General features: G+C 47.2%; 4 protein-coding genes across 4 annotated transcripts; 2 read left to right on the top strand and 2 right to left on the bottom strand.

Moving 5' to 3' along the window:
* Positions 1-4,333: 4,333 nt before the first annotated feature.
* Positions 4,334-14,492, bottom strand: LOC136002924 (E3 ubiquitin-protein ligase RBBP6-like). Its single transcript, XM_065658160.1, is given in 11 exon segments — positions 4,334-5,160; positions 5,890-5,968; positions 6,049-6,210; positions 6,674-6,777; positions 7,311-7,483; positions 7,712-7,851; positions 8,371-8,455; positions 8,569-8,657; positions 9,933-9,977; positions 10,825-10,861; positions 14,464-14,492. Coding segments are annotated over 11 exon segments (1,770 nt in total).
* A 9,995-nt stretch (positions 14,493-24,487) lies between these two features.
* Positions 24,488-45,495, bottom strand: LOC136002923 (ral guanine nucleotide dissociation stimulator-like 1). The gene is made up of 24 exons (XM_065658159.1): positions 45,403-45,495; positions 45,120-45,282; positions 44,720-44,869; positions 44,198-44,358; positions 37,807-37,874; positions 37,291-37,540; positions 36,081-36,513; positions 35,968-35,990; positions 35,286-35,393; positions 33,952-34,160; positions 32,618-32,695; positions 31,994-32,178; positions 30,988-31,112; positions 30,133-30,348; positions 29,604-29,707; positions 29,133-29,270; positions 28,698-28,818; positions 28,360-28,392; positions 26,987-27,108; positions 26,646-26,735; positions 26,057-26,195; positions 25,385-25,576; positions 24,787-24,898; positions 24,488-24,606 (listed from the first exon to the last, which is right to left on the bottom strand). Exons 1-24 carry the CDS (start codon positions 45,493-45,495, stop codon positions 24,488-24,490), a joined length of 3,432 nt encoding a protein of 1,143 aa, XP_065514231.1.
* Positions 45,496-45,604: 109 nt separating this feature from the next.
* On the top strand, positions 45,605-59,373 carry LOC136002922 (E3 ubiquitin-protein ligase RBBP6-like). The gene is made up of 15 exons (XM_065658158.1): positions 45,605-45,649; positions 45,855-45,998; positions 46,381-46,549; positions 46,900-47,047; positions 49,882-49,949; positions 50,506-50,614; positions 54,282-54,318; positions 55,167-55,211; positions 56,487-56,575; positions 56,688-56,772; positions 57,291-57,430; positions 57,665-57,837; positions 58,371-58,474; positions 58,952-59,113; positions 59,362-59,373. Exons 1-15 carry the CDS (start codon positions 45,605-45,607, stop codon positions 59,371-59,373), a joined length of 1,530 nt encoding a protein of 509 aa, XP_065514230.1.
* Positions 59,374-59,738: 365 nt separating this feature from the next.
* On the top strand, positions 59,739-60,828 carry LOC136002920 (E3 ubiquitin-protein ligase RBBP6-like). Its single transcript, XM_065658157.1, is given in 2 exon segments — positions 59,739-59,742; positions 60,002-60,828. Coding segments are annotated over 2 exon segments (831 nt in total).
* The last annotated feature ends 9,704 nt before the right edge of the window (positions 60,829-70,532 follow it).

Raw genomic sequence — 70,532 nt, 5'->3', positions numbered from 1 at the left:
TCACAACAGGCCGTGCTCTAAAGTCTGTCCTCATCTTGTTTACAGGCCCCTTTTAGGCTGCAATAAGGTCTCCCCAGAGTCTCCTCTTCTCACAGAATCACAGAATGGTTGGGGTTGGAAGGGACCTGTGGAGATCATCTACTCCAACCCACCTGCTAACGCAGGTACATCTAGAGCAGGGTCACCAGAGCGGATCGCACAGGTCGGTCCACGCTGGTTTGAATGTCTCCAGAGAAGGAGACTGCACACCCGCTCTGGGCAGCCTGGTCCAAGCTCTGGCACCCTCAGAGTAAAGAAATTTTTCCTCGTGTTTAGATGGAAACTCCTGTACTTCAGTCTGTGCCTGTTGCCCCTCAGGATGTTGTTGGGCACCACTGAAAGGAGCCTGGTGCATCCTCTTGACACCCACCCTGAGATATTTATAAACATTGATCAGATCCCTCTCAGCTTCTCCAGCTGAACAGCCCCAGCTCTCTCAGTCTCTCCTCATCAGAAAGATGCTCCAGACCCCTCAGCATCTTTGTGTCCCTCTACTGGACTCTCTCCAGTAATTCCTTGTCCTTCTCAAACTGGGAGCCCAGAACTGGACCCAGTTCTGCAGATGCAGCCTCACCAGGGCAGAGCAGAGGGGGACAAATCACCTCCCGCGACCTGCTGGTCACACTCTTCTTAATGCCCCCCAAGGTGCCATTGGCCTCTTGGCCACAAGGGCACATTGGTGACTCGTGGCCAACCTGTTGTCAACCAGAACTCCTAAGTCCTTCTCCGCAGAGCTGCTTTCCAGCAGCTCAACCCCCAACCTGCACTGGTACTGATACTGGACCCTGACTGTCCCAAGAGATATTCCATGCCCCATAACATCATGCTCATCAATAAAAAGGGAGGGGAGGGAAGTTGGAGAGGCAGCCATCACTCAGGGTCTGCTGGATCTCACTGTGCTTGGGGCAACCTGTGAGTCTTTGCATCACGTGTTCCGGTTTTTTCTCTCTTCCTCTTTCCATTACTTATCTTACTATTTCTTATCTCAGCCCATGAATTATCTTACTTTTGCTCATCATATTCTTTATTCCCATCCTATTGAGGGGTATGTGGGGCTGGTCTGCCAGCCAAGGCTGCCCCACCACAGCTTCCCAGGCCCTCTCATCTCCAATCCCAGCAACGAGCCACCTCAAGCTGGCCAGAAACCCCAAAGATTCCTTTCTCCTGCAGCCCCCTTTCTTTAAGTTTCAAGAGATCATTTCCCGCTGCTGATACCTATCACTTGGTGATCAGCAAATTGCTTCTGACAGAAGAAATAATCTTGTCAAACACGTGTCACATGTAGCTGAATGATAAATTCAGGGACACTTTTTGTAGATTTTTTTCCCCTGTGTGGCCTCACTAGCTCGTGAAATTGTTTTAAATTTTTCTCTGTGATCCATCTCGGCTTTCTGTGCCACAGCAGTACAAAAAGGAACCACGACCTGTCTGAATCTGTGACGTTGTGGAGTGGCTGCCCTCTGTAAAGGCAGCCACAAGGGACAGGACTCCATCGGGCAGTGGCCACGTCAGTGATTTCTTTTCTCTCCCTTTTGCAGCCTCCTTGCTCTTGTCGTCTCGACACCAATCTCTCCTGGCTTTCCTCCAGCTGCTGCTATTAGCGATGTCCTCTCTGGGTAAGTGCAGCTCGACCCCTCCCAAGATGCTCTCCAGTTGAGTTGGGGTTTCTAAAACATTGCCATTTTGTAATTATCTCCCCTAACAAAATTCTTTTGGTACCAAATAGATATATATATATATGCAAACTGAAATACTGAGCTCAGATATGAAAACCAAATACCAAGTTCAAATATGCAGATGGATCACAGTTACACTTATTCAAGACAATATCTTGATTTTTGCATTGCACCTTTGGGCTGCTTACTGTTCAGCCAGGTAGAGGTGATGCTGGGTCTCCCTGACAAAACAGGTCAGTGCGCGCTGGAGCCCAGTCGGCACCTGCCCCCCACTGCCCTAGCAAGCTGGACTGGGCAAGGCCATTAGTGTCTCATCTGGCGTGCTACAACTGTTATCCCAAAACCAGGATTCTTTACTTGGTGTGCATACAAAAGAGCCAAATTTAGTACACCAAGACGAGACACAGCCTATCATGGAGTTGCACAAGTCTGAATGCTGGAATAAAGCTAGCATGCTAGAAAGAAAGGTAACGGCTATTACACACAAAATTTTATCATCACATTGACGCAGTAAAAAACCTAAATTACTCATGATCTTCTGTATTATCACAAAACACACATTTTGAGTCCATGGATTCTCATTATTTACCAGTCTGCGAACTCACCGTACCACACAACAGACAAAGACCTACTAAAACTGCAACATGCTTAAACAGATACCCACAAAGAAAACAGTCCAACAAGGAAGACATCTATGATTGCTGTGTTATACTTAAAGATACTTAAATGTTCTATTCTCCGGCCAGTTTTCCCGATCATTTAAGTTATACAGCAGCCACCACTGATTTCAATATTTCACAAGATCCTCTTTCCTCATCTTTCCAAGTGCTTTCCTATGTTCTAAAACACCTCCCAATACCGATTTCTTAGGAACACAACTGAAATCAGTCATTTCCGACCCCATCTCGTAAGTAAAAAACCATGAGAAGAGGGAGGGAGGGGGAGAAGCACAGGGCTGCTTGCAGCACGAGTGGGAAAAGTGGGGAGAAGGTTTTACGGTGCACTTACACGAGCAACACGACAAAAAAGTCCCCCGAAAGTTTGCCTTCAGAACTCTAAAGACAGACTCCGAAATGAACAGTTATCAGAGAGAGAAGAATCCTGACAGTTTGCACCACGACGGGTACGGGCCTCGCCTGAGAGTTTGCCTCCGGAGCTCCAAGACACAGCCCCTGGAGCAAACGGTTATCAGGGAGGGAAGACGCTGACAGTTTGCTTTGTGAACGGATACAGGCACCTGGAGAGAAGGTCAGCAACATTTGGATTGGCATATTTCCCCCATGCAGTAAATAATACAGTGATCCCACCACGAAACTCTGTAAGTCGCACTTCTCTCTAAGAACTCTAAACATTGTTCTGCAGTAAGCAGAACCCTAAATTACTCCCCCATGACAGAGAGACCAGTAGGCAATTCAGTGGGGCCTTGAATTCAGCATTTTCACCAGGATTTGAGTGCATTTCCCAGAGGGGGCGCCTGTCTCACCCCATCCTTGTTCAGCGTGGGATGGAGACGCTCTGCAAAGCACACGCCTGCTGTTCCTGAGAGCACCTGGGCTGGTTTTGCTTTGATCGCATCCTCTGACACTGCAGCCTTAAAACCAGTGTTAGCAAGAACTGAATCCAGCTCAGGAAAACTGCTGAGCTCTAGCTGTGTTTCTCTCAAAAAGTCATTTTTGCGGCTGTGGTGTCAGCACGCCAAAAGGCCCACATCTCCACATCATGTGCTCAACTCTTAGGCTGGGTTTATGTTTGCTTGAATAACCACCTGTAAAGAAGTCGATGACACGATATGTCATGCCAACGTCCACTAAGAGTGCTACAGAAGGTAAAAATTTCTTCCCTCCAAAATGCGCTCTCCACCCCGTCCCCAAAAAATACTCATTCACTGTTCACTCTTAATCCTTCATTCTTCAAAGCTGGATGGCAGCTACGTGATGATGAAGTGATAAACAGTTTACTTGGGAGCTGGACGGGGGAAAATACGTAGGGGACTCTCAGGTCTCATTTCAAAGACTGAGAGTCCTTAAAACATGGAGAGGGAATAGATTTGCTGCCCCCTGAGTTTGTCAGCCACCTTCTGCTATTTCTTAGTCAAACACACCAATATGGGATATTCCTGTCACTTGGCTGTTGCATATTTTTGCACATTTGTATCTTTAACAACTATTGCCGCTCTTTACTTTTACCTTCCCAGATTGTTTTTATCTTTACTTTCTTGTGCTTTTTGATGCATACAAGATGAGAAAGAAAACAACTGTCAAAGGGAACTGTCTGCTGTACTGTTCATTTCCAATGACCCCACGTGGCTTTTAATACACAACACATCTAATTACAAACATACCAAACCAGGTTTCTTTCTGTCATAGGTAGTTTATTGTTTGAAAAAAATCTTACTATTTTCATTAACTGTAAAGAAGAAAAAGCAACTTGTATTGATAACATTAAAGCCATTATAAACTCAGTCAAACTTGAATTAAACACCAGTGTCAAAGTACTATCTAATTAGAGCAAATCCTCAAATCAGAATTAACAAATAGTGATGGACTACAACCAAACCATCACAATAATACAGAATCAAAACTTCTGACTTCCCCATTTTCATTTGAACATCATCCGCTCTAACTGTCTCTCTTGGGTTTTTTTGCACCTTCAAACAGCTGAGCATTGGGAAATCCTTCATTCTCATCCTCTTTTCTTCTCTTCCCTTGGAATCTCTGTTTACTTGCTCTGTCATCTCCCAGTGGGTTTTTCACCTCTTTCTCTTTTGAGTTTGTTGGATTTTTCATGCCATGGTGCTCTCTTCCAGAAGCTTTTTCAGGGCCATCTCCAGCTATACGACTATTTTCGTGGCGCTGCCCACCAGGATAATCCTCTCTACATCCCCAAGTATATGGCAAAATCTCTCGTCTGGTCTCAGGTGGATCGAACCTCTCTGGAGAAAAGGTCTCTCTGTTCACTGGAGGTCCAGGCTGAGCACCAGCAGCACAGCCCCTGTCAAACTTTCCAGACCATTCTCCATAGTTCCTTTCCCATTCTCTGTATCTTTGCTTTTCAAATGGATCCTGAAATTCAACAGATCTGCCATAGGCAGCTTTCATACCATATAGTGGAACTGCTGTGTGTCTGTTAAAATACTCCCTTTCTCCTTCCCCTTGAGGTGTCATCCTTTGAGTGCGAGCCTGGCCTCTAAATACTGGAGACCTTGACCGTGAGTGGTGATGACCACGCGACCTTGACCTAGAACGATAGTTATGACTCTTCCCTTTGCCTCTTCTTGGAGACGGCAGCAATGGCGAGTAGGAACGAGAACGACTCCGTGATCGAGAGTCGGAGCGAGTGCAGGAAGAGCCTGATCGTGACTTGCAGTGGGTATACGAACTTCTAGGGTAAGACAAAGCACCACAGGGAGACTTGGACCTTTAAAAAGCACAACACAGAAAAATAACTACATTATTTCAAAGCAGTCACTCTCCCCGTTTTTTTTCCTCTCAGATTTGGGTTGGTTGGGTTTTTTTCTCTTGCAGAGAGCAAGTTCTAAGGGCTACAGTGCAGTATCAAATAGCAAGAAAACATGATTTAGCCTGAAGACAGTCACGCTCGATTTTAAAATGCCAGTCTAGTCTATTTAACTTCACTGCTTATTTGGCAATTTGTAGAGGATGCAAAGCACTTGTACTGCAATCCTCCATACTATTTAATCCTACGTATTATTTAATCCTCCATACTATTTAATCAACACTTCCAGCCAGATGTCCCAGCAAAATCTTGCACATATCTTGAGCTCTGACTAGGAACCTTAAGTTTGACCTTTATTACAATTACAGTTTGAACTTTACTACGAAGAGACACCAAAAAACCAAAACATGGTCACTATAAGAAGAGGCCACACCTTGAATCCTGGTGTCAGTTTTGGGCCCCACACCCCAGGGCTCAAAAGGGCTGCACCAAGATCACCTCAGGGCTCAAAACGGTGGCCCCAGGGGCACCGGAATCGCCTCAAGGCTCAAAATTTCCGTACAATACTCACAGTTTCCAGGCTGGTTTGTCACCTGCTGAGCAAATTGCCCTGGCTCTCATTGGCTGACCTTTTGGAGTGGGGGGAGGAGAAAGAAAAAAATCCCATTCAGTTTATCTGAAGAGAAGTTTTTCAAGGAAATTCTGAGGTTATAGTTACCGGTTGTGGGGATTGATTGTCCTTGGGGGCCCAGGAGATGTGGTAAAGCTGCTTGTCTTGGAGCAGGAACCTGATACTCCTGGTGAATAAACGCAAACGCATGGAAAAGAAGCCCTCCTGAAATCCAAAAATCATGGTATATCTTGAAGTAAAACTTGCCTTCTCTTCTGACAAAGTGCTGATGGACAGAGAGGAAGATCTTGAAAGTTCCGCGCTTGTCACCAGAGCAGCAGGAGGTGTCATGAGTGGTGGCGGCTGCTGCCCAAGCTGCTTATGGACCCTTCTTGTGTAGCCAGTTCCGTTTCTGAAGTTGTTCACAATCTAGAGGCAGAAGAACCATTTACAGAAAGATAACATTACAGAACATATTCCAGAAATTTCAGCAGATCTACACACAAAAGCCTCTGCGGAGTAAAATTACTTGTGCATTCCTGCAAATGCCATCAAAGCTAAAATAAGTCAACATACAGAGATAGAAACATGTCACATTAAACATGGATGTTAAGGATTGGTATTTAATCCTTTATTTCATACTTTGGTATTTAAAGTCCTTCAGTGTTAACACCGAATTTGAATGTGAGGCAATCACGCTAAACAAAACTGTGACCTGAATTAGCCAGATTGTCTCTAAATTTAGAATTGTGACCTTCTGGAACAACAGATAATGTGTTTGCAAAGGAAATTCAGCCTTAAGCAATTTAACCTTGCTTAAGGAGTTGTAAATCAATATTTTTTACAAACGGGCTTTTCTTACAAACAGCTCATGTAAAAGTGATCGCGTTACCTGGCGTAGGAACTTGTTGGCAACTAAAGCATCAGGAGAAACATCCGTCCGGTGACATGTTGGGCATTTATGTTCCTCAGATTCCAGTAACGCTGTCCTGATACCTGTGAAGAATTAGAGACATCAAAATATTTTTAGCCAAACTAAGGACATTTTGTGGGTTCTAATCAATTATAAAAACACTTAGATGATTAATGGTTAAATATGGTCTGGAATTAAGGGCATGAAGCTATAAATGTTCAATAGTGTAAAAAGATTCTCATATGCAGCAAATAACTATGGAGTTTTGATATTTTGCTCTTGGAACATTTGAAGATGTAGACTGGGCTGTGTCCTGGTGTTCTAATTAGTCTCATTAGATGAGGCCGTGTCTGGATGTTTCGACTGGTCTTTTTTCCACCTTCTCATCCAGCGAGAAGCCACCAACCTCAAGGTTAATGAATAAAACACGTCTCAAAAACCATGAGTAGGCAGGTTTGAGTTCTGGAGCTTTGAACCAACTCTCTCAGGGAGAAGAACGCGGATTAAATTATATTTATTTCTTATATTTCTTTTCTGATCTTTTAAATGATATTTCTTTCTTATATTTCTACTTTCAGAAGAGCAGGTGTGATGCTTGGCATTAACAAACCCTTACATTCATCACAATAACTGTTTCCACAACAGGGAATAATGACGGCATCGGTCGTAATGTTTTTACAAATGAGACATAACAACTCCTCCGGAACAGGGTCGTTGTTTGAGGAGGAGGAGGGCGGTTCCGCTGGTAAAAATGGAGGTTTTTCCTTCTTCCCTCTCGCATAAGCTTCCCTGGAGGGGGGGATGGAAAATCAAAAAGTTGAAGATGGGCAAAGGAAAGCTTTTCCAAGCTTTGGATTTTATCAAAGAGAGATAATAGATGGAATTTGCAGGTTACCAGACAACGCTTCTTCCCCCGTAAGTACAGGTGCTGTGCAACTTGCTGGCATTGCCGCTCACACACTCACACGTGGTTTCTCTCGTTGCCTTTCGGGTTAGTCCAATTAATTCTGTACTTACGCATTAATAATCGGTATTGCGTATTTTCCGGTGCTTGTCAGCATCGCACCCCTTGTACTGGGATCTTCCACCTCCATCAGGAAACTCCTGGGAATTCCTGTGCTCTTTTTAATCCTGGGAACAGGCTCAAAAGTTTTGTCCTGTTATGAACAGAAATGCAGACATATCTCATCTGAAGACCCACACTTCAAATGACATTTCGATGACTACTTTAACTAGCAAAAGCTTTTCATCCTCTCCTTTTGCTCAGCATAAGGGTTGCAGGAAGATTCAACAAAAGACTTGTGTAACTAAAACACACAAATATCCAACAGGTGGGGTCAACAGAAACATCTCGCTTTTGTACGGAATCCTAAAAACTGCAAAACGTCATTAAAAAGAGTTCAAAACAGAAAATTTTCCAATAATACTGAAATAGATAAACAGGCATGAAGGATCACAGAGGATGATCTACAGCAATATCTATTGTCTATGACCTAGAAAAAGGAAAACTTTACATTTAGAATTCCAGGTTGCCTTGTATTTCGAACAGCTTTGCAACATTGCTGGACAACCTCTGCATTTCACCCCAAGAGAAACAATTCTTCATACGATAATATTAAAATTGAAAACTAAAAGATTTTTTTAAAAGCATCACCAGAAGTCCCCCCCAGTCTTACCCCTTTTGTCGGGCAGTTCTTTATATAGTGGCCGGGTTTTCCGCAACGGAAACAAGTGTACGATGGTGGAGGTTTCTTCACGTAACTAGAAGTTTTTTTGGGGAAAAAAAAGAAAAGTGTGTCATTCTTGTGAAAGCAAATGCCTCGACAAGTTTTCCATCGTCTTCAGAGAGGAGATCTGACATGACCAACACTCACGTGGCTGGATTGTATTCCCAGCAGGACTGAATCATCATGGCTTTTATTTTATCTTCTTCAGAAGCTTTGGCTTCAGCCAGGTTGGCCGTCTGTTCAACGGGGAATTAATGGTGCGACACACATGTTACGTGTTTGGAACTCAAAACTTTCAGCTCTGTTTGTACCTTTGTAACTAATCCCATTTTCTTCCCAGCCACGTGTAGAAAAATCTGTATTATCCAGGATTTGTAAGCTCTAGATAATTTGAAGGAGAAGATCTCCACTGTCCATTTAATTGAGAAAGATAGAAATTATTTGGACCTTCCAGCATCAATCGTTCAGATCAACCACTCCTGGTTTTGTTTTTGTATGCATTTATACGCTTTCATCCACAAATCAACCATCTACGTTCAACTTTTTATTAAATGGTTCTTTCATATATACATTATTTTTCTCAACGCTGATGCAATCCAGATCAACAACTATGAAATCATTTCCAGTAACATTTACGGAAAACTTGACAGATACTTGACTAATTTGAACCCAAACAGTTACAAAACGCATCCAAACCCCACAAAACATGACTAGGAATAGACTGTAATTCAAATATGGCATTTAATTCATCAAAATAATAAAGCAGAAAACTTTTTACAACACATTGCCTCCATGCTGAGCCAGTCTGCTCTCAACTTTACATTATTTTCCTGCATTTTTCTGAAACACTTAAATTTCTTCAAAAGCTGAGATGTCTGACACATGCTTGGACAGTTTTTCACATGTTAGCATAAAATTCCACATGAGATTGCAGAATCAAGGACACATTTAGAATTTAGATTTCAATTTCCTTTGGTGGCTACCTTCCAATCTAATTTTTTCCCAAAATGTACACAATTTAATTTCTGCAGTGAGAGAGGGAAGAAGTTCCCAGTGGGAAGAGATTTCTTGGAAATGAACTCCAGCCTAGAAATTCAGACATCATTGTGCAATCGTCCACGTTACAGAAACGCTTCTGTTTTGGCTGTTGCAAACACCCCTGAAATGTCCATCATTAAATTATTCCGTGAAAATTGTGTTAGCTTCTGGTGCAAAAGTAACGAAACGTATGAAAACCAGTCAAAACAGCTTCTGAAGTGCTGCTTCTTTGCATCTTGAAGATGAGCGATTCTGCAACGTGACGTTGGGGCTGAGAGATCACAGGATAGTGTCAAAATATACACACATTTTAAAGGTAAAATAAAGACCTTAAATTATCAAACATGAAGGTATTGTTCACATTGCAAGACTTGTGCAGCTATAGGTCGCCATATTAGATTTAAAAATAGGAAGAAACCACTTTTTTAAAAAGTATTTGACAAGAATATATACCTTATATTATATAGTAATACCTTAATAAGCTGTGCCAGAGAAGGAGGTGCAGGAGAGTCATCGATCTGTTCACAAAAAATTAAACGCATATTCAATTGTACCTTCAAGACAGAGCGTAGTAACAGTGGGACAGCAGCACAAAAAAAGCTGTAACGAATTCAAATGTTGCCACCTTACTGTTCCACAATCACGTGTGAACTTTCCAGCGATTTATTCCTACCACACTAAGTTCTGCTTTGAAATACATACAGAAACATGGGAAAAAAGCCAAATAAACTGTCTTTATGAACACAGAGTTTGTGTTGATACACATGCTAGTAAAAAAAGAGAAAAATAACTGTTTTCAAGAAATAAAAACCCATCTGAATTATTTGGAATACAATAAATGCAATTTACATTACAATAAAGACAAAATATAAAAAACACATAGGAGACACATAGTATTCAATCTAAGTGGCAAATCCAGATCCAGACCATTTACCAGTCAAGTATTTCCTTGTGTTTCTCATTTATATAATATTTTAGCAGCGGAATGACAGTGTTTGCAAACCTGAAAAGAACACCACTCCTTTCCCAAATGTAAATTCATAGTTGTGTAGCAACGATATTTAAATTCATGGCAATCTATTAAAGACATTTTTGTACTCAGAGGGGCCCCAACTAAATCACTTCAGTTACACAGTTTTAGGAACAAATCCCCAGGTATTTAAGGACACGACAAGGAATCACGGAGCTGCACGGAACTGTCCTCGCAACAACGACGTGACTCACTTTCTACCTTGCTGAGTCCAATATTTTTCTACATTGATTGGAAAACACATTATGTTAATGCTTGGAAAATTCATACAAGGCTGCGTTGGTTAAAATTCACCGTGGTGTGTGGAAAAAGGGTGAGATTATGTTTTTACATACTGCTTTTGATGTTCCGCTCACTGGCTCCTTTTGACTTCTAGAAGGAGAAATAAAGGTGATCAGAACTTAAATAAAGCATTCCGACCCAACAAAAAGCAGTGCAACCAGATTCTAAAACCCAAACATCAAAACTTGATGTTCTGATCGCCTAAGGAATGTGGAAATTTATTCTTATACATAAACTCTTCTTTCTTGGTGCATTCAGTGCAACTGAAAAAAAACCAAACCAAAATTACATTCCTACTTTGTGACAAATCACTCTACTCAGTCATCTGACAAAGACACACCAAAAATCTCTTTAGAAGAGTGTTTCTTTGTGGAAGCCCAAGCACTGTGATCAGGTGTCTGCCATGTGTAGCCACAAAAGCGCCAAAATACTAAATATGTCATAAAACATATGCTATATTGACTAAAAATAGCAGCAGAAATGTCATTTGAAAGCAGTTACAAGGGTTTTGTGTTATTTCGGAGCCCTGCAACAGACACCAAAAAAAAAAAAAGGTCTTAATTGACAGAAAGAGTTCTAAGGTAATCTTGAAAGCACTGCACAATGCAATATTTTAGGAAATATTTATGATGCTTGAAAACTTGCTGAGATTCCATATACTCATTGATCTGTCACTTCGTTCTTTCATATTTATTAGATCTTTAGTGTGCAAAAAAATCGGATTTGGGGCCTATGAACACCTGCTATCTCCCCCCTCCTCACCCAAATGGAAGAAATAGTCAAACACTGAGAATGAGACTCTTCCCAGATGGGAATAAATTCAAAGTTTATGCTACAACATCTTTACTATAAAAGCAAACACATAAACCAAGGAATCCCTCTGTGTCCAGGAAATGGTATCTACAACGTGGGTCTCAGAACAACCAACCTCAGAACAAACCCAGTTAAATCATCTGAAGAGTCACCGCTGTTGGAGTTCGAACCTCACCTCCTAAAAATGTAGGCTGGAAAAAGTAGGCCTAAAAATGTAGGCTTATAAAATGTAAGCCTAAAAATGCAGGCATAAAAACATAGGGTCAGGTCCATTCAAAACTATGGCATCACAAGAAAAATTAACAGCCGCTTTAACAAGCAAGATACAATCTGAATGCCTCTATAAACTAATATCCATAAAAAAGGTTAAAACACACTGAAACGCCTCACAAAGAATACAAAGCTCTATGAATACTTACAAAATGTGTGTTTTGCTGGGAGCTTTAACTGCTCCAGCCGTGATTCTTCCAGCAGTTTCCGATGAGTTCTTAGGGACTGGGGCGTTGATATCTGTGTATTCTGAAAACAACATAAATACAGGAAAAAAAAAATAAATTAGTCAATTCATGGGTGTATATTAATATGAGAATCCCTTTACAGATACAAAAGCAAAATTTTATACGTAACATCACACTTCTATCGTCTCCATGTGTGAACGGGACATTTTGAGAATGCACAAGGAGCAAAATATTTCTCACAGAAGAGCAAAAATACCCCAACTACTTGGGAAACTTAGACTGAGCCTAAAACACCGAGATCCCTCCACGAGGATGGTTTTTCTATTTATATTTTACACCACATTCGTCTTTAGACGAGGAGGAAAGCCATCAGTCCTTTTAGATTAGGCCCAAACAAAAACCCCAGCTACCTGAGACACTTAGACTAAGCCTAAAATGCAAAGATCCCTCCATGAGGATGGTTTTTATACTGTACTTTCACAATCTGGATATGTCTATATCTTTTAAAGCTCCATCAGCAGCTGTTTCCTGGGACCTGCTGGCAGTCTTATGAATTTGAAAAAAAAAAACCAGAAATTTAAAAAGAAAAGAAAAAAATGCTGCAGATCTACTTAGGCTCTGTGATGGTGGTTTGGTGCAGGGATCAAGCATAACATGGGAATATTTCACCATTTCTGCTCTGGTTTTCAGTGTATTACTCCAAAACACCCACCTGATGGCATCATTCCAACAGCAAACCCAGCGATTTGCAGCATTCACCTTCTTCAGGCAACTGAGAAATCGCTGGGCTGCAACTACCTCCTGCAGTGTCCCTGTCACCTGCAGTGTCACGGCATCCTCACCACGGTACCGGGCATTGTGACACAGGTTCTATGTCACCTGGGTGTGGCAGCCCAGCGCCCCCTAGGGGAGGGGGAGCCTGTCAGCCCTGGGCCTGTCACTGCCTGGTGTCCCTCCTGTCACTGCCTGCTGTCCCTCCTGTCACTGCCTGGTGTCCCTCCTGTCACTGCCTGCTGTCCCTCCTGTCACTGCCAAAAAAGTAGAGACTCTTCTAAAACAATCCTGCAGGGTTTGGGAGCTCTCTGCCCACATGCAGAGCCCTGCGATGGCTTCAGGACATGGAGGGGAGGGCAGCTGGTTCTCTCCCTCCACTGACCCCTTCTCGGCCACCTCTCCAGCAGCAGCACTTTGCTCCCAGGCTGTGCCAGAGCCACCCAAAAAGCCTTTCTCTTCCCCCTGGGGATCTAAAGGAGCAACGAGATGGGAAGAAACGGTCCCCTCTCTGCCTCAGAGCAGCCTTGCAGTCATTTGGGCCTTGCAAACATGGCCAAAGAACATGGCCTTGTGTGTTTCCTGAGGCTACAGAAGAGGGGACACCACTGGAAAATGAGTCCCCTGCCCCTGGTGATGGCTGAGCCCAACATGGGAACATCAATCCCAGCTAAGGGCTCCTTGAAGAGTCCGCACTGTCCCTCTAACTGCATTTCTACAAAGAAACAGCACTCAGGAATGACACAGATTCAAATCACGTATCTGTTTGGCCACCTCAGGTGGTGCTCCTTCTGCTCTGGACCTCCAGCCAGGGCCACTCCATCCTGGGCACCACTGATCTGGCCTTCAGTGGGTGGCATTGCATAGACATGGACCCCTGGGACATGGGTGGCACCAAAGGGGAGGGCTCCAAGCTGTATCCCGCTGAGACGGTCTTCTGCGGTTCTGTCAGCATCGACCAGAACATCTCAGGCCTTGATGTCAGTAATTGTGCTGTCTCCGGTCTTGGTGGCTGTGGAATGCAGACCTTGTAGGTGGGCTCCTCGGGCAGCCTGGCCTCAGAACTCATTGGTGGTAATTTGCTTCCCATGGGAAATTTCTTTTCGCCTTGTCCTGCTCTGCACCTCTGAGGGTTCACGGCCTGCGCTGGGCTCTGCTTTGGTGCTTGGCCTTTGAGCTCAGATTTGCCCTTGGCTTGGCCACTCATGGGCTGCTTTTTCCAGAGGAGTCCCCAGGGATGACTGGCAGACGCCTGAAATGACAGGACAGGAGGGGACGGCCTGATGACACGATGGGTTTGGGGGCCCATCCTGCCCCCACGAGCCACGTGCCTGTTTGCGCAGCCACCAGCAGCTCAGCCGATGGCTGCGCTGAGCTCAGGAGAGGAAATCCCTGAGCCAGGCCCCTCGGTGGCACACGGCTGTCCCCATGCACAGCTCAGGAGGCCACACTCGGCGCTCTCCTGAAGGAGTGGAAAGGAACCAGCCCTGTGAAGTGGGGGCTCCTGGCAGCCCCATCCCAGCCCTTCAGGCGCTGCCTTCACCACTGTTCAGCAGCAACGAACGGCAAGTGTTTGGGGCTGGGGAATGGGCTCCTGCTGGGACAGAAAATGACCTCGTGCAGACACCAGTCCTGAGCCCCCAGACTCACCTGACCCCAGAGCTGTTCCTCATCTCCATCGCCTTCTTACCCCAGAGCTGTTTGCGTTCCTTCTTAGTCAAGCTGGAATGGGCTGGCAAGGGCAGCTGAGCAAATCTCTCTGGAAACAGGAGGAGACGCCTTGTCAGAAGAGCATCACTGATTCTGCCAGCCCGGGTGACACGCAGCGGTGCTCAGGCCTCTTCCCAAAACATGCGAGAGGGCCGTTCTGCTCCCCTGACAGCGCCATCTCCAGAGGCCTCGCACCCTCCCCAACAGCGGCACCTCCGGGCTCCTCTGCGAACGCGTCAGTGGCGCCAGGTTCTGGAAAGAGGGGCTGGGTGATGCCAGGATGTGACAGACTCTCTTGGAGAGGTAATTCCCAAAGTGAGGACAGGCCCTTGAATCCTCACCCTTCTGCTGTAGCCAGGGATGGGCTTGCCCAGCCCAGCCCAGGGCTTGGTTCTTGTGAAGTCAAGCTTAGGAGAACAGGCTGTCCCAAGCTGGCGTGAAGCTTTGGTGCAAGTCAGAGCCTTTTGGCCATCATGGCCAGGGATTTTTCCATCAGACTGCATAAGCTGGTTGCCCGTGCTATGGAAATGAGCTGGGAGTTGCTTTCCCTTCCATGCCTTGCCTGAGAGGTGGCAAACCCTCTTTTTTCTTTTTTCTTCCACTTGCCCTCACCAGGGACATTTGTCAAGACCTTCAGAAGGTCCCTGGGCAGTGGTTTCTCCACCAACTCCAGTTCAAACCTGGATAGAAAGAGATGACACCAGCATGACCCAGGGCACCACCAGCCCTCCCGCTTGCTGGGATCACCTGCTCACAGGCAGAGTTTAGCACACTCGTAAAGGCCATTGTGTTCCCAAGTCGACTGTGCCCCATCCCCAAGGACTGTCCTGGGAGATGGGGTCACTGAGGAAGGAGTCCTGGTGACATGGGAAAGAAAGTGTTGCCTGAAATCCTCCATCTGACCCATCAGTTCTGCTCACAGGAATGGCCACAGGCCAGATACAAATGAGAGTCACTGCTCATTGTCCCTGCAGCAGGACACTCGTGGTCACATGGAGCAAAAGCCGCCAAACTGCAGCTGAGCGGCTGCTCAGCCAGAGGCCAAAGCTGCCGACGTGCTCACTGGGGACAGACGATGACACGGCCAGTGGGAGTCAGGGAAGCCACAGCTACCGTGTGAAGACACCACCATGTGCAGCAGCTGGGCAACCTGCAATGGAGGAACGTGGAGATGGCAGGGCATGCTCAATGTGGGCAAGCTCCTCAAGAGTGGAGGAGTTCAGGGCAGGAAGAGGTGGCGGGATCGTGGTCTTGCCTGGCCTGAGCAGCTGGCCGTGTCCTGGCCGGCCGCACACAGGCAGGGCTGGGGAACTGTGGTGGGTCTGCTCAGATGGTGGGGGGCTCTGGGAGTCGGGGTGCTGGTGCCTGTGGCCTCACGGGTGCCCCAGTGCCCACCTCACCTGGGCTGAGGCTGGAGCAGAAACTGTGTGTTCCAAGAGCAAATGGCACCTGGCAGCCCCGTGCCCAGGACTACAGCTCCCAGCATGGGATGGGGTGCTCCCTCCAGCTCTCTGAGCCATGGCCACAGCGTCCCCGGCCCGGCCTGGTGAGGCCTTGGCACAGGCCGCCCCGGGCAGTGGTGGAGTCACCGTCCCTGGAGGGTTTAAACCATGGGCAGATGTGGGGCTGAGGGACATGGCTCAGTGTGACCTTGGCAGTGCTGGGTCACAGCTGGACCTGGTGATCTCAAAGGTCTTTTCCACCCAGAAGGATTCGGAGCATCCAGGACAGACTTGGTGGCGCGGAGCAGCAGCCTCTGGGCCCGGCCAGTTGGCCCAACTCGGTCTCACTCGCTGTTGGCTCATCCAGCCCAGTTCAGACCCAGTGACTCAACCTCCACATTGAACCAGAAGAGGCTGCAAGATGGGCCCACGCAGCACACAGCTCTCAAAACCCCCTGTCCTGGTTTTCTTCAAAACAAGTTTCTCTTGTAGTGAATTTCCCTGTCAGCTAAAGTCTTCTTACTAACTGCAGTTTTCCTGAAAGTTAGGTACATGTTTTGGTAGACATAGCAATGGAACGCAAGGTCATTGATAATGATGCATTCCGCGAGATGTGCAGGCAGGAGGTGAACTGAAAAATTGACCAGCTAAACTATTCCATCCCATTCACGTCATACTTCATATAAAAGTGGGAGGTCACGAGGATCTCGTCCCTTTTTCCTTCTGGCTGACATTGGGAGAGGACCTTGCGAGTTGTCCCTGCGAACTGAGGCCTAGTGACAGACTGAATCCAGCTCTGGTCGGCTGGAGTGTCCAGTCCAGGACTTCGGGTGCCGGCCCTACACCTGCCGGAGCAGTTGCCAGGAGTTTCAAGATTGGTTTTGTATATTTTGTGTTATTTTCTCTATTTTATTAGTAGCATTAGTAAAACATTTTTAATTTTTTCCAGCTGTCTTCTCTCTGTCCTTCTTTCCCTCCCAATCGCCTGTCCTTAGTGGGGAGGGAGGAGAGGGAGGGGCTGAATGGGAAAGTGGGGGGAGAGGAGGTTAACAATACATCTGCCACGGTTTTATTGTCACCCCGCAATCAAACCACGTCAACAGCCCATAGGATGGGGATCGTATCATCCCATAAAGGGCAGCTCTCTCAAATCTGTAGCATGCTGACTTGTGCTACATCCGTGGCCAGTCTTCTCCCTGGAGACAAAATTTGGTGTTCTCCATTGAGGGAAAGTTGGTTACAGTTTAGCTGCTGAGCCAGCACATGTCTGCTCACAGGACTTGGCAGTATGTGCACAATCCTCAGGCCCTTGGGGGATAGCTGGAAGGTGTCAAAGGGAAAAAATCAAGGATCTCTCTTGTGATGGGAGGGAGCTCCTGCTGAGGAGGAGAGGGTTAAAGAGCCATAGACTTGTTGGAAATTGGGCCTCACTGATTCTTTTGCTTCTTAAATCAGTTAAGGGTATTTTTAAGGATTGTACAGTTATTTCTAAGTAACAGTAGCTGTTGGGGTGCAGTGTATCCTGTTCTTGCTGCTCTGCAAACATTCAGTGTGTTTAACAAGATGTGCTTGCAGTTTTAAAAGCCTTTAGTTGGTCTGGTTTGCAAGGACTATCAAGAAAAGCCTCAGCTAATTTTTTCATCATCTTGCATCTCAGACTCCTGGAAGGTTTTTCTCAATCTATTTTTCTTATGTTACCAAATAATCCAGGACCATTTAGTGGAGACTGTGTTTTGTTTATCTGTTCTCTTGATAAGTATTTCTGATGGTTTGTGTAGGTATTTAGGTATGTAGCTGAAATGCCTTAAGCTTGGTAAGACTTCAGAGTGATTTGTAACATGCAGGTTTAGAAATCTATGGAAAGTATTGATGTAGCTCTTTATTTAATTGCTTTATAAAGCTAAACTATTTCAGCTCTTCTGATGGCATGACTGGCTGTAGGAAAAGTGCTCTTCCCCTGGCCAAGCAAATAGTGCAGTTGGTGCTGAAATGGAGTCTGAGATCTTCTTTGACAGAAACTTCTTTTCTTGTTTATGTAGTACAGTGTCCTGGTTTTGTTAAAAAACAAGTTTCTCTTTTAGTGAATTTCCCTGTCAGCTAAAGTCTTCCTACTAACTGCCGTTTTCCTGAGTTAGGTACGTGTTTTCGTAGACATAGCAATGGAATGCAAGGTCATTGATAATGATGCATCCCGCGAGATGTGCAAGCAGGAGGTGAATTGAAAACAGACCAACTAAAGTATTCCATCCCATTCACATCATACTTTATATAAAAGTGGGGGATCACGAGGATCTCGTCCCTTTTTCCTTATGGCCGACATTGGGAGAGGACCTTGCGAGATGTCCCTGCGAACTGAGGCCTAGTGACAGACTGAATCCAGCTCCGGCTGGCTGGAGAGTCCAGTCCAGGACTTCGGGTGCCGGCCCTACACCTGCCGGAGCAGTTGCCGGGACTTTCATGATTGGTTTTGTATATTTTGTGTTATTTTCTCTATTTTATTAGTAGCATTAGTAAAACATTTTTAATTTTTTCCAACTGTCTTCTCTCTGTCCTTCTTTCCCTCCCAGTCGCCTGTCCTTAGTGGGGAGGGGGGAGAGGGAGGGGGGAGAGGGAGGGGCTGAATGGGAAAGTGGGGGGAGAGGAGGTTAACAATACATCTGCCACAGTTTTATTGTCACCCCGCAATCAAACCATGACATACAGGAAGACGGAATTTAGAATTAAACATGCAGGGGATGGCTTACCTGTGAGCCATGAGCCAGCCAATTGGGCTGAAGTCAGAGTCTATGATGTTGTGGGGGTTTGTTTGTTTTCTAAGTGATCTAGTGGTTGCGAGTGTGTGACATCTAATTCAATTCACTTTCTTTAGTCACAGCACTGCTTTTAAAGATCAGATCCGAAATGTGGAAATATTCCTTTCTCTTGTATCCTGAGGTCTTTGGGAAAGAATTCAGTTGTAATCACTGTAAACCCTTCAACAGCTCTTTAAGTAACTATAAGCCTCATGCTCTCTTCAGCTGTAAACTACCCCAACCTGTATCAACAGTGATACTCTTTTTTCACAGAATCACAGAATGTTAGGGATTGGAAGGGACCTCGAAAGATCATCTAGTCCAATCCCCCTGCCAGGGCAGGAACATCTAGGTGAGGTTACACAGGAAGGCGTCCAGGCGGGTTTTGAATGTCTCCAGACAAGGAGAATCCACAACCTCCCTGGGCAGCCTGTTCCAGTGTTCCGTCACCCTCACTGAGAAGAAGTTTCTTCTCAAATTTAAGTGGAACCTCTTGTGTTCCAGCTTGAACCCATTACCCCTTGTCTTACTGTTGGTTGTCACCGAGAAGAGCCTGGCTCCATCCTCGTGACACCCACCCTTTATATATTTATAAACATTGATGAGGTCACCCCTCAGTCTCCTCTTCTCCAAGCTAAAGAGACCCAGCTCCCTCAGCCTTTCCTCATAAGGGAGATGCTCCACTCCCTTCATCATCTTTGTGGCCCTGCGCTGGACTCTCTCCAGCAGTTCCCTGTCCTTCTTGAACTGAGGGGTCCAGAACTGGACACAATATTCCAGATGAGGTCTCACCAGGGCAGAGTAGAGGGGAAGGAGAACCTCTCTCGACCTACTAACCACCCCCCTTCTAATACACCCCAGGATGCCATTGGCCTTCTTGGCCACAAGGGCACAGTGCTGGCTCATGGTCACCCTGCTGTCCACCAGGACCCCCAGGTCCCTTTCCCCTACACTGCTCTCTAATAGGTCATTCCCCAACCTGTACTGGAACCTGGGGTTGTTCCTGCCCAGATGCAAGACTCTACATTTTCCCTTGTTATATTTCATTAAATTTTCCCCCGCCCAACTCTCCAGCCTGTCCAGATCTCACTGGATGGCAGCACAGCCCTCTGGCGTGTCAGCCACTCCTCCCAGCTCGGTGTCATCAGCAAACTTGCTGATAGTACACTCAATTCCCTCATCCAAGTCATTGATGAATATATTGAATAGTATTGGTCCCAGAACTGACCCTTGAGGCACTCCACTAGATACAGGCCTCCAACCAGACTCCGCCCCATTGACCACGACTCTCTGGCTTCTCTCCTTCAGCCAGTTTGCAGTCCACCTCACTACCCGATCATCCAGTCCACACTTCCTCAGTTTTGCCGTGAGGATGCTGTGGGAGACGGTGTCAAACGCTTTGCTGAAGTCAAGGTAGACCACATCCACTGCTCTGCCATCGTAAAAGGCTATGAGGTTGGTCAAACATGACTTCCCCTTGGTGAAGCCATGTTGACTGTCCCTGATGACCCTCTTATCCTTGATATGTCTTAAGATGGCACCAAGGATAAGGTGTTCCATCACTTTCCCAGGGATGGAGGTGAGGCTGACCGGTCTATAGTTGCCCGGGTCCTCCTTCTTGCCCTTTTTGAAGACCGGAGTGACATTTGCTTTCCTCCAGTCCTCAGGCACCTCTCCCGTTTCCCAAGACTTGGCAAAGATGATGGAGAGCGGTCCAGCAATGACTTCAGCCAGCTTCCTCAGCACCCGCGGGTGCATCCCATCTGGACCCATGGATTTATGGATGTCCAGATTGCTTAACTGGTCCCTAACCCAGTCCTCATCAACTAAGGCAAACTCCTCCATTGCCCTGCCTTCCTCTGGGGCCTCAGGGGTACGGGGCTCCTCAGGACAGCCTCCGGCAGAGTAGACAGAGACAAAGAAGGCACTCAGTAATTCTGCCTTCTCTGTATCTTCTGTCACCAGGGCACCCACCCCGTTCATCAGTGGGCCTACATTGCCTCTGGTGTTAGTTTTATCTGACATGTATTTGAAGAAGCTCTTCCTGTTGTCCTTGACCCCTCTCACCAGGTTTAACTCTAAGGAGGCCTTAGCTTTCCTAGTTGCCTCCCTACATCCTCTGACAACAGCCTTATATTCTTCCCAAATTTCCTTATTAAATATCTGAATCTTTTACAATTGCATTCTGCATTTAGTAGAAAACTTGTTATCAAGGAACATACTCTACATTCTAGGTTTTGACCAGAAATCATTCATATTAATGATATTTTAAAAAATTATTACCACCAAAGAAGAGACCTTAGATGATTGGGTTGCCAGAAATATCTATTACAATATTAATAATTGCAAAGAAGTGAGGTTGATCTGAAAGATCTCTGAGTAGGTACTGCACAATGTTTGTGAAGATCTTAATTTTTCAATATATCTGCTCAGATGAAAAATAAAGCTAAAATGAGGAAAGAATACTAAAAGCTAGGAATGTTTTTTAGGGAATGTAGGATCTCAATTTTCTATATGTAGTTGCCGCACATTTGAAACGCACTATGCCTAACACTAATATAGTAACTATTTTAAATCGTTATTGGCAAGAGGGAATCATGTTTGGCCTTTCGCTAAAACACAAAGAACAAGAACATTGAAAACCAGGCTTTCTTGTGAACATCTTTATTCACAGTCGCGACACAAGACACGGCACTGAGCTGCGCTCGCACACGCACACGCAGCAACCAGGTCAGGTGCAAACGAGGCCGGCGGCTCAGACACATGAGCTGCAAGGCACAGCGCTCCGGAAGGACATCAACTGACATGCCGTGGGCACGTAGGATGTGCATGAGGATGTGGGGAAAAATAAAGAGAACAGATAATAATGCCCAATATCTGCAATGGGAACACCAGCCTCTGGCCTGTGAACTAGTGAAGTCCTTACAATGCACATCTGCCCTGGTCGGGTTGCCATCATCATAATGAGCACCCTGAAAAGAAAGACAAGGAATGAAGAGATTTATTTGGAACAACTGCCAATGACTCCTTTAACCTGCAGATCCACTAGGATAGAGAACTTCTAGGCAGATAACTCTAAATGCATTTTCCATGAGAACAGGCTCACATCATGATGTTTTTAATGTCTTCTCTTAGGAAGTCATCTCCATTTAAAATATCGAAAGTAGCCTTAGCAAGCAAAAGCAAAGTTAAACTTTGGTTCATACCCCCATGGAATACTTGTACTCCATGATAAAATAAAGCCATTCTATAATAGTACCGAGAGGACAATATCCACATTATTACTAATTGTGCTACATTCCTCAAATTCTGGAACAGTGCTTTACTCTTCCCAGTAAGAAGCAATATTAAACCAACCAACCAACCAAACCACTATTCAAGTAATTACTTAAACCCTCTCCTATCAAACAGGCCCCAGAAAACATTCTGCCGACACAACTCGAACATCCGGGAAGGAGAAGAACATCCACAGATGTTGAACGACGCTGCGCTGAACTACAAGGACGCTACGCTGAGCTACGGTGTGACAGGGGTGACGGAGCCGCGGAGCCAGGAGCAGGTTTCCCCAGGGCCAGCAGGAACTTCAGCTGCTCACACAAAGGTCACAGGCAGGGTTGGTGCAGATCATCGTTTCTAAGGCCGTCACCAGAACCTGACAACTCTGCCTGTGCTTTGGACACAGGAGAAGTGCTGATGGACCCTCAGCATTCAATGTGAAACTCCTGGTGCACAAACAGATCGTATTTATCTGAGGGAAATGGATTCAGGTTGTGTTGGTGTGTTAGCAAGAAGCAGCTTAAATTCAGGGTCATCTTTGTTCCGCCTTTGCTGCTGTAACACGAGAGGCCCTTTGGTGACAAAGGCCGCGGCTCAGGGACTCCGGCTGTGACTGGTGCAGGTTCCGGACTCTCCCCCCGTGTTCACTGGGATGTGAACCCCAAACGTGTCTTTGTGTGCAGCGCGTTGAAACAACCCAACCGGGTCCCGGTTGTGAGGCCAGGAGCAAAACATGCCGTGATGGAGACAATGGGGAAGAGATGGGAACTCTCAAACCATTTCCTTGGCGTGAACTTGGGGCAGAATCCCGGAGAGAAACAGCAGCTGCCTCCCAGCAGCTTCAGGAATTAAACCCAAGTGCCCCAGCGGTGGGAGCTGAAGAGGTCGAGGACGGTGCAAATGGACCCGGGATGGAGAGAGTGACAGGAGAGAAGGGAAGGGGCTGAGGGGAATAAACCCACAGCTGCAGGAGGGGGGAAATCTAAGAGGAAGAGAGGTGAACGCCAGACACAAGGGAGTGGGAAATCTGACATACGTATTATAGAAACAGGAGATGTTACATCAAGATCCAATATTGAAATGTACTAACTCCAGACACAAATTAGTGGTAGAAGGTTTATCTCTTCATTATAGAAACATTAAATATGATACAAAGCTCAAACATTACACAAAGATAAAATATTAAAATAGACTAACTCCAGGCAAGAATTGGTGGAAAAAAGTTTGCATATTTATTATATAAATATTAAATAAAGATGAAATAAAATACAAAAAAATCAAACATTAAAATATATTAACTCCAGACAAAAACTAGTGGAAAAACTTTACATATTTATTATAGAAACATTAAATATAATGTAAAGAGTAAATATCACATAAAGGTCAAATAGTATATAGAGATCAAACACTGAAATATATTAAACTCCAGGCAAAAATTAGTGGTAAAAAGTTAATCTATTTATTATAGAAACATGAACTATTGTATAAAGATGAAATATCATATTAAGATCAAATAGTATATAGAGATCAAACATTAAAATACATCAAACTCCAGATAAAAATTAGTGGTAAAAAGTTAATCTATGTATTATAGAAACATTAAATATTGTATAAAGATTAAATATCATACAAAGCTGAAACATTAAAATATATTAACTCCAGAAAAAATTAGTGGAAAAAAGTTTATATATTTATTATATATATATATATAAAAAATATAAAGCTCAAGCATTATATAGAGATCAAACAAAATATATTAACTCCAGACAGAAACTGGTGAAAAAGGAGTTTATATATTTATTATATAAATATCTATTAAATAGTATACAATGATATTATACATGAGCTAGAGATCAAATATTAAAATACATTAACTCCCGACTAATACAGGTGAGAAAAAAGTTTATGTACTTATTATATAAATATGAAATATTACACAAAGCTCAAATATTATATAAAGATCAACTATTAAAATATATTAACGCCAGACAAAAATTCATGGGGAAAGTCTAGGTACTTATTTAATAAATATTAAATATTATATAAAACTCAAATATTATATAAAGATTAAATACAAAGTTCAAACATTTAAATACATTAACTCCAGACTAAAATTTGTGTGAAAAAGTTTACATACGTCTATATAAATATTATACAAAGCTCAAACATTGTATAAAGAACAAATATTGAAATATATTAACTCGAGACAAAAAAGTTTACATACTATATTATACTATACTATATTATATTATACTAGACTCTATTATACTAGACTATATTATATTATATTACTCAAATATTATATATAGATCAAGTATTAAAATATATTAAATCCTGACAAAAACTGGTGGGAAAAAATTTACATACTTAAAATACTTACAAATAGTAAATACTTAAAAATACTTATAAATAGTAAATAATATACAAGGTCAAATACGATACAAAGATGAAACATCAACATATATTAACGGCAGGCTCCTCCTTTGCTGCAGCTTTCCTCCTCAGGATGAAATCGAAGTTGGCCTGGGTGTTCATGGCGTAGAACACGTTCGCCTTGGGTGGGATCACCAGCTCTGCAAGAGAGGGAGCGGAGCAAGCGTTAATTTGCGCACCACTTAGCGTTAGGGGTTTATTCTCACCGGCAGCTGCGACAACGTGTCGATGGCGTTTCTGACGTCGCTTCACATTTCACTCTTTCCTTCCAGATGCCGCAGAACTTTTCCAGCAGCAGCAGCAGAGCTCTGCTTCCCCACCTTTGGCCTCGGAGATGATCTGTACCAGCTCGTAATCAGCTGAGCCAGACTGCAGGTTGTGCTTCTCCATGGCTCTCTGGATGACAGCAGGAGCCTTCTCTTGGTTCGTTAGCTGCAAAGACAGAGTTGCAATGGGAGCTTCTGCTTTATTCTCTCTTTAATGACTGAACCATTAGCAAAGGCCTGTCTTTCTGCAGACTACTTGGGCTTGGAAAAGATTTCCAAGAACTGAAAAATTACAACGGGTCAGTAACTGCGTAGCAGATTCAGCCAGATACTAAACCACGCTCTTTGCGACACGTGGTGGTTGATTTAGTTCAAGACGACAGACACTGTTCTAGAAATGCAGCAGTAAATCACAGCCTCTGCTCTCCTGAGCAACCACTTGGAGAGGTGAGACCTTGTTCTCAGCAGCCATCAACTCCACAGCAATCGCTGCCCCAGCTGTTGTTTGCAGACATCCATTGATCTCCTGTGCTAAACACTTTCTGAGGTTTGATCAGTGAACGGGTGTTTCCAAAACTAAAAGCACCATTTAAGTCACCTGGGGTGACAACATCACCCACGGTAACAGCGTTTTGCTGTTCCCACCACTCACCAGGATGCTCTTGTAGATGTTGCCACTTCTGTCATCTTCCAGGCTGGTCCGGATGATGCAGCTGTCTCCCTTCTGCTGGTTGTAAACTGGCTGCACTGGAGGCACTTCTTTTGATGTGGTGGTTGTCATGGAGTCGGGGCACTTCTTGGAGCACTTGGCATGAGATGGTAGCAAGGGAGGGGACGAGATCAATTGAAATCACACTAACAACTGCTCCAGCTCAACAGTTTAAACCAGTGATGGATGCCAGAGTCCAGCACCTCATGCTTCGTTTGGTTTAAGAACGTTTAGTACAATTTCAAAGATCCATCAGCTAAATATGACACTCTTCAGCAAAACAGCCTTAACAAGGGCTTCAGCAACCCCGTTAAGGCAGTTTAGGTCAAAAGAGCAGAGTCTGTAGGACCAAGCTCCCTGGGAACGGAACCCAGCCCAGGCAAGGCTTCCTCTGGGCAGCTCCTGGCAGGTCAAACCCACAGGGCTGCTGAGCTCTGACCTCACCTGCTTCTCACTTGCTCAGCTGCTCTGCCTGCCCCACAATTAGGCTGGGCTTATGCACATGAGCTTTCCCCCCCAAAAAAGCCTTTCCCAGAGCTCAGGTCCCTCCATTCCACTGCGAGCAACGCAGCCTCGCACAGGCTGTGTGTGCTGAAAGCAGGGCCCAGGCCCTACCTTGTGCTGAGGCTCCTCTGCAGTGGCGGTGGCAGTGACGATTGTGACGCTGCTGTCCCCAGAGCTCCCACCCGGAGCGGGTTTGGGCTGCGCTGTGACGGGTGTGCTGTGGGCGCTCAGCCCCAAGCCCAGGAACGGCCTAAGAGAGAAAAGAAAGTGCAACGGCCGGTGAGGGAAAGCACAACAGAGCTGGGCTGAGCAAAGCTGTCACTTGCTTCAAAAACCTGACGGAGTGTTGTGTTTTCCTGTCTCCAGTGGCCTATTCTTTGCACGTGTATATCAAATTAGACTCTATCCTTATTTACTCTCTTTTGCTACTGCAAATTTGAATCGCATTTATAATCCAGCACTAACATTGTTCCTTTGTCTGACATCTTAAGGTTACTTCTAGTGTCTTTAGTCAATAATCCTCATGGCTACTTGCACCACTAGAAAGGGACAACGTCAGACAGAAATACGTATTTCTAGCTGGTGGTGTCTCCTTACAGTACTGCAGTGCTCTGGGTCCCCAGCCAGGTTTGTCAGCTGGTGTTTGATTTATTGCGGTTCATAGTCAGCCACCAAACGCCCCTCTCCCCGTTGTACTCACAGGCTGAATCTCTTCCCCACGCTCTTCTGAGTTGTGGCCGATGTGACGCTCTTCTCAGCAGCTGCTTCAATTTCACGGGAAAGGCGGAAACTGCAGAACAGGCAATACTATTAGTTATATATCTCCAAGTGGCAGTATCTGAGAAATCGGAGAAACCCTGGGTTATTCCCACTTCGCAGAGGGTTGCATCCCCACAAGGAGGGACGCAGCTCTGCCCGTGTGTATTTCCACTCTCTGGGAGCAGCAGCGTGCGGCAGCTCCTGGCAGCGCAGAGCTCAAGGCTGAGAGAACCTGCCTGCGGGGGAAGAAAAGCTGCTTCGCCAGCTGGGCTGAGACCCTACCTCTCCTCATCACTTAAATGCTGCTGCCTCCTAAACCACTGCAGGAATTTTTCATCTGGTGGCATGCAACAGCTGCTACATGCAGACTGCAAGAGCTTAATTTGGGCGATTACTTCAAATTCCTAAGAAAACAAATCATAAAATAGGAATTCTAATTAGAAAAATAAAGCCAGACTCATTCAGATACTAAACACACACAGCAACAGATGCAGGACAAACTGAGTTTGACCCCAAGTTCAGTTTCAGTTGAAGAAGTGACTCTTTCAAGAACCAGTTTCTCAAACAATGCAATTCTGCAGCTCACCCTTCCCGCTCACCCTGCGTGGCCAGAGCAGCGCCGAGAGAGGAATCATGCCTGTACGGAGGTGGTTCTCAGGCACTGAGCAAGGGAAATAACCAGAGGTGCCTGTGACGAAAGCAGAGCCTGATCCTCCCCGGCTCTGCACATCGTGCACTCACACTTGCACCAGAGGAACACAAAACGCTGTCCCCAACGTGTGACTGGAACGTGCTGCTCTTCCCCAACTCCGCTTGCACACATGCTTGGCCAAAAGAATTCTTATAACCCCTCATGTTGGAGCAGGTTCTAGACTCAGAGCTGAGCACTCAGCGCGGTTCAGCTTTGCCGCTGCTTTGTGTGAAGCTGGACCCATGAGCACGGAGCAGCTCGTGTATCTCATGAGTACCCTGGCCCGTGCGGTTCTGCACACATGGCAAGTCCGAGCGGTGGTTTGTGGAGCCGGGAGCAGCTGAGGGAAGGAAACGGCTCCATCACAGCCAAACCACGGCTGCTTTCAGAGCCCAGAGCCGAGATCTGGCACAACTTCCCTCGCACAGAGGAAACCCCGGCGCCTTTGCTGCTACTGATCTCTGACCAACGAGGCTCAGGCTGGAAGGAAACGCTGAGCCTTGGTTTCTCAGGCCAGGTACCTGGGTCACTCTCTGCACCTTTTACCCACCAGGATTTACTGCAGCACAAGGAAGATGGTTACAAACTGTATCTCGTGGCAAGCAAAGGTCTCACGCCAGCAGGTCTGATTCACTCCCAGCACACAGAACACACGTGTAACGTGTTCCCGTGAACACCAAACAGGGGGAATGTGCGCGCCCCAGACGTAAATCCCGTGGCAGCGAGTGCCCTGCAGCTCCTCCTCCCCTGCTGCCCGCATCGAAAAGGAATTTCTCTTCCCGCGCCGCCCCTCGCAGCCCGGCAGAGGTTCACAGCGGGCCAGGGATCGTTCCTTCCTCACAAACTGCATTAACATTAGCGGCTGTCGGATACGCCTGAGCAAAGACAACAGGCTCACCAAGAGAACGCTCTAGCAGAGAGCATCAGGAACTAAAGATCACGGAATAGTCAACGTTCCACTTACCCTTCGCCTCTTCTCAAAACTGATCAGCCCGCCCTGTTGGAAGGAAAGAGAAGGGATCAGAGGAGAAGAGCACAGGCTCGGTTGGATTTCATCACAAACAGGATGAAGTAGCGACACCAAGGAAGGGAAAGGCCAGACCTGCCCTGAGCAAAGGCTCCTACAAATACCTGTTTCCAGCTCTAGGAGAAACCCCAGCACTTGTGCACCTGAGTCTATTTTTTAAATAGATTCCTCCATGTTGAAGAACTGCACTAGAACCCAGTGCAAGACAGAGGAGCAGACACATGGCCGGGAAGGGAGGGAGGATGTTTAGGATTCCTAAAATTGCCTCAAATTACCTCGAGATAGTCCTGAAGGGCTGTGTCCAGCATCACCAAATCTGTGAGGAAGGTACCAAGGTAAGGTACCATGCCTTGCATGACTCCCTGCAAACCATCAGAGCAATGCTGGATTAATGGACTGAGAAATAATAATAATGAGAATGCTGGAATACTCCTGTGTAAGCAAACAAAATATAACTCGTCTGCTTCAGCAAACAGTGCTCTTGTAAATGATGCTTTCTTTCATGACACTATCCTTAGTATCTTAGCCTCAGTATCTCTGTACATCTCTGTACAGAGCGGTAGAAAGCCAACGTGCTCATTCGTAACTCATCTGCGTCAAACTGCGCTGTGCGGCACCTCTCGCCCCAGCAGAAAAGCCCGGGATTTACAGACCTGTCTTCCCCAAAGCACCGCACACGGGAGTTCCGTTGGTTAGAAAAAGAAAAGGGCCGAGCTCGGCTTTGATTGCGATCACAAGCCTTGCAACTCAAACTCATTCCCACCTTCATCAGCAGCTCCCTGCTTGTCGAAAAGTTGTCGCAGTCAGAGAAGATGTCAGACAGCTCTTCAAACATCAGCATTATGTCCCTGTACAGGAAAAGATTAAATCATTCCAGTTATCTGTAAGCACTCTAAATCAGATCGGGTTCCTGTTTTTTTCTCATGAATCGTTAACAGTTGGGCACATCAAAGATAACGGCACCAAAACACATCCAGTGACACGCTGCACATCTACCAGGAACCTTCCTGGGATCTTCTGGTGCTCCCAGGCCCTGTTTGACACAAAGAAATGCCGCAGGGACGCTGACCCTGCTGAGGGTTCTCAATCACACCGCAGGTAGGAGATTCTTTTAAGAAGGCGGATAAACGGGTACAAAGAAAGAGCACGGAGCTTTTTGCCTTTGTCTGGGGCAGCCTTACTTTGGAACACAGGCCCAGGTCTTCTTCAGGCGATAGATGGAGGTGGACTGCAGTGCTGAAACGATGGCCTTGGAGGAGGAGAAGTTGTTGAGGATCCTGCATTCCTGTGAAAGGAGCGGTTAGAAACCCAGAAGCATTAAACGTCAGCATCACCAACAGGTCAGTGCTCTTCTGTCTGCCCCGTGTCCTGCTTGCTGCACATTCTCCCTGCTAAGCGGGCAGCTCTACAAATATTGAGCATCAAAAATATCACTGCCCCCTCCGGCCACCGAACACTTGATGGGCTTTGGCATTTACACCTTGTCTTCCTCGCTTTCATCTCTTTGTGCTGATGCTGCCCAAACTACAACTGTGAGGAGAGGAAGAGCAACACTGCGTGTGCTGTGACAGGGACAGTCGGCCAAAACCAGAAAGAACGAGAGCTCAGCTGCTCCCTGGCCTGGGCCCAATGCGTACAACCCCCCTCTCCCCTCCCAGCCCCACGGCACCCGCACAAGGAACATTAAACAGTCGCCAATAAATGCTTTACACGTGCGATGCGAATCCACTTCTCCAAGATCTTGGCTCTTTGCTGTGTTTTCAGGTCTTTGCTCCTCAGAACGGTGCTGAGCACGCAGTTGGTGACGGCGTTGAACTGCGAGATGGTGGCTCTGATGCTCCGGGCCAGGTGCTTGTTCTCTGTCTTCTCCCTTCGGGACCAGATGCAGCCCAGACAGTGCTGGGGCACAACTTTCTTGAAGAGTGTCTAGAGGGAAACAGAGGTGCCCAAGTCAGCCTGGATCGCTAATGCCCACAGGAAGAAATGCACGTTTACAGTACAACTTGGACCTAAATCTAATATGGTATTACAAGGGAAATATTTGTTTTCTCTTAGTTTAAAATACACACTTTGGCATAACCCTTTAGGCTTGATGCCCTAAAGGAACTGTCAGCTAAACAGTCCTGGCAAAACAAGAGATACCTTTGTATCACTTGCATAACCAAGGAGAAAAATTTCTATATAATGATACTTTTTAAAGAGATTGATACAAACAAACCAAATCGGAGCACTACAGTTAAAAGTACTTATACACGTCTAGGCGAGGTAGCCTAAAATATAGTAAAACCACGCTATTTCTGAGGGGTCAAATATTAAACTTTGCCAAAAAGGCTACACAGTCTACATTCACACTTCAAAAAAAAAGACAAACACCACCTTCAGAATAACCGAAGGAAAAGCCCAACGAACAAAGCAAGTCTGGATAACCCAGTAGAGCTGCATTCTGTGTCCCAGCAACAGAGCTGTTCTGGAACACTAGACTTACATTGACATAACTTAAAAAATAATTTAGAAGCCCAGTACTACCGCCCCGAGCATTTCAAGTAATAGATATGATCTACATACCGCGTCCATGTATGTCAGCTGTTCTGCCACAAGGTCTTCTTGGAAGAAAGAGAATTCTTCTGGACTGCTGATCTCCAGTTCCTCTTCATTGTCCAGATTATGCGGAGAAAGGCTGTGGAACCCGTCTGTCCGGCATGGAAAACATGAGTTAGTAAATCTATACAGCAAACACTGAATCAAAGCAGATATTTCAAAAATCACTACATGCAATAGCACAACATGCAAAGGGTCCTGCCTGGTGTAACGGCCTCACCGTGCTGCCTATTTTAGTGAGAAAAGTAAGCACCAGAAGGTTAAATTGGCAAAGAGAAGGTGGAAGAAAAAGAAACAGAAAGAATTGAGCTGTTCAGGGTCTCTTCGCTGAGAAGTGCCCTAACTCATTCACTAACCATTCTTTGGAAGCAAAAAAACCCACCAACCCCCCAACAACAATTCCTTATTAACACTGCAGAATGTTGATAATCTACTTGTCAGTATTTATACGTTCTACAGCCTGAAATAAAGCTGAACTGCAAAGAGACAAGACTGCAATTATACCCCCAAAATATTGCCTCGAGAACGCTCTTATGTCCAGATTTTAAGAGAAGAGGAGGAGAAGGGAGAGAGACCAGTTGGAAAGTTAAAACATGCTTTGCTAGTAATACTCATGAGGAGAGAAAGTAATGCAAAATATACGAAACCAATCGTGGCTCCAGCAGCTGCAGGACAGGCACCCCGACGCCCTGGGCTGGACTCGGCAGTAAACCAGAGCTGGATTCAGGGCTGCAGGGCCTGTCTAAAGTGTAAGCCTGGGCCTTTCTGCACACCAGTCCTACCGTTATCCACTCCAGAGCCAACGGGGTCTGAAAAACACGCAGCCAACTTGAGAAAAATGCACATACAAGAACTCAGCAGAAAGGAAGATTCGCTCAAAGACATTTGGTCTTGCTTAACCAAAACTAGAATGCTTGGAGAACACAGGCTTGACACTGGGAGAACACACAGACAGCAGAGAAAGGTACTTTACCATCATTCTCCAGTTCTTCTTTCTGGAACTGCTCCAAGAGATTCTGCGCCCTCTTCTCCGGGTCAGAGCCGGGTATGTTCCTCTTCAGATAATCCAGCACCTCCATCAGACACACGTAGTCCGGCGGCTCTTGGAAATCCTCGGCGCACTGATCGAGCCAGGCTTGTAAAATCGATGCGATCGCACTGTGAGCAAATTCAGAGAGAACACGTGGGTTCTATACAGCAGGTATTGATGCAATCGCCTGGATCTGTATCTAACAGAACAACACTGAGACATTCATCCCCCACGTGAAGGCAGTCTGGACACTTCTGTGAGCACAGAATTTAATTTGTTCTTTTTATGCAAGAAATATTATTAAGATATTACTTCAGAGGAAATTAAAGGCTGCTTCTTCACTTACACCTTGGGAAACCAGCGCACTCATTAACAAAAACACTAAGATTTTCTCTGGGTCGCATTATTGGATGTGTTATGAGACAGTTGATACTCGGCCTTTACACAAGCTCCGTGAAGCAAACAGGGCTGTGAAGTGTCCAAGGAAACAACAGCTCTGCTGCCCACGTCCTCCTCCAACACCCAACCCTGCCTGGGGCTCGCTGGGCGGCGCAAAACCAAACTTACGTCCTGAGCGCTGTGGTGGATTCGGGGGAATTCTGGCTTTCAGCTTCTTCACAGCTTGAGACCTCCAGGTTTCCATATCTGAAAAATGAGAAGGGGGTTTAGAGGAACCTCTACTGAGTAAAAGCAAAATCCCAAATAGCGTAATTCATATACAATTAGCATAAACAACTACAAAGTGTTTCTAGCTCAAACTGCAAATGTGGAATCTAAGAGTCGGGCAAAGTTAAGGAGCTTGAAGAGGAAAAAAATCCTGAAGAAACAGCCAGTATCTTCCAAGCTAGTTTGTTCATTCCTAGGAAGCAGCCTGCACAGAGGAGGAATCAACCAAAACAGTCTCTCTGCTCACAGCTCCAAGACCTTTTCTGCCCATTTTCCCTCCAGCACACAAGGAGGCTGGAACACAACCACTTTCTGCAACGCAGCTTCTGTTTCTCCAGTATTTCCCATTCCTCCCCCCTCCCAGGGTGATTACACACCAAGTTTTCCCGGTGGCACGTGCCCACTTGTGCCAAAACTACTGGCACAGCTGTCACCAGTGGGCATGGCCATGGGGCTGTGAAAACGCCACCGGGAAAGAGGAAACCAGGGGCTCAATTCCAACAGCAAAGCAGAATCTCTTGCCTACCCAGGCAAGGCCTGTGCCTTGCAGGCAGGATTATTCTGCCCTGCCACGGCTCACACCCTCAGCACCGCCCAAGGCTTTAAAACAGGAACTAAAGCTTCCACAATCTTATAACAAGGGCTTCATGTTGGACAATTCCACCAGGGCTGAGGAAGCTGAGGCAGAGATGAAGGGTTTGCACACATCCCCGTGCACTGCAAAGCAAACCCAGACTAAATCAGGCAAACCCGTGGTCCCTCTGACAGGAGCGGCGCAGCCACAGCCACAGGGAGCTCAGCTGGGGACACTGAGCCTGGAGAGACCTGCGGGGAGAGCCCTGGCATCAGCTGGAACAGCTCCTTGCAAACCACACCTTGCACCTCCTTAAATACGGGGTAGGAGGAGGTCAGGATACATCTGAGCGTGCACATTTCAGTGGAAAAGCTGTATTGATTTTCTGGTGTCGGTCCCAGTTTGGTTCCTCAGCAGCCAGACCCCGCACACTTTCCCCACCTGGCGCCTGAGCTTTCATGAGAGTTGGGATGTGGGCAGCGTGCATTTACACATTTATGTGTGTTTATGCTGAAATCCTGAATTTTGCACGGTTCTTGACCTCTGTCCGTCAGGTTATTAAGTCCATGTCCACTAAAAGTAGTAGAAGAAATTCTTGCCAACATCCCCCCGTCATGTGTAATCAATGATGGCTCCGTTTCCCTTCTGTCCCGGCTCTTACCTGTCCAGGAGCAGTTCCAGGACTGTGCTGGTAGAAGCAAAGGCCCTGTATGTGGAGAGGAAGATGTTGATGTATGTAAAATCATTCTCCTCAAAGGCCATCAGAAGGGTCTCCACAAGCATTTCCAAAGTGCCAGCTTTCAGGGTCCTGCTTTTGCACATCTCGTCCGCGCTGACAGTGTGTTCTGCAGGTAACTGGTCCCCTTCAGCCTACAAAGTGGAAACAAAAACAAAGCACAAAGCTCAGACAGAAGCCAGATCCCTGACACAGCTTGCACAGTGAAACACAGATTCAGTTCCGTCTTTTCACAGGAATAGTCCATCTCTAGTTACTAAACAATTTTGTCATTTGGCTCTCCAAATACCAAATGCTTTTCACCTGAAAAGCCTCCACATCCCTCTACAAATGCAGCATCACTTAGAGCTCTTCCCTTGAGAACATGACCAAGACCTGGCAAACTCCTTCTACGTACAAGGAACAACACCCCCGAAACGGGAAAAAATTCTACTTTTCTAAAGTATCTTTATGGGACACAGACAAGCTCAAAATGCTCCCCACCTCTTACACAAAACCAGCAGCTGGGAAATGTACAGGAGGTCAAAAATACTTTCTCATGTTTCTCCTGGTAATAACAGGAGGCAGAGGTGGGAAATCTGCTACTCAAAGTCTCTACACTACCAACCTGGACACAACGGTGCAGGCAGCAGCACCTGCCAAACTGAGTGCCTGTGCATTTCAGCTCATTGCGCTTACCCCTAAAGCCTTCGTGCTTGGAAATACCTTCGAAAAACAGTACAGAGCTGTAATTCTTGCAGAAAGGCAGACAATTAATTTCTCGGCCGGCTGAGAAAGCAATATGAAAATAAAACCCAAACCTATATTCACTTAAGATTTGAGGAATTTTCCAGTGACTTTTCAGAGACCTTCTTTAGTCAAAAGACCGAGACTATTTGTTTGGGAGACCTGAGACAGGTTCCTAACAGCAGAAATGAGCCACAGCCAGTCCAAAATAATTGACAAATGTTCAACTTCTCAGGCCATGAGCTAGACCCTTATTTCTGCACTAAGTACCATCTGACCCACCGCCACCACTGGTCAAATCTGTTTTACACATCAAGAAAACAAGAAGAGCCAACACAAGAAGACAGCTGTTTCAGATGATCCAGACACACAACTTCAGTGTTTTGTTGGTTTGGGTTTTTTTTTTTTAATAGTGGGAGCAGTCAGTGCTAAAAGTTAATATCATAATGATCCATGTGGAATTCAGCTCCCTGGAGCAGGCTCCAAAGTCCATGAGCAGCCATCCAAAATGCCACCGTGCCAGCTTTACTTACCCCAAGCCATCTTGCTCCTTCATCCTCAGTCTGCTGGATATGCACGCTTTTCAGGGTGTCACAGTCAACAGCTTCTTCTACTTCTTCACCTCCATCCTCAGTTGTGCTCTGCCAGGAAAAGGGCAAAGAAAACAAGTAAGAGAGAAAGGAACATGGTCCTTGCACAAGCACCAGCTGCAGACACCAGCATGCCAAGACGAGGAGCTCAAACCGCCTCAAAAACACTCACTTAAGTTGCCACTTTTTAGCTGCCTTTAGTTACCTGGGGTAACTTTTGGACTTCTAAATGAAAGCAGAGAGGAGCTGAGTGCACAAATTACTGTACAAGCCAAGGAAAGAGGTAAGAATTGAACCAGAGAGTCCAGATCTCCTGAACCCCAGCACTAACAGCCACTGCATTAACATGCTGATACATGTTGAGGAGCAAAGAACAAGAGAATTGAAAATAGATGTAACAATTTACTTTAGAAATACATATACTGGTCCCTCTGCAACCGCATAATGTTCTGACATCATACATGCAATTGAACAATTACAATTTCAGGGCTTTACTAACCACCACAGCCTTAAGCACAGCAACAACTAAATTAGAAAGGATTTCTTCTGAGTGCAGTGCAACAAAATCCTGGTTGGGGAGACTGGGGTTTGGGGTTTTTTGAGTTGCTTTTCTATTTGTTTTTACCTCCTTTACCTCTAAAATATCCCCTAGTCAGATAGAACCGCCTGTACACCAGTGACTTGCCTCTTGAACGCTCTGTGGAACCTCCACGTCTTCCCCAGGCTGGTTCCTCACACTGTCTTCCGGGCTCTGTGGAGTCTCCGCATCTTCTTCAGTTGGCTTGTCCTCAGTGTCCTCAATGTGCTCTGGAGTCTCTGCGTCTTCCTCTGTTATCTTGCTTGGACCAGCCTCAATGCGCTCTGGAGTCTCCTCAATGTGCTCTGGAGTCTCTGCGTCTTCCTCTCTTATCTCGCTTGGACTGTCCTCAGTGTGCTCTGGAGTTTCCACATCTCCCTCTCTAATCTTGGTTGGACTCTCCTCAATGCGCTCTGGAGTCTCCTCAATGCGCTCTGCTGTCTGCACACCTTCCTCCGTTGGCTTGGTCAGACTCTCCTCAAGGCTGTGCAGAGACTCCACGTCTTCCTCGCGTGTCTTCCTCCGGGGTGTCCTCCTCCTTTGTCTCCTCCAACATCTCCAGAGAGACAGGTTCCGAAAGGAGAAATTCCGAGCCTGTTGGAAAACAACGGAAAGGTAGTTCTGAATTGCAGAGAGCAACACATTTACTTTTAATGTTCTTGCAAAAGTACCAGGACAAGATCATAGGAACCCTGACCTTTAGGCACTATTACAATGCAAAAAATAGATTGTACGAGAGAATCATAGAATCATTTTGGTTGAAGAACACCTTGAATGTCATTGAGTGCAGCCCTTAACCCACCCCTGGCATGTCCCTGAGAACCTATAATCACTGTAACACTTGACTGGAAATCACCTCAAGGCACGGGATTCTACTACATCTCAGACAAAACTTGTTCCTTGTTCAAAAGTCCTTTCTGCTTCGAAACGTTTTGTTGTTATTGCTTTTGTTTTTAAATATATAAGCAGTTGATCACTGAAAGATTTCAGCATTGTCTGTTGCTTACAGGCCCAGAGAACACTTCATTGGAAAGAAGAGCTTTGTCACCAGAACAGGATACTTTTTGCCCATTTCCCCCCATCTCTAACTCATATTAACGACTATGTTAACTCTTAGGCTTAATCCGTTGATGCCGGCCTGAGGACCTGTGCTGAGAACCTGAGAACACGGCCCTGAGAACCCACAGCCCTGTCCCCCAGAACCTCCTCCGCGTCCGTTCAGCCCCTCCAGGGCTGGGGACTCCCCCGCTGCCCTGGGCAGCCTGTTCCCACGGTTAATAACCCCTGCTGGCAGCAAACGCTCCCAACGCCCAACCTGAAGCTCCCCCGGCACAGCTGGAGGCCGTTTCCTCCCGTCCCGTCACTCGGCACTCGGGACCAGCCACCAACACCCTTCTCTCGGCACTCGGTGCTGCCGCCCCCCGGCCCCGTGGCCCCCGCAGGCCCGGGGGAGGGCGGGCGGCGGGGCCCGGCCTTGCTCATACCCGTCCGCAGCAGGGCCCGCAGCTGATCCCGCACATGGCGCTGCGTCCCGGCCGTGGCCGCAGGCAGAGCTGCTGCCGGCTCCGCCAGCCCCGCACTCCCGCTCTCTCTCTCTCGCCCCGACCGCTCGCCCCGACGGCTCCGCCGGCAACGGCCGCGGCGTCACCACGGCCACCGGACGCGGCCTCGCGGGCCGCCCGCAGCCGGCCAATCGCAGCTCGCCGCCGCTCCCTCGCGCGCCCCTTGCCCCGCCCTCAGCCCGGCCGGAGTGGAAGCCCTTGCTCAGCCGGACAGAGCGCCGGGAGCGGGCCCGACGGGCGGGACTGCAGCTGTGCGGGGAGCAGAGCTTGTTCTGCGGCAGCGTGAGGGACGGGCGCTCCCGGGAGCTGCTTCGTGCACACGCACCACACGCTTTCGTGGGACTGCTGGGCCTTGCAGGCGGGAACCGAACCCCGCTGTCTTACCAGCGCCTCCTGCAAGTCGTTCCGTCGGCGCCCTCAAGCCGGTTTCTACCAGACACACGCGAGCAGTCCACAGGCTACAAGCACCACTGCAGCCGGGTTGTGGCTTCCCAGCTGAGGCAGCTCTGCTGGAACACAGGGCAGAGCCCACACTCCTCCTCCAGCAAGAAGGTGCTTCTGCAGGAAACATGGGGCATGAATAAGGTTTTCACACCAGCCGCTTCCTTAACAACACAGGGGTTTGGGCACACGTAGGTGTGTGTGCGTGTGTCTTTTATTCTCCGGGGCTCCTGCCTTCCGTGAAGAGGAACCTCACAAAGCTGTGTAATGTTCTGATTAGGAAGAAATATCAAAGAGGAGAACACAGATAATGCAAAACTACACAGTCCCAGCAAAAGTGGTGTGATAGATAAACTTACTCCACACAGACAGAGTCTATGCTCAAGAGAAGTTTATTGTAGTGGAGATAAGCAAAGCAGCGCTGGGTGTGTGGGAATCTGCGTTCCACCTACACGCACACCTGACAAAGTTTTTAGTGGTCATTATATACCCCCCTTTGTTATTACAATTCTCTATTTTGGGGAATTATCCCACCCACTAATACATATTCATACTAATAGATACGCATGCTCTGTCTTGGTGTTAGGGTCTTCTCTCCCCATCTGGTGGTCGTCAGGATGAAGGCTCTCATCTTCCTCAGTTTGTCCTTTATCTGAACTCGGGGGTCCTTGTAGAAAAAAATCACTGTCCTTCTGGCTTTGGCTGACGTTTCTGTTATCTCCCCCATTTGGTCATCTTCTTGTCCTTCAGTCCACGATTTGTCTGTTCCTGTTCCTGTGTGTCGGTACATCTGGTTTCCTCAAAATAGACTCAGATCATCCTTATCAATAACATGAGCCATCTGCCATCTCATTTAACTAGCAACAGGAATCACTAGGTCGCTCTAACATTTACTACAAGTGGGAAAGGAAAAATGAAGTTCTTGTCATTTAGAGCAATGTTTTCACTTTGTGATTCAATAGATTCCTTATTCTACTAAAGGTTTTAAAGAATAGACAACTGAAATCAAGAACGTGTTGTTCCCCAGCAAAGGGGGGTTCCTTCCCCAGAAATGTGAGTTGTGGTTAAACACACTGGCTCATTTTGTGGAAGTCAGTGTTTCTGCTCTCTTTTGTTCCTTTGTCTCTGGTCAGAGCAATTATGTACCTGAGTGAAAAGATGAGGCTGCTTCCCCGTGGGACCTTGAACACCCTCCACTTCAGCAGAGGTGACCCCCCTTGTTCAAACCTTTTCTAACCTCAAACATTTTTCTCAGTGTCTTATGACTCTAAGAGAGGCAGAAACGTGCTGGAATCCACCAGATCCCTTGTAAGAACGATTGATCCAAACTGGCAGAAAACAGCAGCGATCTGAACAAAAGGCCTCGCGAGCTTTTGTAAAACAACAAAACCAAGCCAGCCTGGAATGACGTCTTTCCACAGTTCCTTGTGTAGAATTCTGTATTTATAGAGATTGATATAGAGAGCTGTACAAGCGTTCATACCTTTCTGGATAGCTGTAACTAGGCTGCTGTGTAGCCGTTACTCCTCGTAGGTTTGTAGGCTTTTTCTAACCCTGTTCACTGAGAGAAACTGCGGGCGAGTGTTTGGGTATTTGGGTTTGTTTTTTCAAAGGGAATCAAAATGGTTTCCAAAACCATTCAGCTCAGTGGAGCAGCGCTCCTCTGTAGGGTCATCTCCTTCATCGCACGGCAACAGAAAACTGTCGCTGGCTTCCCCTCCACAAATCTCCAAACTTGCCAGATCTAAACGGGCCTCCCAGTCCAGAGCTGCCGTCTTGGCGTGTCTGAAATCCTGGGACGTGGCAGCAAAAGTGGAGGTTGCAAAAGGGAGGAGTTAGTCCGGGTCATGTCCTGCTTCACTCCCTGTGCCTCCATTTCTTCCTTCAGGAAAACAAAGCCTGACAGCCTGTTTGCAGGCCTGTTTAATTAGGCCCTAAAACCAAGTGTCAGGACTTCTAGGAACTTTAAATTTAAAGGGTTTGGTTACAAACTGCTTGACATTATCCTTATCAAACCAAAGCCACCGACAGAGATGTTGGTGTTGTCAACTGTGCTGTTCTCGACAGCCCCAATAGAATTATTGCACGTGACAAGATGGAAAGGCAACTTGTCTGGATGTTTTTATACGTGAAGAGCAAACTTGTCTCTTTTTTTGGATGAGTTCGGCTCTGCCACTGTTATAGGGAATTAACAATTAAAGGGTTAACCACGTAGCAAGGGCCTCGAGTTTTGTGAATTATGTTCAGAAACAGAGCCTCATTAAATGCAAAGATAAGAAGTTTTACAGCATCCAGCTGTATCCTTGAGGAGACGAAATAACGAAGATTTTCAGCAAAGGGATGATACTTTAACTGACTCAACAGTTGGGGTCCCAGCCAATTCAGCATTCTAAGCCGAAGATGAAAAGTTCATGATCACCAGGTAGCACTGCGCAGGTGCAACAGGGAGGGGCCAAGGTCCTGGAACTCATTTTAATAAGAGCCACCTTCTTGGGGAAAGGTTATGAATAGGTATAGGCGTTCCTGGGGTTATCATGAATATGTAACAACTTGCTGTATTTAAAAACATCTTCTATTGTTAGAAGGCGCATGCAAGATTAAAGGATTGATCCTTCATGCGCCCGACGTCTAACAAACATACCTGCTTTATAACCTTGCGAGTTGTAAAGTTTTATGACTTTATAGGTTGTAAAGTTGTTGCCGCATGTCATTTTGGCGACTGCGGCAGGACGAACTCTGCCCGGCTGCGCGGACCGCCTGAGAGAAACGGACCTCCTAGACGTGTCCCGAACCTTTTGTTTCGGAGGGGCTCCACTCCGGCTGGTCACCGCGAGGGCAGACAGCGACCATTTGCATTAAGCAGATCAGGCATGTTTTTTTACTGTAACATGGAGGCCCACTAACTCATAGGAGACGTCCACGCGTGGCCAGATTCCTCATATTGGTGTTTGGTTTGGTGTAAATGGGTACCTAAGGGGGTTGCTGACTTGACTCGACCAAAAGGGGGTCAGCCGCTAGCGATCTTGGGGGTAGATCGAGTAACCTTGAGACTTCTGTTGTGTCCCGGTTTCGGGAGCCAGGATGGACCCACTAATGACTGTATGGAAGCGGGAGAAGGGTAAACAGAGTCTCCAGTCGTGGGTTCAAGTCTCACTACAGTCGTCAGGGCTTCGAGTCCCAGCGGCGATTGAAACAATCATCGGGGGTTCAAGTCCCGTGGCGATTGTAACTTTATAACATCTTAACCCATGGGAATTGAAGTTTATATTGATGTAACTGTAATTGGAATACTTATGGGGACGGTTACATGTTGTATGATTAAGAAGTTTTTGTGCCGGGTACCGTGCTTTGTGTGAATGAGTGCTCGAGACGCAGTCTGACTGCAAAGTGAGTGCGGAGTCCTGATCTGCGGTTCCGCGTCCTCCGCGAGGAGGCCGGCCGGAGATGGACGAAGCGAATGATAAGTGTTTGTTGAACTAATAGCTAGCTTGGTAATTATGTGTGTTATCTTTATAAGTGCCTGGGTATTCCATGTCTATTGTAATAATCTGTAGAGTACAACCATCTGTACGATGAGCAGTTTAGCTCTTAACTGTGTGCATGTAAGGTTTTTTGTGTGGTAGGCTGTGCCTCATCTCGGTGTACTAAATTTAGCTTTTTGTGTGCACACCAGGCAAGAAACCCTGTTTGGGGATAACAGTTGTAATACCCTAGATGAGACTCTAATAAAAGCCTTGCCCAGTCCAGCTTGCTGAAGGCAGCGGGGGGTCAGGTGCTGATTGGGCTCCAGCGCGCACTGACCTATTTTGTCAGGGAGACCCAGTGGTACCTCTGCCTGGCTGAGCGGTAAGCTGTCCAAAGGTGCAATGCTAAAATCGAGATATTGTTTTGATTAATTGTAATTGTGATCTGTTTGCATATTTGAACTTGGTATTTGGTTTGCATGTCTGAGCTCAGTATTTTAGTTTGCATATTTATATTTGGTACCAAAAGAATTTTGTTTGGGGAGATAATTATAAAATGAGAACCGGTTCCATTACTAAAGTACCACCTTGCTCCCTCTTAAGATGCATCTTTACACATGAGAGTAAATTAGTGGAGGGAAGTGATTTGAATGTGAAATTCTGATGATGAGATGAGGGACAAATGCTACAATATGTGGATGACATTTTGATCACTACCAGAAGAGAGGAGACGTGTCTAACCTGGACTGTAAGTTTATTGAACTTTTGGGGCTCCAAGGATACCGGGTATCACAGGAGAAAGCCCAAATGTGAGTAAACCATTTTTCTATTCTCTCACGAGAAGCAGGGAATAGCCTTGGGTATACTGGCACAGGACCTTGGCCCATATCGACAAGCTGTGGCCTACTTCTCCTAACAATTAGACACAACTGCAAAAGGGTGGCCTGGATGCCTGCGGGCAGTTGCTGCAGTGGTACTGAATATACAGGAGGCTCGGAGACTTACCATGGGTCAGAAAATGACTGTGCTAGTATCCCACACGGTGTCTGACAAGATGATGTAGAAATTATCGTCACTAACATTGTCAACCCAGCTTCTTTCCTCAGCTGTAACGTTGGAGAACCAGTTCATCATGACTGCCTGGAGACCATCGAAGCAACATAATCCAATCAACCAGATCTAAAAGACATTCCTATGGAAAACGCTGAAAACTGGTTTATGGACGGAAGCAGCTGTATCCCGAGCAGCGAAAGGCATGCTGGTTATGCCATAACTACTAGCCGTGAAGTGATCTGGACCTTTGCCTAAAAATACTTTCACACAAAAGGCAGAAATAATTGCCCTTACTCGTGCTCCGGAACTAGCTCAAGGTAAAACTGTTAACATCTATACCAACTCCAAGTATGCTTTTGGGGTTGTGCATGCACGTGGAGCAATTTGGAAGGAAAGGAGACTTTTGAACTCTCAAGGCAAACATTATCAAGCATGCGGAGGAGATATTGAAACTATTGGAAGCAGTTCAACTTCCTAAGAAGGTGGCAATCATGCATATTAAGGCACACCAGAAAGTGAGTTTGGAATTGGAGAAAGGAAACAAACTGGCAGACAGAGAGGCAAAACAAGTGGCCAAGCAAAAGGTAAAAATAGAAAGTGCCTTAGTCCCTGACGGGCAGGTCTCTTTAGAAGGTAAGCCAGAGTATACTAAAGAGGATCGGAAACTCATCGTAGATTTAGAGGGATCATATAATAAGGAAGGGTGGGTTCACACCCCACCGGGAAAAGGAGCAGAAGCACTATGCAAACATTTGATCAGGGAAATAAGAGCTAGAAATTTGTATACCACTGTAAAACAGGTGATACAACAGTGTGATCTTTGCCTCCAGACTAATCCCAAAAATATGCCCAAGCTAGAAATGGGTTGAATTGGGAAAGGGAATGGGCCTGGACAACAATGGCAAATTGATTTTTCGGAACTCCCAAGAAAAGGGGGGTACCGATATTTGTTGGTATTAACTAATACTTTTTCAGGTTGTGTCCGCACGTCACCACGGACATGCCCCTGCACCCCCGCAACCCATCGGACCCCCCCAGCCAACCTGGACTGAGAGACTGGGAGCTTCCAGAAATTCATCATTGCACTCCCCAACCCCCCCCCCCGCATTGCAACCCCCCGTACTGCCCCCACTGCACCCCCATGACACCCCCCGCTGCCCCGCACTCCCTGGACCCACCCCCAGCCACCCCTTGCACCCCCCGGGGTCCCAGCTGCCCCCAGGGGTGCTTTGCTCCCAAAAACTCTTTGATCATCATTGCAGCCCCCGATACCCCCACCTATCCCACCCTCTCCCCCTACTTCACCCCTATGACACCCCCAGCCACCCCCGGAACAGCCCCAGCCACCCCTTATGCCCCCCAAGTCCCAACTGCGCCCAGGGTGCTGAGCTCCCAAAAACTGTTGTTCATCATCGAACCCTCCCTGACCCCCCCAATTCACCCCCAAGACCCCCCCACCCACTGGTCCCTCCCCCAGAAGCCCCCCTCCCCACCCATCGTGCCCCTCCCAGCATTCCCTTGCGACCCCGAGGTCTCAGCTGCGCCCAGGGGTGCTGAGCTCCCAAAACCTTTTGTTCATCATTGCACCCCCCCTGACTCCCCCCACCCAGCCCCTGCACCCCCTGACCCCACATGCACCCAGCAACTGGGTGCTCCCAGAAACTCTGGTTCATCGTCGCACCCCCTGGACCCCCAAATTCACTGCCTCCCTCCCCCCATTGCAGCCCTCTGAGCCCCCCCACCCCCTGCCCCTCCCACCTGCGCCCAGGGGGTGCTGATTTCCCGGAAACTGTCGTTCATGAGCCGCAGCAGCTCCAGGAACTCGCTGTCGCGATAGTCTAAATGGTTCCCGGACACGATCGAGCAGATGATGTTGGACGTGGCGCAGCTCAGCAGGTACGCGGGGTCAAACGGCTTCTCTGGGGGAAAGGGGGATCTTTTGGGGGAGGCGGCCAGCACCCAAGGGTGACACCCCCGCCCGCCCAGACCTCCCCAAACCCCCTCACCCCCCCACTCCGTAACCTGGGTGCAGCTCAGCAGGTAAAGGGGAGTCAAAGGGGGGGCAGGAGGATTTTTTGGGGATGTCAGCACCCAGGGGTGCCCCTCCACCCTGGTCCCCTCTCCCGACCTCCCCCCAGTCCCCCTGACACCTCCCCCCCGTACCCCTGGTGCAGACCAGCAGGTATGTGACAGTCAAAGCACTTCTCTGGGGCGGCAGGGGTATTTTTGGGGGGTGTCAGCACCCAGGGGTGCGTGTCCCCCACCCTGTCCCCCCCATACCCTGGGTGTCCCACAGCTCCTTCAGCAGCGCTTGCGCCTCCTGCTGGATGCGGCTCTCGATGCTTTTCCAGCCCACCCCGAAGTCGCGCAGCACCGAGAGTGAGAAGCGGCGCAGCTGCTGCCAGCGCTCCCCGTTGGCGAAAACCACCCCTGGGGGGCACAGGTGGTCAGCAGCCATGGGGGTGCAGCACCCATGGCGGGGGCAGGACCCCGGAGGGGGGACATGGTGGGGTGAGCAACCATAGGGGGTGGGAGGGGGTGGGTAGCATCCATGGGGGGTTCAGCACCCTGCGCAGGGTGGGCACATCACTGGGGTCCAACGGCTGTCAGTGTGCCACCACTGGGCTCCCACCACTTCTGGGGTCCCACTTCTGGTGTCCCCCCCGGTGTCCCCGCGCACCGTGGCCGTGGAAGGTGCTCTCCAGGGTGGGCATGCGCCCACGCCCAGCGAAGGCCTCGGCGTTGTCCACCAGCGCCTCGCGCACCGCAGCGTGTCCACAGAGCACCAGCACCCACCGCGTCCCCAGCCACACCGTGAACACCGGCCCGTACTTCTCACTGAGCTGGGGACACCAGGGAACACTCATGTCACCTGCCCACCCGCCGTGTCCCCACCCATGCCAGGAACGTCTGGCTGACCTGAGGGGACACCGGGTGACACCCAAAGCCCCCGCTTCCCCCACCTTGAGCAGTGCCTGCAGGAACCCCCTGTGTCCCCCCTGTGTCTCCACGTCCCCACCTATGTTCCCACCTTGAGCAGCCCCTGCAGGATCCATGTTAGGGACATCTGCAGCAGGTCCCCATATCCCCCCCATGTCCCCACCTTGAACAACTCCTGCAGGGTCCATGTTAGGGACAGCCGCAGCAGGTCCTCATGTCGCCCCCATGTCCCCCCATGTCCCCACCTTGAGCAGCCCCTCCAAGGTCCTGGTTGGGAATAGCTGCAGCAGGTTCCCCAGCAGTGGCAGCACGGGGGGACCAGCGGGTCCACCCCAACCTGTACTGGTGCCTGGAGTTATTCCTCCCCAGGTGCAGGACCCTGCACTTGCCCTTGTTGAACTACTCAGGCATTTGTCCCAGCCAGCACAGGTTCATGAGGGGAAAGACCTGCTTAACAAACTTAATTTCATTCCAGGAGAAGGTTACCCACCTAGTTGACCAAGGGAAGCCTGTTGATGCGATCTGTTTGGATTTCAGTAAAGCCTTTGATAGCGTGTCTCACAGGATCCTCCTGGACAAGATGTCCAGCGCACAGCTGGGTAAACACACAGTGCAGTGGGTGAGCAATTGGCTGATGGGCTGGGCTCAAAGGGTTCCAGAAAATGGGGTCATGTCGGGCTGGCAACCAGTTAGTAGCGGGTTCCGCAGGGATCCATCTTAGGGCCAGCGCTCAGTGCCTTTCCCACTCATGCCAAGGATGTCCCAGCTCTGGGAACGGCCCAAGGCTTCCAGCCAAAGGCACTTGCAGCCCCAGCTGCAGCCCGAGTGGCTCCCAGTGCACACCCCCCGACCCCCCCAGTTCTGTGGGTCCTGCAGCCTTTTGTGCTCCCCCAAACCTTCTACCCGCCAGGTAGGGACCGAGCCCAATATCTGCAGCCCGGGACACTCCTGGGGGCAAGAGCAGAGGTGACCGCTGGCCATGGCTCCTGTCCTTCTTGCAGGCTCAGCCCCGCTGTGCCCACCACCCGGGCAGGAGCAGCCCATCCCCGCAGCCTGGGCACCCCTGGCAGGGGGGGCAGCCCCGGCCCCCCAAGCCCCACCAGCAGGGACGACACCCCTGTCTGCTCGGACACCCCGGCACCTTCGGCACCTTTGCCATCTCCTACCCGGGCACTCCCAGCACCCACCACCCCAGTCCCCCGGCAGATATGGCACGGGGGTTCAGCCAGCCTGGCCGAGCGGCCCTGCCCTGGCCTGACTGATGCATGCCTAGTAAATCCAGTTTCCAGAGAATTTCCCCAGTACCTGGGGCCATCTGTCACGTCTCCCCTCCCAGAAGCGAGTCTCCTCCCGCTTTGCGGCCCTGTTCCCCACACAGCAGCTCACCCCGCAGGGTTGCTCCAGCCACCAGCTCCCCACGTGCCTGTGCAGAGCTGGGAGTTGTTGGCAATGGGGCCTGGCTTGGGGGGTGCCCATGGAGGGTCTCCCCCACCCAGGACGGCTCCCACTCCCCCACACAGGGTTGCAGAGGGCTCCGTGTGGCTGCTGCTTTGACTCCTGCGAGTTCCACATCCAGTGGACGAGCCCCTATGTCCACCAGGGCACAGTGGTGGCCCCAGCCCCTCCAGTGCTGCCGATCCCCATCCCCAGCTACCGGCACGTCCAGGGGCAATGGGCACAGCCCTGCAGCTTTGGCATGGCCACCACCGCAGGGGCGCCTCGGAGCAGGAACATCCCCCCCAGGCCCCTCTGCTGCTCCCCACAAACAAGCCCCAGAGGATCCCACTGATGATGTTGAAGTGTCTGAGGAAGTGCTTCTCCAAGAGGCCCATCAGCTCTTTGGTGTCTCTCTGGACATGGTGCGGGTTGCCAAGGATGGTCCCAGAAGCAGCCCCACACCTGGGAACACTGGTGGCACCAATTTGGAGGGGAATGCGGTGGCCACAGTCCCTGTGGTGTTGCCAACAGCCATGCCTGGCCACCAGCAAAAGGGCCAGCTGTCCTCGCACCTCAACACCTCTGGCACGGCCCCCTCATGGGGACACCCCGGGCAGTGATGTCCCATCCAGCCCCTCTGCTGCCGACCAAGCCTCTGGAGATCTGGCAGCCGAACTGGCCATACCTGATGATGTGCTGTTCCAAGAGGCCCTGCAGCTCCTCATTTGCTCCCTGGATGCGGTCGAGTCCAGCCAGGATGGCCTGGAGTGAACTCTGGGGCGTTTCTCCAGAGCAGCGGGACTTACCAAGGTGTTCTCGACTAGACTCAGGGAAATGTGTTTTGTCACTCCTCACCACTATGTACCAAGTTTGAAAGATGTTGCCCGTAGTTGTCGTTGCCCCGTCCCTCCTGCCAGTGCTGCCTCTGGCCAGGAAGAGCTCAGAGAGCCCTTCCAGAGCCACGGGCAGCTCTGCCGGCCGGCCCGCCTGCCCACAGGCCCTCGAGGAACAGCTGCAACCTGCGTCCCAAGGCTGGGATCACTTCTCAGAAACACTCACTGGGCACCAGCGGGCAGAAAAGCCAAAGCCACAATTAGAAACAAACTCTTGTTGGCCTTGCGTGTGTCATTTACGGGGTGTTTGCTTCTCTGTGGGGTTTGGGGCAATTGGTGAAATCCCCATTCTGAGAAGTCTCTGTGAGGGGGTGTCGTGGTTTGATTGCAGGGTGACAATAAAATCGTGGCAGATGTATTGTTAACCTCCTCTACCCCCACTTTCCCCTTTAACCCCTCCTCTCCCCACTTCCCACTAAGGACAGGCGATTGGGAGGGAAAAGAAGGACAGAGAGAAGAGAGTTGGAAAAATTAAAAATGTTTTACTAATGCTACTAATAGAAATAGAGAAAATAATACAAAATATACAAAACCAATCTTGAAAGTCCCGGCAACTGCTCCAGCAGGTGTAGGGCCGGCACCCGAAGTCCTGGACCGGACTCTCCAGCCAGCCGGAGCTGGATTCAGCCTGTCACTAGGCCTCAGTTTGCAGGGACAACTCGCAAGGTCTTCTCCCAATGTCAGCCAGAAGGAAAAGGGACGAGATCCTCGTGATCCCCCACTTTTATATGAAGTATGACGTGAATGGGATGGAATACTTTAGTTGGTCAATTTTTCAGTTCACCTCCTGCCTGCCCATCTCGCGGGATGCATCATTATCAATGACATTGCGTTCCATTGCTATGTCTACCAAAACATGTACCTAACTTTCAGGAAAACTGCAGTTAGTAAGAAAACTTTAGCTGACAGGGAAATTCACTACAAGAGAAACTTGTTTTGAACAAAACCAGGACAGGGGGTTTTGAGAGCTGTGTGCTGCGTGGGCCCATCTTGCAGCCTCTTCTGGTTCAATGTGGAGGTTGAGTCACTGGGTCTGAACTGGGCTGGATGAGCCAACAGCGAGTGAGACCGAGTTGGGCCGACTGGCCGGGCCCAGAGGCTGCTGCTCCGCGCCACCAAGTCTGTCCTGGATGCTCAGAATCCTTCTGGGTGGAAAAGACCTTTGAGATCACCAGGTCCAACTGTGACCCAGCACTGCCAAGGTCACACTGAGCCATGTCCCTCAGCCCCACATCTGCCCATGGTTTAAACCCTCCAGGGACGGTGACTCCACCACTGCCCGGGGCGGCCTGTGCCAAGGCCTCACCAGGCCGGGCCGGGGACGCTGTGGCCATGGCTCAGAGAGCTGGAGGGAGCGCCCCAGCCCATGCTGGGAGCTGTAGTCCTGGGCACGGGGCTGCCAGGTGCCATTTGCTCTTGGAACACACAGTTTCTGCTCCAGCCTCAGCCCAGGTGAGGTGGGCACGGGGGCACCCGTGAGGCCACGGGCACCAGCACCCCGACTCCCAGAGCCCCCCACCATCTGAGCAGACCCACCACAGTTCCCCAGCCCTGCCTGTGTGCGGCCGGCCAGGACACGGCCAGCTGCTCAGGCCAGGCGAGACCACGATCCCGCCACCTCTTCCTGCCCTGAACTCCTCCACTCTTGAGGAGCTTGCCCACATTGAGCATGCCCTGCCATCTCCACGTTCCTCCATTGCAGGTTGCCCAGCTGCTGCACATGGTGGTGTCTTCACACGGTAGCTGTTGCTTCCCTGACTCCCACTGGCCGTGTCATCGTCTGTCCCCAGTGAGCACGTCGGCAGCTTTGGCCTCTGGCTGAGCAGCCGCTCAGCTGCAGTTTGGCGGCTTTTGCTCCATGTGACCATGAGTGTCCTGCTGCAGGGACAATGAGCAGTGACTCTCATTTGTATCTGGCCTGTGGCCATTCCTGTGAGCAGAACTGATGGGTCAGATGGAGGATTTCAGGCAACACTTTCTTTCCCATGTCACCAGGACTCCTTCCTCAGTGACCCCATCTCCCAGGACAGTCCTTGGGGATGGGGCACAGTCGACTTGGGTACACAATGGCCTTTACGAGTGTGCTAAACTCTGCCTGTGAGCAGGTGATCCCAGCAAGCGGGAGGGCTGGTGGTGCCCTGGGTCATGCTGGTGTCATCTCTTTCTATCCAGGTTTGAACTGGAGTTGGTGGAGAAACCACTGCCTAGGGACCCTCTGAAGGTCTTGACAAATGTCCCTGGTGAGGGCAAGTGGAAGAAAAAAGAGGGTTTGCCACCTCTCAGGCAAGGCATGGAAGGGAAAGCAACTCCCAGCTCATTTCCATAGCGTGGGCAACCAGCTTATGCAGTCTGATGGAAAAATCCCTGGCCATGATGGCCAAAAGGCTCTGACTTGCACCAAAGCTTCATGCCAGCTTGGCACAGCCTGTTCTCCTAAGCTTGACTTCACAAGAACCAAGCCCTGGGCTGGGCTGGGCAAGCCCATCCCTGGCTACAGCAGAAGGGTGAGGATTCAAGGGCCTGTCCTCACTTTGGGAATTACCTCTCCAAGAGAGTCTGTCACGTCCTGGCATCACCCAGCCCCTCTTTCCAGAACCTGTTGCCACTGACGCGTTCGCAGAGGAGCCCGGAGGTGCCGCTGTTGGGGAGGGTGCGAGGCCTCTGGAGATGGCGCTGTCAGGGGAGCAGAACGGCCCTCTCGCATGTTTTGGGAAGAGGCCTGAGCACCGCTGCGTGTCACCCGGGCTGGCAGAATCAGTGATGCTCTTCTGACAAGGCGTCTCCTCCTGTTTCCAGAGAGATTTGCTCAGCTGCCCTTGCCAGCCCATTCCAGCTTGGCTAAGAAGGAACACGAACAGCTCTGGGGTAAGAAGGCGATGGAGATGAGGAACAGCTCTGGGGTCAGGTGAGTCTGGGGGCTCAGGACTGGTGTCTGCATGAGGTCATTTTCTGTCCCAGCAGGAGCCCATTCCCCAGCCCCAAACACTTGCCGTTCGTTGCTGCTGAACAGTGGTGAAGGCAGCGCCTGGAGGGCTGGGATGGGGCTGCCAGGAGCCCCTACTTCACAGGGCTGGTTCCTTTCCACTCCTTCAGGAGAGCGCCGAGTGTGGCCTCCTGAGCTGTGCATGGGGACAGCCGTGTGCCACCGAGGGGCCTGGCTCAGGGATTTCCTCTCCTGAGCTCAGCGCAGCCATCGGCTGAGCTGCTGGTGGCTGCGCAAACAGGCACGTGGCTCGTGGGGGCAGGATGGGGCCCCAAACCCATCGTGTCCTCAGGCCGTCCCCTCCTGTCATGTCATTTCAGGCGTCTGCCAGCCATCCCAGGGGACTCCTCTGGAAAAAGCAGCTGATGAGTGGCCAAGCCAAGGGCAAATCTGAGCTCAAAGGCCAAGCACCAAAGCAGAGCCCAGCGCAGGCCGTGAACCCTCAGAGGTGCAGAGCAGGACAAGGCAAAAAGAAAGTTCCCATGGGAAGCAAATTACCACCAATGAGTTCTGAGGCCAGGCTGCCCGAGGAGCCCGCCTACAAGGTCTGCATTCCACAGCCACCAAGACCGGAGACAGCACAATTACTGACATCAAGGCCTGAGATGTTCTGGTCAGTGCTGACAGAACCGCAGAAGACCGTCTCAGCGGGATACAGCTTGGAGCCCTCCCCTTTGGTGCCACCCATGTCCCAGGGGTCCATGTCTATGCAATGCCACCCACTGAAGGCCAGATCAGTGGTGCCCAGGATGGAGTGGCCTTGGCTGGAGGTCCAGAGCAGAAGGAGCACCACCTGAGGTGGCCAAACAGATACGTGATTTGAATCTGTGTCATTCCTGAGTCCTGTTTCTTTGTAGAAATGCAGTTACAGGGACAGTGGGGACTCTTCAAGGAGCCCTTAGCTGGGATTGATGTTCCCATGTTGGGCTCAGCCATCACCAGGGGCAGGGGACTCATTTTCCAGTGGTGTCCCCTCTTCTGTAGCCTCAGGAAACACACAAGGCCATGTTCTTTGGCCATGTTTGGAAGGCCCAAGTGACCGCAAGGCTGCTCTGAGGCAGAGAGGGGACCGTTTCTTCCCATCTCGTTGCTCCTTTAGATCCCCAGGGGGAAGAGAAAGGCTTTTTGGGTGGCTCTGGCACAGCTTGGGAGCAAAGTGCTGCTGCTGGAGAGGTGGCCGAGAAGGGGTCAGTGGAGGGAGAGAACCAGCTGCCCTCCCCTCCATGTCCTGAAGCCATCGCAGGGCTCTGCATGTGGGCAGAGAGCTCCCAAACCCTGCAGGATTGTTTTAGAAGAGTCTCTCCTTTTTTGGCAGTGACAGGAGGGACACCAGGCAGTGACAGGAGGGACACCAGGCAGTGACAGGCCCCCCCCTCCCCTAGGGGGCGCTGGGCTGCCACACCCAGGTGACATAGAACCTTTGTCACAATGCCCGGTACCGTGGTGAGGATTCCGTGACACTGCAGGTGACAGGGACACTGCAGGAGGTAGTTGCAGCCCAGCGATTTCTCAGTTGCCTGAAGAAGGTGAATGCTGCAAATCGCTGGGTTTGCTGTTGGAAAGATGCCATCAGGTGGGTGTTTTGGAGTAATACACTGAAAACCAGAGCAGAAATGGTGAAATATTCCCATGTTATGCATGATCCCTGCACCAAACCACCACCACAGAGCCTAAGTAGATCTGCAGCATTTTTTTCTTTTATCTTTTTAACTTTTTTTTTTTTTTTTTTAATTCTTAAAACTGCCAGCAGGTCCCAGGGAACAGCTGCTGATGGAGCTTGAAAAGATTTAGACATATCCAGATTGTGAAAGTACAGTATAAAAACCATCCTCATGGAGGGATCTTTGCATTTTAGGCTTAGTCTAAGTGTCTCAGGTAGCTGGGTTTTTTGTTTGGGCTTAATCTAAAAGTTCTGATGGCTTTCCTCCTCATCTAAAGATGAATGTGGTGTAAAATATAAATAGAAAAACCGTCACCATGGAGGGATCTTTGTATTTTAGGCTTAGTCTAAGTGTCTCAGGTAGCTGGGGTTTTTGTTTGGGCCTAATCTAAAAGGACTGATGGCTTTCCTCCTTGTCTAAAGACGAATGTGGTGTAAAATATAAATAGAAAAACTGTCCTCGTGGAGGGATCTCGGTGTTTTAGGCTCAGTCTAAGTTTCCCAAGTAGTTGGGGTATTTTTGCTCTTCTGTGAGAAATATTTTGCTCCTTGTGCATTCTCAAAATGTCCCGTTCACACATGGAGACGATAGAAGTGTGATGTTACGTATAAAATTTTGCTTTTGTATCTGTAAAGGGATTCTCATATTAATATACACTCATGAATTGACTAATTTATTTTTCTTTTCTGTATTTATGTTGTTTTCAGAAGACACAGATGACAATGCTCCAGTCCCTAAGATCTCATCAAAAATTGTTGGAAGAATCGCGGCTGGAGCACACATTTTGTAAGTATTCATAGAGCTTTGTATTCTTTGTGAGGCGTTTCAGTGTGTTTTAACCTTTTTTATGGATATTAGTTTATAGAGGCATTCAGATTGTATCTTGCTTATTAAAGCGGCTGTTAATTTTTCTTGTGATGCCGTAGTTTTGAATGGACCTGACCCTATGTTTTTATGCCTGCATTTTTAGGCTTACATTTTATAAGCCTACATTTTTAGGCCTACTTTTTCCAGCCTACATTTTTAGGAGGTGAGGATCGAACTCCAACAGCGGTGACTCTTCAGATGATTTAACTGGGTTTGTTCTCGGGGTTGGTTGTTCTGAGACCCACGTTGTAGATCCCTTTTCCTGGACACAGAGGGATTCCTTGGTTTATGTGTTTGCTTTTATAGTAAAGATGTTGTAACATAAACGTTGAATTTATTCCCATCTGGGAAGAGTCTCATTCTCAGTGTTTGACTATTTCTTCCATTTGGGTGAGGAGGGGGGAGATAGCAGGTATTCATAGGCCCCAAATCCGATTTTTTTGCACACTAAAGATCAAATAAATATGAAAAAACGAAGTGACAGATCAATGAGTATATGGAATCTCAGCAAGTTTTCAAGCGTCATAAATATTTCCTAAAACATTGCATTGTGCAGTGCTTTCAAGATTACCTTAGAACACTTTCTGTCAATTAAGACCTTTTTTTTTTTCGGTGTCTGTTGCAGGGCTCCGAAATAACACAAAACCCTTGTAACTGCTTTCAAATGACATTTCTACTGCTATTTTTAGTCAATATAGCATATGTTTTATGACATATTTAGTATTTTGGCACTTTTGTGGCTACACATGGCAGACACCTGATCACAGTGCTTGGGCTTCCACAAAGAAACACTCTTCTAAAGAGATTTTTGTTGTGTCTCTGTCAGATGACTGAGTAGAGTGATTTGTCACAAAGTAGGAATGTAAGTTTGGTTTAGTTTTTTTTCAGTTGCACTGAATGCACCAAGGGAGAAGATTTTATGTATAAGAATAAATTTCCACATTCCTTAGGCCATCAGAACATCAAGTTTTGATGTTTGGGTTTTAGAATCTGGTTGCACTGCTTTTTGTTGGGTCGGAATGCTTTATTTAAGTTCTGATCACCTTTATTTCTCCTTCTAGAAGTCAAAAGGAGCCAGTGAGCGGAACATCAAAAGCGGTATGTAAAAACATAATCTCACCCTTTTTTCTACACACCACGGTGAATTTTAACCAACGCAGCCTTGTATGAATTTTCCAAGCATTAACATAATGTATTTTCCAATCAATGTAGAAAAATATTGGACTCAGCAAGGTAAAAAGTGAGTCACGCCGTTGTCGTGAGGACAGATCCGTGCAGCTCCGTGATTCCTTGTCATGTCCTTAAATACCTGGGGATTTGTTCCTAAAACTGTGTAATTGAAGTGATTTAGTTGGGGCCCCTCTGAGTACAAAAATGTCTTTAATAGATTGCCATGAATTTAAATATCGTTGCTACACAACTATGAATTTACATTTGGGAAAGGAGTGGTGTTCTTTTCAGGTTTGCAAACACTGTCATTCCGCTGCTAAAATATTATATAAATGAGAAACACAAGGAAATACTTGACTGGTAAAGGGTCTGGATCTGGATTTGCTACTTAGATTGAATACCATGTGTCTCCTATGTGTTTTTTTTATTTTGTCTTTATTGTAATGTAAATTGCATTTATTGTATTCCAAATAATTCAGATGGGTTTTTATTTCTTGAAAACAGTTATTTTTCTCTTTTTTTACTAGCATGTGTATCAACACAAACTCTGTGTTCATAAAGACAGTTTATTTGGCTTTTTTCCCATGTTTCTGTATGTATTTCAAAGCAGAACTTAGTGTGGTAGGAATAAATCGCTGCAAAGTTCACACGTGATTGTGGAACAGTAAGGCGGCAACATTTGAATTCGTTACAGCTTTTTTTGTGCTGCTGTCCCACTGTTACTACGCTCTGTCTTGAAGGTACAATTGAATATGCGTTTAATTTTTTGTGAACAGATCGATGACTCTCCTGCACCTCTTTCTCTGGCACAGCTTATTAAGGTATTACTATATAATATAAGGTATATATTCTTGTCAAATACTTTTTTAAAAAGTGGTTTCTTCCTATTTTTCAATCTGATATGGCGACCTATAGCTGCACAAGTCTTGTAATGTGAACAATACCTTAATGTTTGATAATTTAAGGTCTTCATTTTACCTTTAAAATGTGTGTATATTTTGACACTATCCTGTGATCTCTCAGCCCCAACGTCACGTTGCAGAATCGCTCATCTTCAAGATGCAAAGAAGCAGCACTTCAGAAGCTGTTTTGACTGTTTTTCATATGTTTCGTTACTTTTGCGCCAGAAGCTAACACAATTTTCATGGAATAATTTAATTATGGACATTTCAGGGGTGTTTGCAACAGCCAAAACAGAAGCGTTTCTGTAACATGGACGACTGCACAATGATGTCTGAATTTCTAGGCTGGAGTTCATTTCCAAGAAATCTCTTCCCACTGGGAACTTCTTCCCTCTCTCACTGCAGAAATTAAATTGTGTACATTCTGGGAAAAAAATAGATTGGAAGGTAGCCACCAAAGGAAATTGAAATCTAAATTCTAAATGTGTCCTTGATTCTGCAATCTCATGTGGAATTTTATGCTAAAATGTGAAAAACTGTTCAAGCATGTGTGAGATATCTCAGCTTTTAAAGAAATTTAAGTGTTTCAGAAAAATGCAGGAAAATAATGTAAAGTTGAGAGCAGACTGGCTCAGCATGGAGGCAATGTGTTGTAAAAAGTTTTCTGCTTTATTATTTTGATGAATTAAATGCCATATTTGAATTACAGTCTATTCCTAGTCATGTTTTGTGGGGTTTGGATGCGTTTTGTAACTGTTTGGGTTCAAATTAGTCAAGTATCTGTCAAGTTTTCCGTAAATGTTACTGGAAATGATTTCATAGTTGTTGATCTGGATTACCTCAGCGTTGAGAAAAATAATGTATATATGAAAGAACCATTTAATAAAAAGTTGAACGTAGATGGTTGATTTGTGGATGAAAGTGTATAAATGCATATAAAAACAAAACCAGGAGTGGTTGATCTGAACGATTGATGCTGGAAGGTCCAAATAATTTCTATCTTTCTCAATTAAATGGGCAGTGGAGATCTTCTCCTTCAAATTATCTAGAGCTTACAAATCCTGGATAATACAGATTTTTCTACACGTAGCTGGGAAGAAAATGGGATTAGTTAGAAAGGTACAAACAGAGCTGAAAGTTTTGAGTTCCAAACACGTAACATGTGTGTCGCACCATTAATTCCCCGTTGAACAGACGGCCAACCTGGCTGAAGCCAAAGCTTCTGAAGAAGATAAAATAAAAGCCATGATGATTCAGTCCTGCTGGGAATACAATCCAGCCACGTGAGTGTTGGTCATGTCAGATCTCCTCTCTGAAGACGATGGAAAACTTGTCGAGGCATTTGCTTTCACAAGAATGACACACTTTTTTTTTTTTTCCCCAAAAAACTTCTAGTTATGTGAAGAAACCTCCACCATCGTACACTTGTTTCCGTTGCGGAAAACCCGGCCACTATATAAAGAACTGCCCGACAAAAGGGGTAAGACTGGGGGGAACTTCTGGTGATGCTTTTAAGAAATCTTTTAGTTTTCAATTTTAATATTATCATATGAAGAATTGTTTCTCTTGGGGTGAAATGCAGAGGTTGTCCAGCAATGTTGCAAAGCTGTTCGAAATACAAGGCAACCTGGAATTCTAAATGTAAAGTTTTCCTTTTTCTAGGTCATAGACAATAGATATTGCTGTAGATCATCCTCTGTGATCCTTCATGCCTGTTTATCTATTTCAGTATTATTGGAAAATTTTCTGTTTTGAACTCTTTTTAATGACGTTTTGCAGTTTTGAGGATTCCGTACAAAAGCGAGATGTTTCTGTTGACCCCACCTGTTGGATATTTGTGGGTTTTAGTTACACAAGTCTTTTGTTGAATCTTCCTGCAACCCTTATGCTGAGCAAAAGGAGAGGATGAAAAGCTTTTGCTAGTTAAAGTGGTCATTGAAATGTCATTTGAAGTGTGGGTCTTCAGCTGAGATATGTCTGCATTTCTGTTCATAACAGGACAAAACTTTTGAGCCTGTTCCCAGGATTAAAAAGAGCACAGGAATTCCCAGGAGTTTCCTGATGGAGGTGGAAGATCCCAGTACGAGGGGTGCGATGCTGACAAGCACCGGAAAATACGCAATACCGATTATTAATGCGTAAGTACAGAATTAATTGGACTAACCCGAAAGGCAACGAGAGAAACCACGTGTGAGTGTGTGAGCGGCAATGCCAGCAAGTTGCACAGCACCTGTAGTTACGGGGGAAGAAGCGTTGTCACTGTCTGGTAACCTGCAAATTCCATCTATTATCTCCCTTTGATGAAATCCAGAGCTTGGAAAAGCTTTCCTTTGCCCATCTTCAACTTTTTGATTTTCCATCCCCCCCTCCAGGGAAGCTTATGCGAGAGGGAAGAAGGAAAAACCTCCATTTTTACCAGCGGAACCGCCCTCCTCCTCCTCAAACAAAGACCCTGTTCCGGAGGAGTTGTTATGTCTCATTTGTAAAAACATTACGACCGATGCCGTCATTATTCCCTGTTGTGGAAACAGTTATTGTGATGAATGTAAGGGTTTGTTAATGCCAAGCATCACACCTGCTCTTCTGAAAGTAGAAATATAAGAAAGAAATATCATTTAAAAGATCAGAAAAGAAATCCAAGAAATAAATATAATTTAATCCGCGTTCTTCTCCCTGAGAGAGTTGGTTCAAAGCTCCAGAACTCAAACCTGCCTACTCATGGTTTTTGAGACGTGTTTTATTCATTAACCTTGAGGTTGGTGGCTTCTCGCTGGATGAGAAGGTGGAAAAAAGACCAGTCGAAACATCCAGACACAGCCTCATCTAATGAGACTAATTAGAACACCAGGACACAGCCCAGTCTACATCTTCAAATGTTCCAAGAGCAAAATATCAAAACTCCATAGTTATTTGCTGCATACGAGAATCTTTTTACACTATTGAACATTTATAGCTTCATGCCCTTAATTCCAGATCATATTTAACCATTAATCATCTAAGTGTTTTTATAATTGATTAGAACCCACAAAATGTCCTTAGTTTGGCTAAAAATAGTTTGATGTCTCTAATTCTTCACAGGTATCAGGACAGCGTTACTGGAATCTGAGGAACATAAATGCCCAACATGTCACCGGACGGATGTTTCTCCTGATGCTTTAGTTGCCAACAAGTTCCTACGCCAGGTAACGCGGTCACTTTTACACGAGCTGTTTGTAAGAAAAGTCCGTTTGTAAAAAATATTGATTTACATCTCCTTAAGCAAGGTTAAATTGCTTAAGGCTGAATTTCCTTTGCAAACACATTATCTGTTGTTCCAGAAGGTCACAATTCTAAATTTAGAGACAATCTGGCTGATTCAGGTCACAGTTTTGTTTAGCGTGATTGCCTCACATTCAAATTCGGTGTAAACACTGAAGGACTTTAAATACTAAAGTATGAAATAAAGGATTAAATACCAATCCTTAACATCCATGTTTAATGTGACATGTTTCTATCTCTGTATGTTGACTTATTTTAGCTTTGATGGCATTTGCAGGAATGCACAAGTAATTTTACTCCGCAGAGGCTTTTGTGTGTAGATCTGCTGAAGTTTCTGGAATATGTTCTGTAATGTTATCTTTCTGTAAATGTGATTTCTGTAAATGTGTGTAAATGTCTAGATTGTGAACAACTTCAGAAACGGAACTGGCTACACAAGAAGGGTCCATAAGCAGCTTGGGCAGCAGCCGCCACCACTCGTGACACCTCCTGCTGCTCTGGTGACAAACGCGGAACTTTCAAGATCTTCCTCTCTGTCCATCAGCACTTTGTCAGAAGAGAAGGCAAGTTTTACTTCAAGATATACCATGATTTTTGGATTTCAGGAGGGCTTCTTTTCCATGCGTTTGCATTTATTCACCAGGAGTATCAGGTTCCTGCTCCAAGACAAGCAGCTTTACCACATCTCCTGGGCCCCCAAGGACAATCAATCCCCACAACCGGTAACTATAACCTCAGAATTTCTTTGAAAAACTTCTCTTCAGATAAACTGAATGGGATTTTTTTCTTTCTCCTCTCTCCACTCCAAAAGGTCAGCCAATGAGAGCCAGGGCAATTTGCTCAGCAGGTGACAAACCAGCCTGGAAACTGTGAGTATTGTACGGAAATTTTGAGCCTTGAGGCGATTCCGGTGCCCCTGGGGCCGCCGTTTTGAGCCCTGAGGTGATCTTGGTGCAGCCCTTTTGAGCCCTGGGGTGTGGGGCCCAAAACTGACACCAGGATTCAAGGTGTGGCCTCTTCTTATATTGACCATGTTTTGGTTTTTTGGTGTCTCTTCGTAGTAAAGTTCAAACTGTAATTGTAATAAAGGTCAAACTTAAGGTTCCTAGTCAGAGCTCAAGATATGTGCAAGATTTTGCTGGGACATCTGGCTGGAAGTGTTGATTAAATAGTATGGAGGATTAAATAATGCGTAGGATTAAATAGTATGTAGGATTGCAGTACACGTGCTTTGCATCCTCTACAAATTGCCAAATAAGCAGTGAAGTTAAATAGACTAGACTGGCATTTTAAAATCGAGCGTGACTGTCTTCAGGCTAAATCATGTTTTCTTGCTATTTGATACTGCACTTTAGCCCTTAGAACTTGCTCTCTGCAAGAGAAAAAAACCCAACCAACCCAAATCTGAGAGGAAAAAAACCGTGGAGAGTGACTGCTTTGAAATAATGTAGTTATTTTTCTGTGTTGTGCTTTTTAAAGGTCCAAGTCTCCCTGTGGTGCTTTGTCTTACCCTAGAAGTTCGTATACCCACTGCAAGTCACGATCAGGCTCTTCCTGCACTCGCTCCGAATCTCGGTCACGGAGTCGTTCTCGTTCCTACTCGCCATTGCTGCCGTCTCCAAGAAGAGGCAAAGGGAAGAGCCATAACTATCGTTCTAGGTCAAGGTCGCGTGGTCATCACCACTCACGGTCAAGGTCTCCAGTATTTAGAGGCCAGGCTCGCACTCGAAGGACGACACCTCAAGGGGAAGGAGAAAGGGAGTATTTTAACAGACACACAGCAGTTCCACTATATGGTATGAAAGCTGCCTATGGCAGATCTGTTGAATTTCAGGATCCATTTGAAAAGGAAAGACACAGAGAATGGGAAAGGAACTATGGAGAATGGTCTGGAAAGTTTGACAGGGGCTGTGCTGCTGGTGCTCAGCCTGGACCTCCAGTGAACAGAGAGACCTTTTCTCCAGAGAGGTTCGATCCACCTGAGACCAGACGAGAGATTTTGCCATATACTTGGGGATGTAGGGAGGATTGTCCTGGTGGGCAGCGCCACGAAAATCGTCGTATAGCTGGAGATGGCCCTGAAAAAGCTTCTGGAAGAGAGCACCATGGCATGAAAAATCCAACAAACTCAAAAGAGAAAGAGGTGAAAAACCCACTGGGAGATGACAGAGCAAGTAAACAGAGATTCCAAGGGAAGAGAAGAAAAGAGGATGAGAATGAAGGATTTCCCAATGCTCAGTTGTTTGAAGGTGCAAAAAAACCCAAGAGCGACAGTTAGAGCGGATGATGTTCAAATGAAAATGGGGAAGTCAGAAGTTTTGATTCTGTATTATTGTGATGGTTTGGTTGTAGTCCATCACTATTTGTTAATTTGGATTTGAGGATTTGCTCTAATTAGATAGTACTTTGACACTGGTGTTTAATTCAAGTTTGACTGAGTTTATAATGGCTTTAATGTTATCCATACAAGTCATTTTTTCTTCTTTACACTTAATGAAAATATTAAGATTTTTTTCAAACAATAAACTACCTATGACAGAAAGAAACCTGCTTTGGTATGTTTGTAATTAGATGTGTTGTGTATTAAAAGCCACGTCGGGTCATTGGAAATGAACAGTACAGCAGACAGTTCCCTTTGACAGTTGTTTTCTTTCTCATCTTGTATGCATCAAAAAGCACAAGAAAGTAAAGATAAAAACAATCTGGGAAGGTAAAAGTAAAGAGCGGCAATAGTTGTTAAAGATATAAATGTACAAAAATATGCAACAGCCAAGTGACAGGAATATCCCATATTGGTGTGTTTGACTAAGAAATAGCAGAAGGTGGCTGACAAACTCAGAGGGCAGCAAATCTATTCCCTCTCCATGTTTTAAGGACTCTCAGTCTTTGAAATGAGACCTGAGAGTCCCCTACGTATTTTCCCCCGTCCAGCTCCCAAGTAAACTGTTTATCACTTCATCACAACGTAGCTGCCATCCAGCTTTGAAGAATGAAGGATTAAGAGTGAACAGTGAATGAGTATTTTTTGGGGAGGGGGTGGAGGGCGGATGTTGGAGGGAAGAGATTTTTACCTTCTGTAGCACTCTTAGTGGACGTTGGCATGACATATCATGTCATCGACTTCTTTACAGGTGGTTATTCAAGCAAACATAAACCCAGCCTAAGAGTTGAGCACATGATGTGGAGATGTGGGCCTTTTGGTGTGCCGACACCACGGCCACAATAATGACTTTTTCAGAGAAACACATCTAGAGCTCAGCAGTTTTCCTGAGCTGGATTCAGTTCTTGCTAATGCTGGTTTTAAGGCTGCAGTGTCAGAGTGTCAAAGCAAAACCACCCCAGGTGCTCTCAGGAACAGCAGGCATGTGCATTGCAGAGCGTCTCCATCCCACGCTGAACAAGACGCCCCCTCTGGGAAATGCACTCAAATCCTGGTGAAAATGCTGAATTCAAGGCCCCACTGAATTGCCTACTGGTCTCTCTGTCATGGGGGAGTAATTTAGGGTTCTGCTTACTGCAGAACAATGTTTAGAGTTCTTAGAGAGAAGTGCGACTTACAAGAGTTTCGTGGTGGGATCACTGTATTATTTACTGCATGGGGGAAATATGCCAAGCCAAATGTTGCTGACCTTCTCTCCAGGTGCCTGTATCCGTTCACAAAGCAAACTGTCAGCGTCTTCCCTCCCTGATAACCGTTTGCTCCAGGGGCTGTGTCTTGGAGCTCCGGAGGCAAACTCTCAGGCGAGGCCCGTACCCGTCGTGGTGCAAACTGTCAGGATTCTTCTCTCTCTGATAACTGTTCATTTCGGAGTCTGTATTTAGAGCTCTGAAGGCAAACTTTCAGGGGACTTTTTTGTCATATTGCTCGTGTAAGTGCGCTGTAAAATCTTCTCCCCACTTTTCCCACTCGTGCTGCAAGCAGCCCTGTGCTTCTTCCCCACCCTCCCTCTTCTCATGGTTTTTTACTTACAAGATGGGGTCGGAAATGACTGATTTCAGTTGTGTTCCTAAGAAATCGGTATTGGGAGGTGTTTTAGAACACAGGAAAGCACTTGGAAAGATGAGGAAAGAGGATCTTGTGAAATATTGAAATCAGTGGTGGCTGCTATATAACTTAAATGATCGGAAAAACTGGCCGGAGAATAGAACATTTAAGTATCTTTAAGTATAACACAGCAATCATAGATGTCTTCCTTGTTGGCCTGTTTTCTTTGTGGGTATCTGTTTAAGCATGTTGCAGTGTTAGTAGGTCTTTGTCTGTTGTGTGGTACGGTGAGTTCGCAGACTGCTAAATAATGAGAATCCATGGACTCAAAATGTGTGTTTTGTGATAATACAGAAGATCATGAGTAATTTAGGTTTTTACTGCGTGGATGTGATGATAAAATTTTGTGTGTAATAGCCGTTACTTTTCTTTCTAGCATGCTAGCTTTATTCCAGCATTCAGACTTGTGCAACTCTGTGATAGGCTGTGTCTCGTCTTGGTGTACTAAATTTGGCTCTTTTGTATGCACACCAAGTAAAGAATCCTGGTTTTGGGATAACAGTTGTAGCACGCCAGATGAGACACTAATAAAAGCCTTGCCCAGTCCAGCTTGCCAGGGCAGCGGGGGGGCAGGTGCCGATTGGGCTCCAGCGCGCACTGACCTGTTTTGTCAGGGAGACCCAGCATCACCTCTACCTGGCTGAACAGTAAGCAGCCCAAAGGTGCAATGCAAAAATCAAGATATTGTCTTGAATAAGTGTAACTGTGATCCATCTGCATACATGAACTTGGTATTTGGTTTTCATATCTGAGCTCAGTATTTCAGTTTGCATATATATATATCTATTTGGTACCAAAAGAATTTTGTTAGGGGAGATAATTACAAAATGGGAACTGGTTCCCCTACTACAATACCACCTTGCTCCCCCTTAGGATGCATCCTTACACATTAGAGTAACTTTTGGGAAAATATTCTGATAAAAGAAAACTTGAAACAATATTGTACTTGAATGTGGCTTAAATGTGGAATTCTGGGGTTTAGTGCTGTATTGAACTTGATGTGGTTCTGCAGAAGTTTGGAAAAAATGGGATGAAGTACAGTACTGTAAGTTAATTTGCTCTTATTGTTATCTAATAGTTTTGAGACCAGAAAAGAATTTAAATTGTTAAACTCTGATCGGTATTGTAAAAACAACAAAAACAACCAACCAAACAAACCAACCTAAATGCTATGATGTGAACTTGGTATTGTATGAGGTTGTATTTAAAAGTTTCTAGAATATGGACTGATTTGGATCTAGGAAAACAGAATAACGGATTGATGTTTAATATGCTGGTTTTTGACATCTGTAAATTGTAAAAGGTAAATGAAGCTAAGGAATGTAGCTATTGCTGAGCTAATTGGAATTGCATATAAAGTGTATTATGTTTGGAATGAAATGGGAACACAAAAATCAAAATATCCCAGGCCTGTGCTGTACAGCTTGAACATAAATTTCAGGCCTGTGCCAAGCTGCAAGAGAAACTCAGCTCATTGTCACCCAGCAGTCCGGCAACTCCTCCTTAGCACCAGCGATTGCACCACCTGCGTGGCCTTGGTTATATCTAAACTGCAGCAAGAAGAGAAAAAAAAAAAAAAATGGAAAAACCTCATTGCCCGCTGCTAAGTGGAGAAATGGGGGCTTTATTTCCCCCTCCCCTGTCTTTTTTTCCTAGAGTGTTGTCATCCATCCTTGTTGTGGCACTACGTTGCTTCTCAGCTCTGAATCAGGGGTTGTCAGTGTTGTTTCTTTTTGCTTCCATCTCGTCTCAGGTTCCAGCACATCTGGGGAAGGAGCTCATCATTTTGCCTCCTTGCTGAAGTCGGTCTTTTCACACCGGTCAGCTTTGGGGGGTCAGAGTGCTGAGTGCTTCTCTGGGTCAGACTGGTGCTGGTTTGGGTGTGGAGTGGAACCAAGCTGGTCTGATGTGGAGTTTGGACTGATTTGTTTTCACGCTGGGCTGGAGCTCTTACCATCTCAGATGGGGGCGAGAGGGAGGCTTTATTCCCCCCGTACCCCCCCAGCAATGTTACTGCTAGAGAACTGTAATACTGCATGAAGGCGTCTGAGGGTGAAATTTAAAGGCATTGCCAGTGGATCCATAGTTCTATGGAAGCTGGGAAATTAAACCAAAAAAAGTTTTAATAGACTTATTCTGTGGTAACCAGTTGTACGAGACTTCTTAGTAAATTCACCGTGCTAGTTTATGAGATCATGGGAAAGGACGAAAGGAAGGCCATTTTTTGAAACCAATGGAATGCCAAATTTGGAACAAAGTTTTACCACCTGAATTCTCGTATTTGCCAGAAAGCCCTACACCTCTCTTAGGTCTAGATTTGTTAAGTAAATTGTAAGCTCAAATAACGTTTTCTGAGAATTCTGTTTAGCTGCATGTCCTACAAGAAGCTGCTTGGAAGGTGCAGATCTGCTTGCTACAAGTGAGAAATCTCGAAGGAAATTTTGAATGCTGTATATTCGTCAGTATTGACAGCCAAAGTATCGGTAAAGCCAACACTACATTGATAGAACTGAAACGGGACTTCGATCCGGTAAGGGAAAACAATATCCAATAAATATGACAGCCAAAATGGAGTTAGAGACTTTGATGAATAACTTTATGACAACCTTACAGGCTGACTGCATTCGACTGACCTTGCAGATTTGTCTGTTCATAGCTACAACATAGACACAACCTGTGGCTATTGTGGGACAGTATGACGAGAATGCTAACAGACTGATATACTGGTTGGTACTCTGATCAAGAAATGCAGGGAATGAATTTAAGTCTTAATAGGCCATGATCCTTTTGTCATATATGTACCATCTGTGAAATCTAATTTTGATTTTTTTTATTTGCAGTCTATGTCCTTGTAAATTGCAGCAGTGGATTTTCTTGACAGTATAGCTCTTGGCATGCCTGAATGTAAATTGCTGCAGAACCTGCAAGTCTTTCACATCAGGTCACAGGCTATACTTGTATTTGGTCTGAGCCCACACGCTTGCACAGTTTTTGTTGATGGTTCAGGGAAGTCTCATAAAGTTGTAGTGGTCTGGCATGAAGATAACAACTGGCATCATTCTGTAAAAAGTTATTGAAGGTTCAACCCAATGAGTAGAACTTGGCGCAGCTTTACGTTACTTAAAGCTTTTTAAGGAGGAACCTCTAAATTTGATTTGTGATTCTGAGTATGTAGGCAAGGTCCAACACATGCATCTGATTCTGAAAATTTTTTTTTAGAACAAACTGGGGAGAAGCAGGGGAAACACCACAAAATTGATTGTCAAAAGCATTGTATGTGATGAATCACTTATATCTAAGTGGTGCAGCCCAAATTCCCCCTATGATGAAACACTTTGCAAGTATGACCCAAAACCATGCTAAATCAGAAAGAACCTACATTAGTTATGATCAAATCACTACTTAATGGTCAATGGGTAGGGCCACATCCATTGATAACCTGGGGGAGAGGCTATGCTTGTGTCTTTACAGATCAAGGGCCACAATGGTTGCCGGCGCAAAATGTGAAACCTGTGTTATCTTCCTGACGATGATTGCTGCAGCTGCTGCGTTTTGGATGCCTGCACAGACAGACTAACATGTGGATTACTTTAGCCAACACGACTGGCCAGGACTCCATATGCCTACCTATGGCATCTCCGAAAAACCCGTTCCACACATGCTTGGTTGGCATCTCCCTTGATGACTACAGCAGCATCACACAACTGTTTCAAAATAGTGGTCGGTGCAGAGGCATTGCAACGAACTGTAATAGTACCGACATGGCACTTTGGATTAATTGCCTCCCGGACGCAGATATTGAACCACAGGAACTGGAATTGCTGGGATCTATGCCCAGGGACGCTTGTATCCAATATACAAGAGCATGAATGGATAAAACTGCAAAATGTTAATGCTGCCCTTGGTGACTATAGAAATGAAACTCGATGGTGTAATGCTTCGCAGAAGAATCCAAGGGGTGCTGTTGGTAATGTGGGACAGCGACCTCGAAAACTGCTGTATGGTGTATTCTTGATCTGCGGAGATAGAGCCTCGCCAGGAATTCCTTCTCATGCTGTTGGAGGACCGTGTAGTTTGGGACGATTAACTCTCTTAATGCCCAGTGCATCCATGATAGTGGATCACAGAAGAGCAACACGGGAAAAACGTTTTTTCCATAGATATAAGTCAAAGTGTGATGATAATGTAGATCTTTGGGCATCGGGACTAAGGGGTTTAGGATCTCTGGTACCTGGTGTTGGCCCAGCTCAAGCTTTAGATACTTTAGAAAAATTAGGATGCTGGCTAGCTAAGCAAACTAACAGAACTTCCAAGGCTTTAAGTGGACTTTTGTTAGATGTAGATTCTGTAAGACATGCTGCACTGCAGAATAGAGCCGCAATAGACTTTTTGTTGTTAGCTCAAGGACATGGGTGTGAAGATTTTGATGGTATATACAATAAATTGCTTAGTGGTTGAGGGCTTTCAGGGTGGTTGTTATCAGTAGTGAAAACAGGACTGGTTGTTTCGATGATTGCTGTGGTTGTGTTACTAATGTTGCCATGCATGATTTCTCTGCTGCAAAGGGCCCTGCAGCGGACAATGAAGGCAATTTTTTTAGCATAAAAACAAAAAAGGGGAATTGTGGAGGACTACGGTGGGTCTGTGGATTCCCTGACGGAGAGCATGGGAACAGAGATCAGCCTGGAAGATATTAAGGCCTACCCATGAGAAAGATGGGAGTAAAGGAGTATCCAGAGATACCAAGGTGTACCCCTGAGAGAGAAGGGAGTAGAAGAGTAACATTGATGATAGCAACATTAGCCAATGAGATGTTACTGCTGTTAACTTGTAACCAATAGTGAAGAGACACATGAATTGGTAAAACTGTATAAAAATGCACTTGTGGCAATAAACGGCATCTACTACTTTCATCCTGGAGGAACTTGGTCTATGTCGTTTGTCCGTCTCAACCACAACAGCTGAATGGCAGCACAGCCTCTGCTGTATCAACCACTCCTCCCCTAACGCGGGCCAAATGCAGAATTTAGTATGAGCAGGAGCAGATTGGGCTCAGCTACCTAATGGCTTCTCTGCCTCTGTCTTCACCAGCAAGGTCTCCCGGGCCTTTGTTCCTGACGGCAGGAGTTTGGAGAACAACCAGGTGTGGATGGATCAAGTCAGGGGTTACTTGAGCAAACTGAGACACCATTTCAGAAATTGAGGCGGGTCATTTGACCAGCTCCCTCAACACAAGAACCGGTCTGCTGTGGCACCTGAGATTCCGAGGAACACGCACCTTTTAGTCCCCAGGATTTTGATTCCTCTTGCGGTGTCCCGGTCTATCTTCTGACCCATGTTGTGCTGTAGGCTGTAAATTGAATCAAAAGAATGCCACCGCCTGGGGTAATCTCACTTTCAGTGCTGAAATTTGGGGCAAATGGAGGGAGCTCAGAGCTTCCAGGCTCTCTGCTGCACAATTAGGACTTCAGAGACTGGAAAAGTAGATAAAGGTCTTGTCTCATAAAAAATGTTGTGCATCAAAATTTGTCCTCCTTTTGCTTTTCACCACTCCGGGACCCGTCCCTTGGCATTTTTTGGCAAAAAAAATCACTATTCACACACACACATTGGTAATAAAGATAAAATATAGAGAATGGAAATTATTTAGCGGAAATACTCTCTGAGAGGTGTTAAATGGTAACAGTTACCAATTAAAGAAAAAGCACTATTCTAAAACCTTCATGCCAGAGATGACACACCATGAACTCACAGGTATCTTGTCAAGTAAGACAATGACAGGAACCAAACTAAAGAAATTAAGCTCATCAACATCGAGAAGAAGCAAGTGGTTTAGAGCGTGTTGCTGTTTTTACTGACAGTAGAAATAAGTCCATAATGTGGTGGGTTGACCCAGCTGGTCGCTGGGCCCCCACCCAACCGCTCACTCACTCCCCTCTCCTGGGGAATGGGGAAGAGAACTGGAAGGGCAGAGTGATAAAAACTCACATGCAAGATAAAAGTCAATTTGATAACGAAGCAAAGTAATATCATGATTTAATTCACTTCAGGATTCCGGTTTACTGTGGAGTCCAGCCCAGGACTCCCGGCTACCTGCCTTGCAGCCGCTGGAGCCGCCAGCTGCACCCACCGCTCCCAAGGCTGTGCTACCCCGGGAAATGCAATTTCTACTGTCACATCACAATTCTTGTGGGACGTGCAACTACACAGAATTCTCAGAAAACATTATTTGAGCTTCCCATTTACTTAACAAATCTTGACCTAAGAGAGGTACAGGGCTTTCTGGCATATACCAGAATTAATGTGCTAAAACTTTGTTCCAAATTTGAAATTCCGTTGGTTTAAAAAATGGCCTTTCTTTCTTTCCCATGATCCCAAGAACACGGTGAATTTACCAAGAAGTCTCTTACAACTAGTTACTACAGAATAAGTCTATTAAAAAAATTTGTGCTTTAATTTCCCAGCTTCATTGGGATTAGGGATCTGCTGGGGATGCCTTTAAATTCCCTCAGTCTCCTTCATGCAGTGTTAGAGCTCTAACAGCACTATCGCTGTGGCGAGGGGACAAAGCGCCCCCCCTTTCGCCACTTTAGCAGCAGGCAGGCAGCTTTTTCTAGTTTTCTCTTTTCTCGCTGCGGTTTAGACACAGGCAAGGCCACGCGGGCGGCGTAATCGCTGGTACCAAGTGGGAGCTGCCAGGCCCTGGCAGACCCCTCGGTTACAATGAGCTGAGTTTATCTTGCAGCTGGACACAGGCCTGAAGTTTATGTTGAAGCTGTACAGCACAGGCCTGGGCTCTTTCTGCCTTTTTTTTTTTTTTTTTGCATTCCTGCTATGATACACTTTATATGCAATTGCAATCAGCTGAGCAACAGTTACATTCCTCAGCCACATTCACCTTTTCCAGTTCCTCACAGATATCAAGTGATGTGGATTAAGAGCACGTTTCGTTCTTGACTTCTGGCCGGTTCAAGGATTCGGGCTGGAAGAGGAACCATCAGCTCCCGTGCGGCTGGCACCTGCCTGGGCTGGTCTGTGTGTGTGCCCCACGGCCCCCCCGCCCACGGCAGCGGCTCCGGCTGTGGCCGCTGTGCGGACACCCGTGTCCCCGGCGCTGGCCCCTCCCGGGGCCTCTGCCCGGCTGCGGCCCTGCCCGCTGCCCCGCCGGCCTTGGCCCCGGCTGCCCCGGCCCGGGGCCCTCGGGCCGGGCCGGGAAGGGCCGCAGGGCCCGGCTGGGGGGGCTCTGGGGGCCGCCCCCAACGTCCCCGTCCTGCTCCGGGGCCGCTCGAGGCTGCGGCGAGGGCGGGGCCGAGTCGCTCGTGTCGGCCGGGGGCGCCCGGTGCTGCGCGGGGGGCCAGGCCGGGACACGGACACGCACCCTGGCCCGGGGGGGCAGCGCGGGGTGGGGCACCGGGGAGCGGGGCCCGGGGCCCCGCGGGCCGCACGGCCCGGGCCCGGCGCGGGGAGCGGAGCCGCCCCGGCCCACGCCGCCCCCTCCCCGCGCTCCCCACGGGCCGCCGCTTCCCGGCCCGGGGCTGAGGGGCCGATTCCGGCCGCTCCCTGACAGGCCGAGCGCTGCAGCGGCGCTGACCAATCCCCGCCGAGGGCCTGCGCCGCTGCCGGCGCTCATTGGCCGGCGCTGGGCCGCGGGGCGGGCCGCGGGCGCTGCTTTGAGCCCGGCGGCAGCGCCGGTTCGGCCGCCCTGAGGAACCCGGGACCGGCCCCGGCGCCGCCGTGTCCGTGGGCCGGGGCCGGGGCCCCCGCGAGGGCGCAGCACAGCCCTGGGGAGCGGGGCCGGGCTGCGGCCTGAGCTGGCCCGGGCACCCCCGGGCAGGCACCCGGCTGCCGAGCGCACCGTGACCCCCGCGGCGCTTGCAGTGACCGAACCGGTGCCAGCGAGCCGTCAGTAATTAATTGCCTTTGGCTTATTAGAGCTC

This window comes from Caloenas nicobarica, unplaced genomic scaffold (genome assembly GCF_036013445.1).
Source record: "Caloenas nicobarica isolate bCalNic1 unplaced genomic scaffold, bCalNic1.hap1 Scaffold_83, whole genome shotgun sequence".
Taxonomy (NCBI): Eukaryota; Metazoa; Chordata; class Aves; order Columbiformes; family Columbidae; genus Caloenas; species Caloenas nicobarica.
The sequence above is the reverse complement of the archived record's forward strand: the minus strand, read 5'-3'. Positions and strand labels throughout refer to the sequence as shown.

Coding starts and splice junctions, on each gene's coding strand:
- LOC136002923 (XM_065658159.1), bottom strand. CDS start 45,495: ATGGATCCTGCAGGGGCTGCTCAAGGTGGGAACATAGGTGGGGACGTG. Junction 37,541..37,806: donor CAGTCCCACGAAAGCGTGTG/GTGCGTGTGCAC, acceptor TTGCCGGCGGAG/CCGTCGGGGCGAGCGGTCGG. Junction 25,577..26,056: donor CAGAGGAGCCTCAGCACAAG/GTAGGGCCTGGG, acceptor GTGTGATTTCAA/TTGATCTCGTCCCCTCCCTT.
- LOC136002922 (XM_065658158.1), top strand. CDS start 45,605: ATGTCCCCCCATGTCCCCACCTTGAGCAGCCCCTCCAAGGTCCTG. Junction 46,550..46,899: donor CTTTGCCATCTCCTACCCGG/GCACTCCCAGCA, acceptor TCCCCCACACAG/GGTTGCAGAGGGCTCCGTGT. Junction 49,950..50,505: donor GGTCTTGACAAATGTCCCTG/GTGAGGGCAAGT, acceptor TCCTGTTTCCAG/AGAGATTTGCTCAGCTGCCC.